Source organism: Loxodonta africana, chromosome 11 (assembly GCF_030014295.1).
Source record: "Loxodonta africana isolate mLoxAfr1 chromosome 11, mLoxAfr1.hap2, whole genome shotgun sequence".
NCBI lineage: Eukaryota > Metazoa > Chordata > Mammalia > Proboscidea > Elephantidae > Loxodonta > Loxodonta africana.
Genome location: NC_087352.1, coordinates 4790522 through 4860851, shown reverse-complemented (window position 1 = coordinate 4860851; position 70330 = coordinate 4790522). Strand labels below are relative to the sequence as shown.

The 70330-nt window shown below is 46.2% G+C and overlaps 2 protein-coding genes across 6 annotated transcripts; both read left to right on the top strand.

The window, feature by feature from the left end:
- Nucleotides 1–17178: 17178 nt before the first annotated feature.
- FBL (fibrillarin) lies at nt 17179–28963 on the top strand. 2 transcript variants are annotated; one of them, XM_023539906.2, is made up of 9 exons: nt 17179–17285; nt 23770–23943; nt 24050–24154; nt 24243–24337; nt 25380–25550; nt 26218–26350; nt 27400–27512; nt 28620–28765; nt 28855–28963. In XM_023539906.2, exons 1-9 carry the CDS (start codon nt 17276–17278, stop codon nt 28877–28879), a joined length of 972 nt encoding a protein of 323 aa, XP_023395674.1. In that variant the 5' UTR covers nt 17179–17275; the 3' UTR covers nt 28880–28963. The 2 variants fall into 2 exon arrangements, with proteins under 2 accessions (XP_023395674.1, XP_064149718.1); XM_064293648.1 differs by lacking the exon at nt 23770–23943 and having other exon boundaries at nt 17261–17285.
- A 277-nt stretch (nt 28964–29240) lies between these two features.
- Nucleotides 29241–39255, top strand: DYRK1B (dual specificity tyrosine phosphorylation regulated kinase 1B). Of its 4 annotated transcripts, none has more exons than XM_064293647.1 (11): nt 29241–29400; nt 31477–31640; nt 32666–32785; nt 32880–33068; nt 33415–33562; nt 34774–35060; nt 35959–36105; nt 36195–36335; nt 36627–36942; nt 37275–37381; nt 37477–39255. In XM_064293647.1, exons 2-11 carry the CDS (start codon nt 31578–31580, stop codon nt 37846–37848), a joined length of 1890 nt encoding a protein of 629 aa, XP_064149717.1. In that variant the 5' UTR covers nt 29241–29400; nt 31477–31577; the 3' UTR covers nt 37849–39255. The 4 variants fall into 4 exon arrangements, with proteins under 4 accessions (XP_064149717.1, XP_064149715.1, XP_064149716.1 ...); XM_064293645.1 differs by lacking the exon at nt 29241–29400 and having other exon boundaries at nt 30245–31640; nt 36627–36662; nt 36747–36942; XM_064293646.1 differs by lacking the exon at nt 29241–29400 and having other exon boundaries at nt 30245–31640; nt 36747–36942.
- Nucleotides 39256–70330: the final 31075 nt, after the last annotated feature.

The window sequence follows — 70330 nt, the reverse complement described above, 5'->3', positions numbered from 1 at the left end:
TCAATGGCATAACTGTGGAAAAGAGGAGCAACTGTTTAGAATAAAAGAGAAAGAATAACCAAATGCCAGGTGTTGACCTTGTTTGGATCCTAATCTGAACAAACAAACTGTAAGAAATCTCCTTTGAGATAATGGGGAAATTTTTAATATGAATTGTAATATTAAGAAATTAGTGTTAATTTTGTTAGGTGTGATAATGGCTTAGTGGTTATGGAATATGGATAAGGATAAGAAAGAGGAGAAGGAGAAGGAGAAGGGGAAGGGGAATGAAAAGGAGGAGGTCTGAAAGCCTTTATCGAGATGTGGTGGGAACATATCTTGGTTGGTTGTTAGAGCAGCGATGGGAAGAGAACAGAGGCTCTGAAAGAGCGTTCTTGGCCCTTTACAAGATGACCTGGTCTCCAAACACTTAAAATTGCTATGATTCATGCTGGGGGATAGCTTTCATGTCTGTGGTTGTCTTAGTCATCTAGTGCTGCTATAACAGAAATACCGCAAGTGAATGGCTTTAACGAAGAGAAATTATTCTCTCACAGTCTAGCAGGCTACAAGTCCAGATTCAGGGCGTCGGCTCCAGGGAAAGGCTTTCTCTCTCTGTTGGCTCTGGAGGAAGGTCCTTGTCATTAGTCTTCCCTTGGTCTAGGAGCATCTCGGTGCAGGTACTTCAGGTCCAAAGGACGCATTCTGCTCCCGGCACTGCTTTCTTACTGGTATGAGGTCCCCCGTCTCTCTGCTCGCTTCTCTCTTTTATATCTCAAAGAGATTGGTTTAAGACACTATCTAATCTTGTATATCTCTTCAATATAACTGCCACTAATCCCTCTCATTTCATCATAGTGATAGGATTTACAACACATACGGAAATCACATAAAATGGTGGACAATCACACAATATTGGGACTAATGGCCCAGCCAAGCTGACAGATATTTTTGGGGAACACAATTCAATCCATGACAGTGGTTAACCTTCAGAATTGAAAGTTGAAGTCATCTTTGGATGTTATGTGTGCTCATCCATTCATTGTTTATATGGCAAATATCACTGATGGCATACTATGTGCTAGACACATTTGTGGGCTCTGGGGATACAACAGTGAATAAATCAGATAGAGCTCCTGCCAGTTTTGGCAGCGCTGCCAGTGCGGCTATAACGGAAGTATCACAAGTGGATGGCTTTAGCAAAGAGAATTTTATTCTCTCACAGTTTCGGAGGCTACAAGTCCAAATTCAGGGCACAAACTCCAGGGGAAGGCTTTCTTTCTGTCCACTCTGGGGGAAGGTTCTTGTCGTCAGTCTTCTCCTGATCAAGGAGGTTCTCTGCACAGGAACCCTGGGTCCAAAGGACACACTTTGCTGCCAGCACTGATTTCTTAGTGGTATGAGGTCCCAGTGTCTCTCTGCTCCCTTCTTTCTTTTATATTTTAAAAGAGATTTACTTAAAACACAATCTAATCTTGTGGACTGAGTCCTGCCTCATTAACATAACTGCCTCTAATCCCACCTCATTAACATCATAGAGGCAGAATTTACAACATATAGGAAAATCACATCAGATGACAAAATGGTGGACAATCACACAATACAGGGAATCAGGACCTAGCCAAGTTGACACATATTTGGGGGGGACAGAATTCAATCTATGACACTGCCTCACATTCTAATGGGGAAGACAAGGAATAAACAAGTAGATAAGATACTTTCAGGTTGTGCTAAGTGCTAGCAGGAAAATATAACAGCATGATGAGATAAAGAGTGAGTGTTCAGGCGGAAGTGGCCTCTTTAGGTAGAGTAACGAGGTAAGTCTCTGATGAGGTTACATGACCTAAGTGTTGAGAAGCCACTGGGGGTCTTAGGGAACAGCATTGCTGGGAGAAGGAAGATTAAAGGGAAAGAACGAGATGGAACTTGCTTGGAGTGTGAGGAAAGAACATTAAAAATATTAAAAATAATTGTTCCCATTTATTACGAACTTATTTGTGAGCAAAAGGCAATTACTTCACACCGAGGAGGAGCATGGGCTTTCAGCTCTCTCAGACGGCTGGGGGTTTTTAATCCCAGCTCTATCACTTTTTTTTTTTTTTCCCAGCTGTGTGGTCTTGGGCAAGCTACTTAACCTCTCTGTGCCCAGTTTCTTTAGAGTAAAATGAGGATACTAACAGTGCCTACTTCATGGTGCTGTTCTCAAATTAAGTGAAACCTAAAATGCCTAGGATAGTACTTAACAGAGAACAGGTGGTCAATAAATATTTGCTATTATAGTAACAGTCCAGCTTCTCGTATTATTTGCTCAGCATACAACATTCCAGGTTCCGATTATTAATGGATGTTTGCAGCTGTTTCTTCTCATTTTAAGTCGTGCCACATCAGTGAATGAAGGTCCCGAAAGCTTTACTCCATCCACGTCATTAAGGTCGACTCTACTTTTAGGAGGTAGCTCTTTCGCGGTCATCTTTTGAGTGCTTTCCAACCTGGGAGGCTCATCTTCCAGCACTGTATCAGACAATGTTCCACTGCTATTCGTAAGGTTTTCACTGGCTAATGCTTTTCAGAAGTAGACTGCCGGGTGCTTCTTCCTAGTCTGTCTTAGTCTGGAAGCTCAGCTGAAACCTGTCCTCCACGGGTGACCCTGCTGGTATCTGAACACCAGCGGCATAGCTTCCAGCATCACAGTGACATGCAAGCCCCCACAATACGACACTGACAGACATACAAGAAGCTGGACTATATGAAGAACGGGGCATCAGGACTGGAGAAAGACTCATTAACAACCTTCGTTATGCAGATGACACAACCTTGCTTGCTGAATGTAAAGAGGACTTGAAGCACTTACTAATGAAGATCAAAGACCACAGCCTTCAGTATGGATTGCACCTCAACATAAAGAAAACAAAAATCCTCACAACTGGACCAATGAGCAACATCATGATAAACAGAGAAAAGACTGACGTTGTCAAGGATTTCATTTTACTTGGATCCATAATCAACAGCCATGGAAGCAGCAGGCAAGAAATCAAAAGACGCATCGCATTGGGTAAATCTGCTGCAAAAGACCTCTTTAAAGTGTTGAACAGCAAAGATGTCACCCTGAAGACTAAGGTGCGCCTGACCCAAGCCATGGTATTTTCAACCGCATCATATGCATGTGAAAGCTGGACAATGAATAAGGAAGACCGAAGAAGAATTGATGCGTTTGAATTGTGGTGTTGGCGAAAAATATTGAATATACCATGGACTGCCAAAAGAACGAACAGGTCTGTCTTAGAAGAAGTACAACCAGAATGCTCCTTACAAGCAAGGATGGCAAGACTGCATCTCACATACTTTGGACATGTTGTCCAGAGGGATCAGTCCCTGGAGAAGGACATCATGCTTGGCAGAGCACAGGGTCAGCGGAAAAGAGGAAGACCCTCAGCGAGGTGGATTGACACAGTGGCTGCAACAATGACTCATTTCATCACATTATGCTAAGAGTTTTTATCTGCATGTTTACATTTTATCTTCATAATATCCTGTTGGAGAACTCTGAAGGTTGGCAAGAAGACGACAAGTTTGGGACCCCAGAACAGCACAGTGGTAGGCTGTATTAAGTTCCCTCACCCAACAGAAGGCCATCCAGACCTGGCATTTCCCTGACGTAGCAGCAGAAGGCAGCCAGGCAGGCTTATTCCTCCCCTGGATGAAATGATGTTGCCAAACCCTAGAAGGTAGGTTCTGTCCAGCACGCTGAGACCTGCTAAGTACCTGGACACTGGCCTTTCAGAAAGAGAAAGTAACTTCATTGCTATGTGCAGAGCAAGGAGCCAGGAGGAAGTCCCTCAGAGCTGACTCCCTGAGCTATGGGGAAGCAGGGCTTATGTGTGATTTGGGCAGCAAGATGGCAACGGTGCAGGCGTAATGGAGAGGGAATATTCTAGAAGGAAGACGTAGTAGGAATTCTGGCAGCCAGGAAACAAGAAGTGACGTGGCTTTTTCAGTCCTCTCACTTCAGAATGGGGTCCAGGTAATGATTTTGCTTCTGATTCATTCCACCTGTTGCTTCATCCTCTGTTGAGGTCAACTCAGTGTCACAGGCCTTCAGCACATGTGGGGTGGTTTGGGCTAGTTTAAGGACTAATGGAAACTTACGGGCATTCCTAGGGTCGGGTTACAATGGGAGTCACTGCAGTAACATCAGGTGAGCTGGCTCCACCTGCAAGAGCAATCAACAGGGATTCCTGCCAAAAATAAGCAGCCAGGGGAAGCACTCTCCTTCCCAGCTGGGCCTGAGACTTCCCTTCTCCACTGAAAGATACTCAGATGAGTGGATGGAGCCAGCAAGAGAGACCCAGATACAGCAAGTGGCCCTGTCCAGGATGCTTCTTTGTCCCAGTAGACCTGAGACTCTCCTCCCCAACCTGTATGTTTCTATAATGATCTCAAATCCCATATGGTATGAGTCACTATTATGCTTTCAAAATGCATTTGTATAAGCATAATTATAAGCTCATAATATGAACTTGGAAATATGTATAGCTTTGTGAGACTCTGTAACATTAACTATAAGTCATCACCCACTGCTCTTGACCCTATAGGATAGAGTAAAACTGCCCCATAGGCTTTCCAAGGCTGTAATCTTTACGGAAGCAGACTGCCACATCTTTCTCCCATGGAGTGGCTGGTGGGTTCAAACCATCAACCTTTCAGTTAGTTGAGTGCTTAACCAGTGTACCACCAAAAAAAAAAAGGCAAACAAACCCATCACGTTACAGTTGATTCAAACTCGTAGAGACCCCATAGTACAGAGTAGAGCTGCCCCGTAGAGTTTCCAAGGAGTGGCTGGTAGATTCGAACTGCTAACTTTTTGGTTAACAGCTGAACACTTAAGCACTATGCCACCAGGGCTCCAGTGTGCCACCAGGGCTCCTATGTTATTAGTAACCTGTAAGTCATTTTTTTTTTTTTTAAGTCATGAGAAAGTTATTTAGAAAAATTCTGAACTTAGACATGGAAACATAGAAGCACGAGAAGTATGCAAAGAACGTAAACAATCTTTAAGTTCATTTTGACTAGGCATGCTGTGACACAGAAAAACATGACATAAATCTCAACAACCTCCCTGCTGTGTGATTACTTTTGTGTGTGATCTTTCTAGCCATGGTCTTGCAACTCCTACCCAGGTGATTGTGTGATAGGGTAATTGTGCCCTGCCAAGGGGCTTGGTCAGTTTTGCCTTAAAAGAGAGCCAACTCCAGAGCAGAGAGGGAGAGCCCACCACCACAAGGAATGAGAGACCAGCAGAAAAGACCCGGCAACAGGAGATGGCTCATTGGGTGTCCCAGACCATGGATGAAGAAAGTTGAGTGCTTTTGGGCAGAGACTGAGGGCCAGGGAGAGGTGAGCCTCAGAACACAGCTGGGGAGAGGCTGTCCTAATGAAAGAACTGTATCCTGAGTGTTCCTGAACCTGAATTTTAACTGTTACTTCCCTTATAATAAACCCCATTATTGTAAGTATGGTCTTTGAGTTCTATGTGGCCATTACAATGAATTATCAAACCCAGCAGAGAAGTAGAGAATGCTGTGTGAGGGACAGTTAGAGTCAGAATTAGGAAAGATGGCAAAGAGGAGGTTTGTCCAGCCTCTGCCTCGTGGAAGTCAGCCCTGCGCTGTTGATCCTGGTTCCCCTTTCCGCTTGTGAGATTGTTGGAGGTCAGACGCTGACCCCAAGCTGTTTTCATACTTTCTAGTCTCTAACCTTAAGAAAAGATGTGTCATTCAGCTATCCTCTAACCCTGCAGAAAAGACATAACAATAGTCCTGTGGAGCCAAGGTGGGAAATTCACATAACCCTAAATTTCTGCTCACTGACTGAGAAAAGGCAGAGATGGAATGGAGATTCTATCCACCGCTGCCAACCTTGGACCCTGTCTTAGTTATCTGGTGCTGTTATAACAGAAATACCACAAGTGGATGGCTTAACAAAGAGAAATTTATTCTCTCACAGTCTAGGAGGCTAGAAGTCCGAATTCAGGGTGTCAGCTCCAGGTGAAGGCTTTCTCTCTTGGTCGGCTCTGGGGGAAGGTCCTTGTCATCAATCTTCTCCTGGTGTAGGAACTTCTCCATGCAGGAACCCCAGGTCCAAAGGACATTATCTGCTCTCAGCTCTGCTTTCTTGGTGGTATGAGGTCCCCCAGCTCTCTACTCCCTTCCCTTTCTTTTTGTCTCTTGTGAGGTAAAAGGTGATGCAGGCCACACCCCAGGGAAACTCCCTTTACAGTGGATCAAGGATGTGACCTGAATAAGGGTATTACATTCCACCCTATCCTCTTTAACATAATCTAATTTGCCTCATTAACCACAGGCAGAGATTAGGATTCATAACACATAGTTATAGCCATGGTGAAGCCTTCCTTCTTAGACTTCTTGTTAAAGGTAAAAGTCTGAAGCCTAAAGATTTGGATTCTAGCCGTTTAACTAACATTGTAATTGTTAATTCTGATTCTCTGGTTCTAAATGAATGTTGTGAGGTCTTACTTGCATGCCTTGCCATGACTACCTTCCAGTAAACTAAATAAGTTCATTCATGATAAACCCAAATATCCCTCTATTAATTTTCTAAGATAAAATCCTACACAGCAGTCGACGATGGTAGGAGGATCCTACCACACCCCTCTTCCACCAAGAGACACCGGTGGCCCAGCCTAACAAAATCCATTCTGCCTGCTGAGGCAGCACCAGCAAAGGCCATGGTAGCCCCAGCAGAACCAGGTAAGCCAAATAGACTGGATGAACCAAGCAGGCCCAAATAACACCCCAAAGGCTCTAGGAATTTAACTGCCATTGCAACAATAGCCCAGAAAAGTAGGCCAAGACCCTTGTGCAAACCCTAAACAGGGTGACTGCCTGCTAAAAGAAAAGATTTTAATTTGAGCCAGAGTGCTTAACATAATAGACAAAATGTTCAGGATACTATAGGAAATCACTCGTCCTACCAACAAAATCATAATTTGAAAGAGAAAAGACCATTGACTGATGCCAATACGAAGAGGAATTAGATGTTGGAATAATCTGACAAGGATTTTAAAGCAGCCATTATAAAAATTCTTAAACATTCAATTACAGGTTCTCTTGAAACAGATGACAAAAAAAAAAAAAAAAGGATTTTTCAAAAAATAGCTAATGGAAATTATAGAATTGAAAAATACTATAACAGGAAAGGAGCCCTGGTGATGCAGTGGTTAAGAGCTCAGGCTGCTAACCAAAAGGTGGGCCGTTTGAATCCACCAACTGTTCCTTGGAAACCCTATGGATCAGTTCTACTCTGTCCTGTAGGGTTGCTTTGAGGCAAAATCAACTCTACAGCAATGGGTCTGGTTTGGTTTTGTTTATGATGGAAAAAAACTTGATGGACTCAGTAGTAGAATGGAAATGACAGAGGAGAGATCAGTGAATGTAAGCACAGAACAATAGAATTCTCCCAATCTGCACAACAGAAAAAAAATTACTGACGAAAGCCAACAGAGTCTCCAGGGACCTTTGAGACAACAGCAAAAGATCCAATATTCATATCACTGGACAGTATTATCCTGATTGGAGTCCCAGAAGGAGAGGTGAAAGAGTGGAACTGAAAGAGTATTTGAAGAAACAATGACTAAAAGCTTCCCTAAATTTGGTTCATTAAAAAACTAAAAACACAACACATACACAAGTCAACAGATCCAAGACGATGAATGAACTCCAAACAGGATAAATCCAAGGAAATCCACACCACATCGTACCTAAACTTTTGAAAACTAAAAGAAATAATCTCGAAAGCAGCCATTCAGAAATTATGCATTAGGGGAACAACAATTCTAATGACAATAGATATCTTGCCTGAAATAAAGGAAACCACAGGACGTGGTGCAACATTTTTCAAATCTTGAGATCAAAAGAATTGCCAACAGTGAATTCTAAATCCGGGGAAACTATCTTTCAGAAATGAACGGGCAACAAAAACATTCTCAAACAAAGGAGAACTAAAAGAATTTGTCACTAGATCTACCCTTAAAGATTGGCTAAAGGAAATTCTTCAGATAGAAAGGAAATGATAAAAGAATCTTGGAGCATCAGGAAGCAAGAAGAAACAATGTAAAGAGCAGAAACATGGGTACATATAGTAGACTATCCTTTTCCTTATGGTTTTTATAAATAATCTTTGAAGACTGAACATTATAACACTATCTAATATGTAAAAACCACCAAACCGTAAGACAATGATATTTAAAAGTTGGGAAGGCAAAGGGATCTAAATGCAAGTGAGATTTCTACATTTCACTTGAAGTGATAATAAAATGTTGTTACCAGTAGACTGTTACAAGTCACATACGTATATTGTAATACCCAGAGCAAGCTTATGAAATCCTAAAAAATATTCGAGGAAAGGAAAGCAAAAAAAGAGAAACAAAGGAATGAGAGCCAAAAGAAACAAATAGAACACAAATAATAAAATGGAGAGTTGAACACTAACATTTCAATAATTACCTTAAATGTAAATGGTCTAAACAGATCAATCAAACAGCAGAGATTAGAGATTAGCAAAGTAGACTAAAACAATGACCCAACTATATGCTGCTTACAAGAAACTTGGTTAAATTCAATGACATTTGTAGTTTGAAAGTAAAAGGATGGAAAGGATATACCATGCAAACACTAAAAAAAAAAAAAGCTGGAGTGGCTATTTTAATATTAAAATCTGCAAAGCAAAGAAAATTACTAGCGACAAAGAGGGATATTATGTAATGATAAAATGAACAATTTCAAATGTGTATGCACCATACAACAGAGATTGAAAATACATGAAGCAAAAACTGATAGAGCTGAAAAGAAATAGACAAATCTATAACGATAGTTGGGGACTACAAACTCCCCATCTGAGAAACTGATAGAACAACTAGAGAGAAAACCAGTAAGGACAGAGAAGAACTGAACGACACAATTAGCCAACAGGATTTGACTGACATATAAAGAACATTCCACTCAGTAACAACAGAATACACATTCTTTTCAAGCACTTGTGAAATATTCACCAAGACAGATTATATCCAGGACCATAAAACAAACCTCAATAAATTGAAATCATACAGATTGTGTGAAATAAGCTAAAAATCAAGAACAGAAACACAATAGGAAAATCTCTAGACATGTGGAAATTAACACACTTCTAAATAATCTATGAGTCAAAGAGAAGGCCTCAAAGGAGATTAAAAAAAAAAGTACAAAGAGTTGAATGAAAACAACACAGCATGTAAAACTTATGTGGGGTGCAACTAAAGCAGCATTGCGAGGGAAATTTATAGCACTAAGTATTTACATTAGATACAAGGAAAGGTCTCAAATCAATAATCTAAGTTCCTACCTCAAGAAACTAGAAAAAGAAGATCAAAATTAGCCCAAATCAAGGAAGGCAATAATAAAGGCAATTATTTCTTATCTTTAAAAAAAAAAAAAAAATAGAGAAAATCAATGAAACAAAAAGCTGGTTATTTGGGGAAAAATCAGTAAAATTGATAAACCTCTGGCAAGGCTGGCAAAGAAAAAAAAAGAGACACAAATCATCCACATCAGGAATGAAATAGGGACTATCACCACAGATGTTGCATCATTAAAAAGGAAGCTCTTTTTTAAGCCCAGATGGTTTCACTGGTAAATTCTACCACACATTTAGAGAATTGGCACCAATTTTACACAATGTCTTCCAGAAAATAGAAGAGGAGGAAACACTTCCAAACTAATTTTATGAGGACAATATTATCTTGATTGGAGTCCCTGGGTGGTGCAAAAATGGTTAATGTGCTCTGCCGGTAACTGAAAGGTTGGCAGTTCAAGTCCACCCAAATGCTCCTCAGAAGAGAGGCCCGGAGATGTACATCCAAAAAATCAGCCACTGAAAACTCGATGGAGCACAGTTCTGCTCTGGCGCATGGAGTAACCACGAGTTGGAATTGATTCAGTGGCAACTGGTTTGGTTTTGGTTATTATCCTGATCAAGAAAGTACTCAGACAAGAAAACTACAGACCATTATCTCCCATTAACTTAGATGTAAAAATCCTCCACAAAATATTAGCAAACCAAAGCCAATAAAAGGAATTACACATCATGACCAAGTGGGATTTATTCCAGATATGCAACATTTGAAAATTGATTCACTCACCATATCAACAAGCTAAAGAAGAAAAATAATATGATCATATTAACTGATGCAGAAAAACATCTAGCAAAATCTAACACCCATTCATGATAAAAGCTTTCAGCAAGTTAGAAATCAATAAAGAACATCTAAAAAAACCCCCCCAAAAAAAAACCAAACACACTGCCGATAAGTCGATTCCAATTCATAGCGACCCCATAGGGTTCCCAAGGGTGTAAATCTTTAGAGAAGCAGACTGCCACATCTTTCTCCCTCGGAGCAGCTGGTGGGTTCAAACCGCCAACCTTTTGGCTAGCAGCTGAGCACTTTAACAGATGCACCATTAGGGCTCCTTTAAAAAACCCTAGAGCTAATATCATACTTAGTGGTAGAAAGTTGAATGCTTTTCCCTTAAGATTGGGAACAAGGTAAGGATGTCTGTTCTCACCACCACTCTTATTAGACATCATACCAGAAAGTCTAGTCGCTCCAATAAGGCAATAAAAAATAAAAGGCATACTGATTGGAAGAGAAGATCTAAAACTGCCCAATTTGCAGATGACATACATGGTTGTCTAAGTAGAAAACCTCAAGAAATTCACACACAAAAAAAAACTCCTACGACTATTAAATTCAGCAAAGTCATAGGATACAAGATAAACACACAAAAATAAATTCACATTTCTATATACTAATAATGAACATGCAGCCAAAAATCAAAATACAATACCATTTACAAACTGCTCAAGAGAAAATAGAATACTTACCTGTACACTTAACAAAGCATGTACGGAATCTGTATGCTGAAAATTACAAAGTGCTGATGGAAGAAATTAAAGAAGACCTAAATAAATATAGAGACACACTGTGTTCATGGATTGGAAGACTCAACTAATGTTCTTGTTGTTAGGTACTGTCGAGTTGGTTCTGACTCATAGCAACTGTTATGGATTGAATTGTGTCCCCCCAAAATGTGTGTCAACTTGGCTAGGCCATGATTTCCAGTACTGTGTGATTGTATACCATTTTGTCATCTGATGTGATTTTCCTATGTGTTGTAACACTATGATGGTAATGAGGCGGGATTAGTGGCAGTTATGTTAATGAGGCAGGACTCAATCTACAAGATTGTTGTTGTTGTTGTTAGGTGCCGTTGAGTCGGTTCCAACTCATAGCAATCCTAGGCGCAACAGAACGAAACTGCCCGGTCCTGAGCCATCCTTACAATCGTTGTTATGCTTGAGCTCATCGTCGCAGCCACCGTGTCAGTCCACCTCGTTGAGGGTCTTCCTCTTTTCCGCTGACCCTGTACTCTGCCAAGCATGATGTCCTTCTCCAGAGACCGATCCCTCCGGACAACATGTCCAAAGTATGTAAGACGCAGTCTTGCCATCCTTGCTTCTAAGGAGCATTCTGGTTGCATCTCTTCTAAGACAGATTTGTTCATTGTTTTGGCAGTCCATTGTATATTCAATATTTTTCACCAACACCACAATTCAAAGGCATCAACTCTTCTTCGGTCTTCCTTATTCGTTGTCCAGCTTTCACATGCATATGATGCGATTGAAAATACCATGGCTTGGGTCAGGCGCACCTTAGTCTTCAGGGTGACATCTTTGCTTTTCAACACTTTAAAGAGGTCCTTTGCAAGAGATTTACCCAATGCAATGTGTCTTTGGATTTCCTGACTGCTGCTTCCATGGCTGTTGATTGTGGATCCAAGTAAAATGAAATCCTCGACAACTTCAATCTTTTCTTTTTATCATGATGTTGCTCGCGGGTCCAGTTGTGAGGACTTTTGTTTTCTTTATGTTGAGGTGCAATCCATACTGAAGGCTGTGGTCTTTGATCTTCATCAGTAAGTGCTTCAAGTCCTCTTCACTTTCAGCAAGCAAGGTTGTGTCATCCACATAATGCAGGTTGTTAAAGAGTCTTCTCCCAATCCTGATGCCCCGTTCTTCTTCATATAGTCCAGCTTCTCATTTAATTTGCTCAGCATACAGATTGAATAGGTATGGTAAAAGAATACAGCACTGACGCACGCCTTTCTTGACTTTAAACCAATCAGTATCCCCTTGTTCTCTCCGAACAACTGACTCTTGATCTATGTAAAGGTTCCTTGGCAGCACAATTAAGTGTTCTGGAATTCCCATTCTTCGCAGTGTATCCATATTTGTTATGATCCACACAGTCGAATGCCTTTGTATAGTCAATAAAACACAGGTAAACATCCTTCTGGTGTTCTCTGCTTTCAGCCAGGATCCATCTAACATCATCAGTGGTATCCCTGGTTCCACACCCTCTTCTGAAACTGGCCTCAATTTCTGGCAGTTCCCTGTCAATATACTGCTGCAGCCATTTTCGAATGATCTTTAGCAAAATTTTGGTTGCGTGATATATTATGATACTGTTCTATAATTTCCACATTCGGTCAGATCACCCTTCTTGGGAATAGGCATAAATATGGATCTCTTCCAGTCAGTTGGCCAGGAAGCTGTCCTCCATATTTCTTGGCATAGACTAGTGATCACCTCCAGCGCTGGATCTGTTTGTTGAAACATCTCAGTTGATATTCCATCGATTCCTGGAGCCTTGTTTTTCACCAATGCCTTCAGAGCAGCTTGGGCTTCTTCCTTCAGTACCATTGGTTCCTGATCACGTGCCATCTCTTGAAATGGTTGAACATTGACTAATTCTTTTTGGTATAATGACTGTATACTCCTTTCATCTTCTTTTGATGCTTCCTGCGTCATTTAGTATTTTCCCATGGAATCCTTCACTATTGCAACTCGAGGCTTGAATTTTTTCTTCAGTTCTTTCAGCTTGAGAAACGCCAAGCGTGTTCTTCCCTTTTGGTTTTCCATCTCCAGCTCTATGCACATGTCATTATAATACTTTGTCTTCTTGAGACGCCCTTTGAAACCTTCAGTTCTTTTACTTCATCAATTCTTCCTTTTGCTTTAGACGTTCGAGAGCAAGTTTCAGAGTCTCCTCTGACATCCATCTTGGTCTTTTCTTTCTTTCCTGTCTTTTCAATGACCTCTTGTTTACTTCATGGATGATGTCCTTGATGTTATTCCACAACTCGTCTGGTCTTCAGTCACCAGTGTTCAATGTGTCAAATCTATTCTTCAAATGGTCTCTAAATTCAGGTGGATATACTCAAGGTCATATTTTGGCTCTCGTGGACTTGCTCTGATTTTCTTCAGTTTCAGCTTCAACATGCATATGAGCAATTGATGGTCTTTTCCAAAGTCGGCCCCTGGCCTTGTTCTAACTGATGATATTGAGCTTTTCCATTGTCTCTTTCCACAGATGTAGTCAATTTGAGTTCTACAAGATTAGGTTGTGTTTTAAGTCAACCTCTTTTGAGATATAAAACACAGAAGTGAGCAAAGAGACAGGGCGACCCCATACCACCAAGAAATAAGAGCCAGGAGATTAGCATGTCCTTTGGACCCAGGGTCCCGGTGCTGAGAAGCTCCTGAACCGGGGAAGACTGGTGACAAGGACCTTCCGCCAGAGCCCATGGAGAGAGAGAAAGCCTTCCTCTGTAGCTGGAACGCTGACTTGGGATTTCAAGCCTCTTAGACTGTGAGAGAATAAATTTCTCTTTGTTAAAGCCATCCATTTGTGGTTTTTGTGTTATAGCAGCCCTAGATAACCAAGACGGCAACCTTATATGCAACACAGCGAAACAATGCCCAGTCCTGCACCACTAATAAAACCAAAACCAAACCAAGCCAAACCCGTTGCTGTCAAGTTGATTCTGACTCATAACGACCCTACAGGACAGAGTAAAGCTGCCCTATAGAGTTTCCAAGGAGCACCTGGTGGATGTGAACTGCCAACCTTTTGGTTAGCAGCCGTAGCACTTAACCACTAGACCAGCAGGGTTACCGTGGCACTAATAAAGATGTCAATTATCCCCTATCCTATTGCTGTGCAACGAACTGCTTTTATATGGCCTCTTTCTCCATGGTTTTGTGATGCCTACAAAATGATTGTTGTTGTCAGGTGCCGTCCAGTCAGTCCCAACTCGTAGTAACCCAATGCACAACAGAACAAAACACTGGGTGATCCTGCGCCATCCTCACAATTGTTGCTATGCTTGAGACCATTGTTGTAGCCACCGTGTCAATCCATCTTGTTGAAGGTCTTCCTCTTTTTCAGTGACCCTTTATTTTACCAAGCATGATATCCTTCTCCAGGGACTGATCCCTCTTGATAACATGTCCAAAGTATGTGAGACATAGTCTCGCCATCTCTGTTTCTAAGGAGCATTCAGGTTGTACTTCTTCCAAGATCGATTTGTTAGTTCTTTCAGCAGGCCATGGTATAAGCAATATTCTTCTCTAACACCACAATTCAAAGGCATCAATTCTTCTTTGGTTTTCCTTATTTATTGTCCAGCTTTCGCATGCATATGAGGTGATTGAAAGCACCATGGCTTGGGTCAGGTGCACTTTAGTCCTCAAGGTGATATCTTTAAAACGTTTTTTCAACACTTAAAGTGTAACCTGCTACTTTGCTAATAAAGCCCGTAAGTGTGAGTATGGTCTGTGAGTTCTGTGTGGCCATTGCAATGAATTACTGAAGCCAGCAGAGAAGTAGCGAGCGCCGTGGGAGGGACAGCTGGCGTCAGAATTGGTACAAACGTTGGTGGGTGGAGGCACGTCTGACCTCCACCTCACAGCCCTTGGCTGTTGATGCTGATAATGATTTACCTGCCTCCTTGTGAAGTCAGACGAGGAGATTTGATGCCCGGATGCCATTCTTACACCTATTAAGGTTTTTTTATTTAAAGAAATAGACAAGTTTACTCTAAAATTTATATGGAAAGGCACCAAAATCAAAAAACCTACTGCTGTCAAGTCAATGCCAACTGACAGGAACCCGACGTGTTACAGAATAGACCTGCTCCATAGAGTAATCCTCATGGAAGTCACTCACCAGGACTTTATTCCATGGCACCAATGAATGGGTTTGAACCACCAACCTTTCAGTTAGTAGTCGAGTGCAAATCATTTGTGCCACCCAGGGACCTCGCATGGAAACCACAGGCCCTAGAATAACTAAAAATAATTTTTCTGAAGAAGAATAAAATGGGAGGAAGCACTGTACCTGATATGAAGGCCACAACAATCAAGGCAATGTGGTGTTGGCAGAGCGACAGACACATAGATCAACGGAACAGAATAGAGACTTCAGAAATAGATGGTACAGATATGCTCAACTGAGTTTTTGCAAAGGTGCAAGAGCGAGTCAATGGAGAAAAGATAGCCTTTTCAACAACTGGTTTTGGAGCAACTGAACAGACATAGGCAAAAAAAAAAAAAAATTAACCTTAATATAAAAATTAACTCAAAATGGATCTTAAGCTTAAACGTAAGATGTAAATACATAAAACTTTTAGGAAAAAACAGAGGAGAAAATCTTTAGAATGTAGGGCTAGGCACAGAGGTCTTACACTTGACACCAAAATTATAATCCATAAAAAGAAAATTTGATAAATAGGACCACATCAAAATTAAAAATTTTACTCTGTGAAAATCCATGTGAAGAAGCTGAGCAGACAAGCTACAGACTGGGAGAAAATGTTTACAAACCATATACCCAACAGAGGACTAGTATCTAGAATATATAAAGAACTCTCAAAACTCAACAGTAGAAAAGCAAAAACGATGGCATTATAAAATGAGAAAAAGACATGAAAAGACATTTAATGGAAGAAGATATACAGATGGCATATAAACACATGAGAAGTTGTTCAACATCATTAGCCATCAGGAAAAGTATAAATCAAAACTTCAATGAGATATCATTACACATCTATCAAAATGGCTAAAATAAGAAATAGTACCACCATCAAATGCTGGCAAGAATGCTAAGAAATTGGATTGTTCATACATTGCTGGTGGGAATGTAAAATGGTACGGCCTCTCTGGAAAACAATTTGGCAGTAATTTATAAAATTAAAAATGCAATTATCATATGCCCCAGCAATTGCACTCTTGGGCATTTATTCCAGAGAAATGAAAACGTGTAGGCACAGAAAAACGTGTAGACGAACTGGATAGTAATTTTAGTGGTAATAGCCCCAAACTGGAATTAATCTCCATGCCCTTCAACAGGTGAATTGTTAAAGTGCGGTACATCCATGCCTGGAACTCCTTCACCAAACAGGTGTGTCCCTCATTCCTCACCTCCTTTAGGTCCTTACTCAGAAGTCACAGATACATTTATTTCCTTGACCATCTTATAAAAATATTACTCCAACAGTCCGTATTTCCTCCAAGGCATTTATTGCCTGCTAACATTTGTGTTGTTAGCCAAGGCAGGCAGATTTATTGGTAGCTTTTGAAATTTTTGAGATTTGGTAGTGCAGTGGTTAAGAGCTTCGCAGCTAACTAAAAGGTTGATAGTTCGAATCCACCAGCCGCTCCTTGGAAACCCTATGGGCGGTCCTACTCTGCCCTATAGGGTCGCTGAGTCGGAATCGACTAGACGGCAACAAGTTTGATTTTTGGTTAACATTCAACATGTTTTACTAACTTGTTTGATGTCTGTCCCCGCTCCTTCCACCGCTTCCCACCCCGAGGATGAGCTCCAGGAGGCCAGGGGTTCTGATGTTTTGTTCACTGTTGAATTTCCAGAGCCTGGAACCGTCCCAGGTACATACAAGGATCACAATTTTCAAATATACGAACGGGGGTCCGTGTTCTTGAGGGTGGAAATTGGGCAGGGAAGGCTTTTTGGGTGTCGAGGGGAACCTCAGGGAGTGAGCTAGGAATAGGGGCAGAGGCCACAGTCCATGCGAAGGTCTCCGTTTGAGTCCTGATTACAGAGATGCTCGCCGCGCAGCTGGAGGAAGCTTGTTCAGGGAAGTGATCACAGGCAAAGGCTTGGAGAGCAAAGAGCGCGTCGTCGCCAGAAGCCTGGGGAATCCCCGCCCACCGCGCGCGCGCCGGGCCACAGGCGCCGCAGAGGCCCCGAGGGGCGGGGCAGCGTGGTTGCGTCACCACCGTGCGTCGCCGCGCGCCTGCGCTCCTTTCCACGTGCGAAAGCCAGAGACGTGTGGAGTCGGGGTCGCCGCAGAGTTGGGAGCCGCGCAGTTCAGCGCTCACCATGAGGCCAGGTGCAGGCCGGGGTTGGGGTTGGGCTCGGGGACTGGGACTGGGCTGGAGTCGGGATGCCGGACCGGAATTGGGGGGCGGGGCCTTGGCGTGGGGGCAGGGGCTCTGAACCTGGGATCCGGTCTCGTGTGGGGCTGGGGTTCTGGTTTTGTGTGAGGCGGGAAGCCTGGTTCCTCCCTGGGATCAATCCTGAGCCCGGGGGGCGGGTTCCTGGTGTGGGGTTTGGGACTGGCTTCGGCGGTCGCGAGCTTGTGTCGAGGGTCTTGGGCCTGGGATTGGGGGGTCCTGAACTGGGATTTGCCTTATTCGGACCGTCATTAGGCGTCCAGGATGTTGGACCGGGGGCGCCGCTTGGCTCAGTCTGGATGCAGACACCTGAGGTCTTGGCTCTCTCTGGGCGTGGTTTATGGGGATCCGTTTTGGGTCGGGGATGGGCAGTCTCAGATTTTGGGTCCGGGAGCTGGATGTGGGAGGCTCTCCGTTTGCCTTCTCTGTCTGCCCCCACCATCCCCTTGACCCCCCACCTGGCTTCTCGGAGAGCGCCGGGAGTGGATGAGGATCTCCGCTCGGCTTGATAGTCTGCAGCCCGCTCTAAGTCACTTTCCCGCTCTCTAGTCTTCCCGAGAGCCGGTGTCTGGGGATGGAGGGGAGATTGTGGGCCTGCTGATTCCCAACTCCGCGGTGAAGTGAAACTCCACAAGACCAAAACTGGTGGGAGGGGCGGGGAACAGGAGCTAGTCACAGAGAATGGTTTTATTCATTCGGTTTTCCCGAATTCTGATGAACCCATCACGGCTTCTCATGATGGAATGGTGGAAGTCTTGGCTTTGACAGCAGACAGGCCTCAATTCAAGGTTTCATCTCTGGCTCTGCTTATTAATCTCTTGGTGTAACCTTGGGCAAGTGGCATTACTTTTTCGAGACTCGGTTTTCTCATTAATAAAATTACGCCCGGTCAGGATTAAGTGAGAGCCTGTAAAATTGAAACAACGCTTGGCATAATTGCTTAGTGTTGGTATCTTGGCTTTCATTGTTACCATTCTCAAGGAGAATAAAATTAGAGTCCTGTCTTAGCTATCTAGTGCTGCTATAACAGAAATACCACAAGTGGGTGGCTTTAATGAGCTCGGCTGCTAACCAAAAAGTCCACAGTTTGAATCCACCGGCTGCTCCTTGGAAACCCTATGGGGCAGTTCTGCTCCTCCTGTAGGGTGGCTATGAGTCGCAATTGACTCCATGGCAACAGGTTTTTTTTTTTTTTTTGGTTAGGAGGCTAGAAGTTCAAATTCAGGGTGCCAGCTCTAGGGGAAGGTTTTCTCTCTCTGTCGGCTGCGGTGAAGGTCCTTGTCTCTTTGAACTTCTGCTCCTGGGCAGTCTTCATGTGGCTTGGCATCTGTCATCCCCCATTTCTGCTTCTCTCCTGCTGAAGCTCTTTTATATCTCAAAAGAGATTGACCCAAGACACACCCTACACTAATCCTGTCTCAACATAGCAAAGACATCTCATTCCCAGATGAGATTATAGCATTGGTAGAGAGGTTAGGATTTACAACACACAATTTGGGGGGACGCACTTAAATCCATAACAGGTCCTTATGCCTGCTGTCTCAGCTTCTGCCCCCTCCCCTCAGGCCCATCCCCCTTCTGCTCCCCCCATGAGAGAACTTGCTTCAATGGGTTTGATCAATCTCCTACCCATGGCCAGAAGGGCCCTTTTTTTCTTCTTGTTGTTTTAAGCACAGGTTTTCCTTTTTGTTTCCTTTTTTTTTGGATGTCAAGGAGATGGTGTCATCTGGGAAGGGGGAAATTTGTGGATCCATGCTCCCCTCCCAAACTCCCTTTCTTAGGATGTGGGGATCTGATGGAGTGGATTGGGGGGTGGTGCTAGGCCAGGCATCTCAGTGAGATTCTGGCATGCCTGCAGGCATCCTGTCATCTGTAAATGGTGGATACACTTTCTACCCCAGCCCAGCCTCTTCCGCCTTGTATGGTAGGATGTGAGGCTGTAGAAGTTGTCAGGAGCCAGCTTGTTAGTAAGGGTGTAATCTGAGTGAGAGAGGAAGCCTTTGGTAAACTTTGAGCAGGGATGGGGTACAGTCTGATTAGTATTTCTTAAGGGATTGGCCTTGCTTCTGTGTGGAAGAGAGACTAGAAGGGAGCAAGAGTTGAAGCAGGCACACCAGTGGGAGGTTGCTGCTGTAACCCTGAAGGAAGGACATGGTGGCGGCCTGAAGCAGTGTTAGCAGTGGACGTGGCCGAGCAGTGGGACTGATTGGGAATGTATTTTCAAGGTAGAAACCCACAGATTGTATGGAGGGTATGAGAGGAGTCAAGGATAGCTAAGGGTTTGGGCCTGTGTAACTGGAAGGATGAAGTTGCTGTTTGCTGAACTGAGGAAGGCTGTGGGAGGAGAGCTGATTTGAAACCAGTGTATTTGTGGAAGGACCCTCTACAAAAAAAAAACAAACATGCATTTTTCTGAGGAGTGTGTGCTTTCAGACTATTTCCCTAAGCGTACGAAGACTTGAAATAAGTTATGTTTTGAGTCTCTGGGGCTAAAAATTTACACCCATACATACCCCCCTGCACCTTGGTGTGCAAGCCCACACTTCCTGGGTCTCTGGTCTGCCAGGCCTGGTTGAGTTTCGTAGGCCCAGTGGCTTCTCCTGACTGAGGAGTGGGCACGGAGGACTCATCCCCCTGAGCTTGAATAATAATATACAAACTGTCTGCCAGGCCGTGTATTAGTGAAGTGCTTTATGGGTATTAAGTCATTTAGTCTTTACAACTCTGTGAGGTGAGCATTGTGTCATTGGAAGCTGAACCTTTCCTGCTGTCAGGGTAGGTGAAGGGCATGACCCGTCTCCCTGCGCAGGACACATGAGCTGCTTGAGGGGGAGGACCAGGGCTGTCCTGCTCACCTTCCCAACCTCTGCTTTCTGAATGAGCCAGCAGGGTGCTCCTTCCAGGATGACTCGTCAGTGGTCAGTTCTTGTAATATCTACAGAGCCTATTCTTCCTGCCAGGCATTGTGCAGGGAGCTGGGATGCACTGGGGACCACAACGATTAAAAGTCCTTATCCCTTTGGAGCTTGATTGTAGTCAGGGAGACCGACAATAATACATTTTAAATGCCGTGTATGATAATTACTGTGAAGCAGAATAAAGTAGGATAAGGGTATGGCGGTCAGAGAAGGTCTGCCTGAGGAAGTAACGCGTAATCGGAGACCAGATGCAGGGAAGCGAAGCCATGCAGGTGTCTGCAGGAGGGTGGCCATGGAGCAGCAAAGGTAAAGGCTTAGAATGAGCTGGCACAGGCCTATCCTGCATGAGGAAAAGCTGTTTGGAAGACCCTGGGGTCAGAGAAGTCAGCAGAGGCCAGATCCTCAGGACAGTGGTTCTCAGTTGGAGCTACACTTGAGACTCACCTGGGGAACTTTAAAAAAAAGTCCCTGGACCAATTAAATCAGAATCTCGTAGGGTGTTGGGACTGGATGGTTTCCGGGATGAGCCCAGTGTAAGAGCCACTGATGTCGGTTTTGTAAGCCAGAGAAAGGAATTTGGATTCACTTTGAATGGAAATGGGAATGGGAAATCATTTAGGCAGGGGAGTGAAGAGGTCGGATCTGCTCTTTTAAAGACATCAGTCGCTCTAGCTGCTATGTGGAAAGGAGACTGTAGAGGGAGTGGAAGGTAAAAAGTTAATAGCTCTTAGTTACGTTTAGGAGTTTTGAAAACTAAAGTGCTACTTTTTAAAAATCAAGTTAGGAATAAAACAAAACCCATTGCCGTCAAGTCAATCCTGACTCATAGCCACCCTGTAGGACAGAGTAGAATTGCCCCGTTGGGTTTCCAAGGAGCAGGTAGTGGATTCGAACTGCTGACCTTTTGGTTAGCAGCCATGCTCTTAACCACTGTCCCAAAATTTGTAATAAACCAAAAAACCAAACCCAGTGCCGTCGAGTTGATTCCGACTCCTAGCAGCCCTATACGACAGAGTAGAACTGCCCCACAGATTTTCCAAGGAGCGCCTGGCGGATTCAAACTGCCGACTCTTTGGTTAGCAGCCGAAGGACTTAACCACTACGCCACCAGGGTTTCCTAAAATTTGTAATAAAAAAAAAAAAAAAATTTGTAATAGCTCTTCCTAATTTGGATCCTTGGTGGTGCAGTGGTTAAGCATTCAGCTGCTAACCCTAAAGTCAGCAGTTTGGAATTAACTCAATGGCAAGGTTTGGCTTTTTTATCTGTTATTACAAATTTTACATCTTTATCTTTAACGGCATTTAGATTCACGAAGCATTCATAGGGTGTGAGTACAATGCGCCTTTATAAAAAGTTTAGCAGGCTTACTACTGAATGATTTAGCTCAGCTGAGATCATTTTTTAAAAAATTTTTATTGTGCTTTATGTAAAGGTTTACAAATCAAGTCAGTCTCTCATACAAAAATTTATATATACTTTGCTATATACTCCTAGTTGCTCTCCCCCTAATGAGACAGCACACTCCTTCCTTCCACTCTCTATTTTTGTGTCCAAACAGCCAGCTTCTGACCTTCTCTGCCCTCTCATCTCCCCTGCAGGCAGGAGCTGCCCACATAGTCCCGTGTGTCTACTTGATCCAAGAAGCTCACTCCTCACCAGTGTCATTTTCTATCCCATAATCCAGTCCAATCCCTGTCTGAAGAGTTAGCTTTGGGAATGGTTCCTGTCTTGGGCTAACAGAAGGTCTGGGGACCATGACCTCCGGGGTCCTTCTGGTCTCAGTCAGACCATAAAGTCTGGTCTTTTTTATGAGAATTTGAGGTCTACGTCCCACTGCTCTCCTGCTCCCTGAGGGGTTCTCTGTTGCGTTCCCTGTCAGGACAGTCATCGTTTGTAGCCGGGCACCATCTAGTTCTTCTGTTCTCAGGCTGATGTAGTCTCTGGTTTATGTGGCCTTTTCTGTATCTTGGGCTCATAATTTTTCTCTTTTTTTCTTTGCTATTCTTCATTCTCCTTTGCTCCAGGTGGGTTGAGACCAGTTGATGCATCTTAGATGGCTACTTGATAGCGTTTATCAACTGAGATCATGTTTAACCGTCACTAATTTTCACATTACTGTTTTATAACTGCTGGGATGTGCTGATAGTATTTCAGAGTTTTTCGAACAACTGAAAGGCAGTTTCTTGAGGTCCATCATGCCACTACCACCACCCATTGCTGTCGAGTCGATCCCGACTCATAGCAACCCTATAGGACAGAGTAGAACTGTCACATAGAGGTTCCAAGGAATGCTTGGTGGATTAGAACTGCTGACCTTTTGGTTAGCAGCCATAGCACTTAACCGCTATGCCACTAGGGTTTCCAAGTCCATCACAGAAAGGTCAAATACTGAATGTCTTAGCACCTGACCAGTTCTGTCACAAACATTGTTTTGTAGCTTGTTTACTCTCTCCCCAAGTGTTGAAAATAAAGCCTCACTGAAACTTTTTTTTTTTTTTAACTTTGACTCTTGTTGGCAAGCTCTAACTCGCGTCTCAGCTGCTGCATGTTCTTAAAGGACAACTCCTTTTTTATCTTGCCTTTCTACCCCTGCCTGAGCTGAGAGGGACTTGTGCAAGTTGAGGAGAGCAGGGAGATGAGTTAGCAGGGAAAGACATCATGCCAGACCCCTGTCTGTTTGGGGTTGGGCTTTTCTCCAGACACAAGGTCAGGATGGGAGGGTGCAGAGACATTTCTGGGGCCTCGGGGACCCTGCTGCCACAGTGCATGCACACCAGAGCTCTCTCTCCTTCAGGCAACCCGAATGGTAACGGTGACCTGTGGATTCCCTAGGAGCCCCAGTGGCGCAGCAGTTAAGCATTTGGCTGCTATAACCAAAAGGTCAGCGGTTCGAATCCATCATCTGCTCCTTGGAAACCATATGGAGCAGTTCTCTGTCCTGTAGGGTTGCTGTGAGTCGGAATCGACTTGATGGCAATGAGCTTTTGGGTGGCACAGTGGTTAAGTGCTTGGCTGCTAACCAAAAGGTCAGCCGTTCAAACCCACCAGCCGCACCTCAGGAGAAAGATGTGGCATTCTGCTTCCATAAAGATTTACAACTTGGCAACCCTGTGGGGGCAATTCTCCTCTCTCCTCTGGCGTGGCTGTGCGTCGAAATCCGCTTGACGGCAATGGTTTTAAGTTCATTTTAGTTGTTAGTGATATCGTGTTGGATATGGTTTTCTGGGACTTGTGTTTTTCACTTGACACGATTCTAAGGTTCATCTGTGGTGCTGTGTGTAGCTGTAGATCGTTTTCACTGTTCACTACGAATAGTCCCCATTTTGTTGAGCCATTCTCCCGATGAGCATATGGGTCGGTCTGGGCTCTTCTTCTGCTGTGGATATTTCTGGACGCACGTGCACGTGTTTCTCCAGTTTCTCTCCTGAGTGGAGTGGCGAGGTCTGGGATTCTTTAGCTTTCAGGCTTCATCAGTGACACTTGCTTCTTTTTCCACCACAGGCTTCAGTCCCCGAGGGGGCGGCTTCCGAGGCCGAGGGGGGTTTGGTGACCGAGGCGGCTTTGGCGGTGACCGTGGCGGTCGCGGGGGCCGAGGCGGCTTTGGTGGGGGCCGTGGACGAGGAGGAGGCTTCAGGGGCCGTGGTCGAGGAGGAGGAGGAGGAGGAGGAAGAGGTGGTGAGTGAGATTGGTTGGTGTGATGGAGGAGGCTTTCCCTGTACTTGGGGAGCGGGGAGTGAAGAGACGGGGGGCCTCTCTCTCTTACTGCGTCTCTCCTTTATAGGCGGAGGAGGGTTCCAGTCTGGTGGCAACCGGGGTCGTGGTAGGGGAGGAAAAAGAGGAAACCAGTCAGGGAAGAATGTGATGGTGGAACCTCACCGGCACGAGGGTGAGTGAGGAACGGAGGGAAGCAGCTGAGGGGTGGGGCGGAGTGGTGGGGTCCCAGTCCTCACCCTTGTTCTGATCCCCACACCCAGGTGTCTTCATTTGCCGAGGAAAGGAAGATGCACTGGTCACCAAGAACCTGGTCCCTGGAGAATCAGTTTATGGAGAGAAGAGAGTCTCAATTTCGGTGAGACGCGGGCCCCTGTCCAAGGCACCAGGGCCCCAGCTGTTGGTGCAGCCAGCTGTCTGGTCTCCCTGCTTCTGCACCACACCCCATAGCCGTGTGTCTTGCACTTGACAGCCAGGCAATACTCCTAATACGTGAGTCAGGCCTCACACGCCTCTCCTCACATGCCTTCTGTGACTCACGATTGCCACCACGTCATAGTCCCAAGTCCTTACTGTGGCCCTGTGTGTTCTAGCTCCCCTCCACAGCCCTTGGTCTCTCATCTCCTCCCCCTGTCCCTGACCAAGTGCCCTCCAGCTGCACTGATATGCTATTCCCTCCCGCCGGCAGCTCTGCTCGAGGCTGGCACCGGCTCATCATTCGCGACTGTGGTCAAGTCACCTGTCTTTCTGACGGATCCTAGTGTCCCTTGCCATTTCCTTTATGGCCAGGCGCTCTCCTGCCTCAGTGCTTCCCGCCTGCCTCCCCTCTCCCTGGAATGCTTTTCCCCAGATAGCCTGACTGGCTCCTCATCGCCTTTAGGGCTGACCCAGACACCTTCTGCACAATGCATCTTTGGCTCCCCTTTCTCGTTTTCCCCTTCCCTTGCCCTACTTCCTATACTTCATGTCTTCTTCCTGGCTTTGTCCTCTCTCCTTTTCACCTGTCACCATCTTACTGTGCCAGGTGTTTTTTTTTTAATTTAGTTAGCTCCTTGTGTACTTACTCTTTGAGAGCAGGGATCTTTGTCGTGTTCACTGTTGTATTCCCAGTGCCTAGATCAGGGTCTGGCATGCAGCACAGTAAGCGCTTGCTGAGTGGTTTTGCAGGCCTTACCAACCTGAGACAATCTCGGTATCTCTGTGTTTATCGTCTCTTGCCACCCCGTCTCCCTGAGTTGTTAACTCCACAGTTGCATCTGTCATGGCCACTGCTGCATACCCACATTCATCACTTGCATAGTCATTAAACGCCCAGTCGCTTTCAAGGCCCCAGGGTAAGGGGCGTGGGGCCTCAGGGAAGAGCCCAGCACTGATTTCCATCCCCGTCTCTCCTGGTCCAGGAAGGAGACGACAAAATTGAGTACCGCGCCTGGAACCCCTTCCGCTCAAAGCTGGCAGCAGCGATCCTGGGTGGTGTGGACCAGATCCACATCAAGCCGGGGGCCAAGGTGCTTTACCTTGGAGCTGCCTCAGGCACCACTGTCTCCCATGTCTCTGACATCGTAGGCCAGGTAAGTGGTGAGGCGGGCAGAGGGAAAGGCTGCCTTCTGTTGGCACTATTGTGGAGTCAGGCATGGCCGCTTCCCCGCGCTGTGCATGGAGCCAGGCCCTGCCCTCTGACAGCACCTGTGGGTAGAAATGGCTGCTTGGATTAGATGGCCACCAAAGCCTCATTCAGCCACACTCCTGGGTTCTTAGCCTTGAAGGAAGGGGTGTGGGAGTCAGGGCAACCAGAATAAAAGGGGCCCAGAGCTGGAAGTGTAGATAATCAGATGAATTGATTGGTCTCTTTAAAAATTCATGCCCCCCCCAATCTGCTTCTCCAGTTTCTCTTGATAGAACAAGAATTCTGACGCTATTGGGCTGCATTGCAGTGTGTGGGTACAGGCTCCATCTAGAGGCCCCTGTACATCTCACTTCATGGCCTCTGCTCAGTCACATGGTTGCAGGCAGTGTAATGTCGAGCTTGGCCACTTGCTGAATAGCCCTTGAGCATTGACTTCATGCCTCTGGACCTCAGTTTACTTGTCTATAAAATGGGCACGATAACAGTAGTCATTTAATGGTAGGGTTTGATTTTGGGGGATTTGAAGAGATGCTGCATGCAGCGCGTGGGTCCCAAGTAGGAGTTCCGTAGATGAGAATTAGTATCGTTTGTTATCACTTGATTTGTCCTAGGATGGTCTGGTCTATGCAGTTGAGTTTTCCCACCGTTCTGGACGTGACCTCATCAACCTGGCCAAGAAGAGGACCAACATAATCCCTGTCATTGAGGACGCTCGGCACCCGCACAAATACCGCATGCTTATTGGTGAGGGCTCTGGCAGTGGCCCAGGTCGGGTAGGACAGGCTCTTCAAGAGCCAAGTTTTCTGGGAGAGATCATCTGAGCCCTGATTCAGATGGAGTGGACGGACAGGCCTCTTGAGTCCGCAGGAATGACAAGGGGTGAGGGAACTGGGTGAGATTGCAGAGGTGGCGGCCTAGCTTCAGGGTCTGGCCTCCCCTCTCTCTGAGCTGCCCCTCCTTGTGCTTCGCACCTCCTTCCAAAACATGGTACCTTTATACCGCCCCTCTTTGTGTATAAACATGGTGCTTTTATACTGCCCCTCACCTGTGACTAAAAGCGCCCCCCAGGGGCCTCCTTGTCTGGTGAGGTCATAACCATAAAACACCAGCTGGGCATGGACCTGACCCGGAGGGGCCTGGTGTGAATATTGACTTCGTTTAAAAAATTCAAAAGAGGTCATTGATGAGAACAATTGGGTACGTGCTTTTCCTGATTCTTCAGAGTCAGTTTTCATTACACCACCTTTTCAGTTTTTTAAGTGTTGTTTTTTCTGTTGCTGTTGTTTGTTTTAAATCACACTGGTTTAAAAACATTACTTTTTCATTCCCTTGTTCTTCTTTCTTTTCCTTTTCCACACACCCATACCATGCCCCTGTCCTGCAACTTTTCATTGACAATGCTGCAGACGCCCTTGCCTGTCAGTGTTCACCTTCACTTGCCTTTTTGATGACTTGTGTGTCCACCTCCCCTACCGCCCCAGACCCAGGAGCGTTTCAAGGGCAGTGCCAGGGTCTAACTTGTCTCTGTGCCCCCCACGCCCAGCCTGGGGCTGGTCACAGAGTAGGTGGCAACCATGGTTTACAAGAGTAGAGAATAAGTGATGTGACCGTGGGTTTTGGACCCACCTTGGGGGCACTAGGGCGGGGGGAGGGGGAGTCAGTGGCAGGGGAGTGAGACTGGAGGCAGGGAAATTGCCAGGTACCTGCTGGCAATGGGGCATAGGCCCCAGGGGGGGATGGGAAGATCTCCCTGTGGGCCCAACATTTAATAACTGCCATTCCTCTCTCCCTAGCAATGGTGGATGTGATCTTTGCTGACGTGGCCCAGCCTGACCAGACCCGGATTGTGGCTCTGAATGCCCACACCTTCCTGCGTAACGGAGGACACTTTGTGATTTCTATTAAGGTGAGAGTCTTGTGGAAGTCTAAGATGAGTGGGAGCATCCCAAGGAGTCTTCCGTGTCTGACAAGCAGCCAGTCAAAACAAAGAGGCCTGCCTCCCCTCTAATCCAGTCAGTCCATTCCCAAACTCTGTTCCTATGCTGGCTTCCCACTCCCCATGAAATAACACGTAGTATAAAAAAAAGTCCGTAAAACTAAAAGCTTTGTATTTTAAGAGGTAATAGAGTATAGTGGTCAAGGGCATGGTTGCTGAGTTTGAATCCCACCATGCTGTGTGACTTGGAGCAAGTCATTCACCTCTGTGTGCCTCTGTTTGTTCATGTGTAGAACAGAGATGTTAGTCTTACCTGTTTTAGGGCTGACGTCAGGATTAAATGTATCAGTATCTGTGAAGTGTACAGACAGAGCCTGGCGTTGAATAAACACTAGGCAAATCTAAATGTTAGGTGCATTTTTTAAAACTTTTTATTCTGAAATACAGAGAACTCTGCTGTGGACCCTTTACTTAGACTCACCATTTGTTACCCTTTTCCTGTATTTGTGTTGTTCTCAAAGCTGTATTATTACTCTTTTTTTAATGGAAGAAGGAAAAAAGCTGGGGTATAAAACTTAAAGCTGGCTTTTAGGTAAACAGGGTTTTGTTTAAAGCCTTGGGTCCAAATTCAAACAAACTACATAGCAACCCTGTAGGACAGAGTAGAACTGCCCCATAAAGTTTCCAAGGAGTGCCTGGTGGATTTGAACCACCAACCTTTTGGTTAGCAGCTGTAGCTCTTAACCACTGTGCTGCTGGGGTTTCCTAAATTTGTTATATAATGGAAATTTTCCCCATGTTTCCAAAACCCTGCCATACACCACAAAATTCAGACCGGTTGCCATTGACTCCGACTCGTGGTGACTCCACGTGTTTCAGAGTAGAACGCACTCCATGGGGTTTTCAGTGGCGGTGATCTTTTTGCTGCAGAACAGTCAGAAATGATACTGGGGTTTTGTTTGGGGCCTGATTTTACTCCGTTTCCATCGGAAACAAGTCCCTGTGGTTGAAAGAGCACAAAAAAGGGGAAACCAGCCCGCAGTCCTGCGGCGGACTCGATTCCGTCTCCTCCTGTAGGCCAACTGCATTGACTCCACAGCCTCTGCAGAGGCCGTGTTTGCTTCTGAAGTGAAGAAGATGCAGCAGGAGAACATGAAGCCCCAGGAGCAGCTGACCCTCGAGCCATACGAAAGAGACCACGCTGTGGTCGTGGGTGTGTACAGGTGAGCAGGGCCCAGTCACCCACCGGATCGTGCAGCTCAGGGCTCCGGGGGCAGGCTATGACCCCTCGTCTCCTCTCTCCCTCTCACAGGCCGCCCCCCAAAGTGAAGAACTGAAGCCCGGTGCTGTCTGCATTGTGAGATAGTGTTGTTGCTGTTGCACGTGTGTTTTTCTATTAAAAAGACTCATCCGTCACCTCAGTTGGCTGCTGGTCGCTCTGTGGCTGCCGCTGTAGACAACTTGGCGCATGCGCCCATGGTCACCTCGTTGGGGGCGGGGCATGCTCATCTGATCACACAGCGCATGCTCCATTTCTAGCTGCCCTCTCAGGGAGCCCTGGTGCGCAGCCGTAACCCGGAATTCGGCGTTAGGTGGGGTCGGTGGCTCACTGCGCATGTCTGCGGGTAGTGCCCACTGGGCGCAGGCGCGGAGGGCTGCGCTGGTCACGTGAGGGGGAGCGGATGGGGTGGGGGCGGAGTCTGGAGGGGGGCCGGTTTGTTGTGGTCGCCATTTTGCTGGTTGCATTACTGGGTAATCGGGGCCCTGGCTCGCCGCGTCCGACGGGTACCTTCAGCCAGTGGGCAGGTCTGAGCTCGGGCTTCCCGAGCAACTTGAGTCCCCTTGCCCGCGCCCTCAGGTAACGACGCAGCCCTGACTGGCTGGGCGGCACGAGCTGGCGGGGAGGGGGAAGGGCGGGACCCGCCCTGCCCGCGTCGCCTCGAGACTGAGCACAGGGACACGGGAGGAGGAGAGGAAGGGAGGGGGAATCGGGCTGGTGTGCCAGCCGAGCCTGGCTATTCATAGTCGGATTCCTGGAAGGGGCTGAACCGAGGGAGCAGTCTTGGAAGGGAGGTCGGGAAGGGGTAGCTGGGCCCCGCTCCCGCCCTTTGTTTGGGCTCAGCTCCGCCGGCCGCATCGTCGTCGCCTAGCAACAACTGCCCTGGGCTGTGATTGGTTGAGCTCGTAGCAGCGGTGGCCAATGGTACGGTTGTTGCCATGGCAGGGTGCGGACTGCCAAACTCAGTCTTGCCCCGCCCGCTGGGTCTCTGCAGGCGGGGCGGGCCTCTAGGGTGGGGGGCGGGACGCCAGGGTCCCCAGGGGCGGGTGGCCGCCCGGGGTGGGGTCGGCCCTGCGAGGGTTAACCCGCCCTTCCCCCCATCCACCTGCTTTCCCTTCCCCCGCGTGCCCCGAGCTGACCCTCGTCCCCTCCTCTCCCCGCCCCTGGCGGCGGCTGCTGTTGTCACCCACCGGGCCGCCTGTCCCGCTTGCCCTCCCCGCCGCGGGGCCTGCCGGGCCGCCCAGGCCAGGGACAGGCGGCCGCCTCCTCACTGCCGCCACCGCCGCCATGCTGGCCGTCCGCCCGCCTCACTGGGGGCCCCACCGCGCTCCAGCCCCCCGTGGGCCCCGCACCAGCCCTGACGCGGGTAGGGGTTGGAGGGCCCCGGGAAAGAAGTTGTTTTGGAGGGGGAACCTTTAGGGAGGGAAGCTTCAAGAGACGGGGTGTGTTCGTGGAGTGGCAAGGCCTGGGATAGGAGGACACCTGACATGGTTAGACTTGGGGAGAGGGACTTTGGTTTGTCGGACCCCCTGGAAAACCCTGCAGTATTTGGGGAATTGAGCTTTGGGAGTCTCCTAAGAAGGGGCACCGCTGTGGGATGACCCCAGTATAGAGAGAGGTGACAGGAGATGGGGCTCCAATGGGAACATTGGGTAGAGGGAAGATTCATTATAGAGGAGAGAAGGAAGATCATCGTAAGCCACTGGAAGAGACACCTCCTCCTTGTTCCCCTCAGGAGAGCGGGCCTTGATTGGGAGGGGGACTTTGCAGCAATGGGGGGAAGAGTTCTGATGTGGTGGGAGGAACTGGGATACGGTGTAGGGAGACTATCTGGAGGAGTGTTTCCTGATGTGGGAAGGCCTACAAGGGGAAGAGATCTCAGCATGAAGTACTGAGGGTCTGCTGGGAAAGATGTGCCCTGGCGGGCTGCCACAGAGATAGGACTTTTGTGATACAGTTTCTCAGATAATCTTGGTGTGGTTGGGAGGTCTCCAGAGGACCCTGATGTGGATTTGAGGGACCTGCAGAGGACACTACTGTGATTTAGGGGAACTCAGAGGACTCTGGTGTGGTTTGGGTGGACTTCAGAGTTCTCTGGATTGGGGGAGCTACTGGGAACGGTAGATTTTGTAGTGAAGGGACCTTGCTGTGATAATGGGATGAGATCCTGATGGTTGGGGAAGATTATAAGGGGGCAAGATTTTGCGGAGGGGGCCCTGGGGAGGGCCCAAGTAGAAATGGAACGAACAAACCCTACTCCCCATACTGTCTTTAGTTTCTTTTTTTTTTTTCTCTTTTCCTCCCCTCCATTATCCATGTCTTTTTGTTCTCCTTCCCTGTTGTGGCCTATACACCCCCACCACCACTCCCTGCTCTTGCATCGCTCCTCCCCGTTCCTTTTGCATGCCCTTGTCTTTGTTCCACGTCATTCACTTACTTGGTCATTTGTTGAGGGCTTCTGTTGTGTAACCCCTTTCCACCTGTCTGCTACTGCTTTCTGTCTCTTCTCTTCATCGCCACCTGTGTTCTGTGGTACCCTTTTCCTCCTCCGTTTGAGTCCCTGCCTTCTGTCTGTGCCCACCTCTTTCCTGCCTGCCACTATCCCACATATTCTCTTGTTCCATGTTGTTCCCCTGCCTCCTTGCCTTCTCCCAGGTCTCAGCGGCGGTGGCAGCCGAGGTGCAGGATGCGAGAAGGCGCCCCCCGGCCGGGCTCCCGCTCCAGGCCTCGCTCCCCTGCGGCCCTCTGAGCCCACCATGGCCGTCCCACCGGGCCATGGTCCCTTCTCTGGCTTCCCGGGGCCCCAGGAGCACCCGCAGGTACGCGTTTGGCTGGCTCCTTACCTGCCTGGGGTCGGGGATACTGGGGAGAGAAAGGTCTCAGGGCAAAAAAAACAGTATGATTGCCTGACAGTCTCCTTAGGGTGTCAGGGCCCCATTGGGAGTGAAAGTTAATAGAAGAGGCATCGGCAGAGTTAAGGTATGAAGAATTCAGTCCATGTCTTGACTTTGTAGTTAAATTACTTATGTCCCGTACACTTCAGTTTTGTCATCTGTAAAATGGGGCCGATAATGATGATACCTGTCTCACAGGGTTGTTGTGAGGATTAAACAAGTTAATGAAATGCGTGTGCGATGGTAAGAACAGTGTCTGGCACATAGTAAATACCAAATATTCACTAAGGAAAAAAGTCCTGAGTGAAAGATCTGGAGGGAGTGGGTGGGGAGGAGGGCTGAGACTGAAGGGCTTGGGGACCATCAGGATAAAGACCTCCAAGGGTAGAGGTGGCTGAGGCTCTGGAATGTAGAGCTTGAGCAGGATGGAGTGGGAAGTCTAGGCTGCAGGACCCAGACTCAAGATCCTTGTGAAAGAACTAGGCACAGATGCTCAGTAGGGGGTAAGTGTTGGGGGGGCCCCAGTGGGTGAAGGTAAAGCAAAATGGGGAGAGGGGGACCCAGACTGGGATGTCTAGATGGAGAGTCTCAGACTGAAGGATTGGGGGACAGAGGCCTAATTTCCCATATGATCTTTCCCATTGACTCTGAAAGCAATAAAGTTACGGGGTAAAAGGTCAGGGGTAAATAACCATTCATTCACTCCACAAATCCCTATTGAGCATCCACTGTGTGCCAGGCCCTGCTCAAAGCACTGGCGTATAGCAAGAACAAGACAAAGTCTCTCCCCTTGTCAAGTTTATATTGTAGTGGGCGAGACGGACTATGACCAAATAAATTCCTGACTAGGGGGTTCTGATGAGCCAGTTGCCCATATGGTTCTCCCCCTTGGGGTCAGAGGTAAAGGATTTTGCCTGTTCTCAGTGCCTACCTGACACCCCACCCTGTAGGTATTGCCTGATGTGCGGCTACTGCCTCGGAGGCTGCCCCTGGCCTTCCGAGATGCGACCTCAGCCCCACTGCGCAAACTCTCTGTGGACCTCATCAAGACCTACAAGCACATCAATGAGGTGGGCAGAGGTGGGGAGGCCCAAGCAGGGGGCCGGGGGGCCCTGGCCACTGATTCCGGTTGCTCACTGGTCATCTGGTCGCCTGGCTGGGCAGGTATACTATGCGAAGAAGAAGCGGCGGGCCCAGCAGGCGCCGCCTCAAGACTCAAGTACCAAGAAGGAGAAGAAGGTCCTGAACCACGGTTATGACGATGACAACCATGACTACATCGTGCGTAGTGGCGAGCGGTGGCTGGAGCGCTATGAGATTGACTCACTCATTGGCAAGGGCTCATTTGGCCAGGTGCGGGACACCATACCCACCCCCCCCCCCGGGGATTGGGGTGCGTGGGGACCCACTGACAGTGGCCCACACACCCAGTGGCTTCAAGAGCACTGGGGCCATTCACCCAGGCCCAGTCACTTAGTTTCCCTGTGCCTCATTTTCCTTTTCTGTAAAATGGCACAAATAACAGGACTTAACCACATAAAGTAATTTCACACCTTCTGTCTATATCGCTGCCTAACTGATAGTAAGCACTCAAGTGTAAATGCGTAGTGGTAGTGTTGGTGGGTCCTCTTGGTTGGAGGGAGAAGAGTTGCCTGGCTGTGCCCTGTCCCCTGAGCCCTCCCTGTCTTGTGACACACAGGTGGTGAAGGCCTATGACCATCAGACCCAGGAGCTGGTGGCGATCAAGATCATCAAGAACAAAAAGGCCTTCCTGAACCAGGCGCAGATCGAGCTGCGGCTGCTGGAGCTGATGAACCAGCACGACACGGAGATGAAGTACTACATCGGTGAGGCCTGGGGGCGTGGGGGCTGGTTAGGGATGGGCCAGCTCCCTGTACCGGACGGGGCTGGTGTCTTCAGGGCAGGGCTCGGTCTGTGCTGCTGCTCTCAGTCATCTGTCGCTATCATTTGTTTCCCTGCGTCAAGTCACGTGATAACGATGGCCAGCGTTCACTGCGTGCTCACTAGGGGCCAGGCTCTGGTGTAAGCATTTTGCATAAATTAAAGGGGAGGGGCAATTATTGCCCACATTTTGGAGGTAAAAAAACGACTGAGGCATACAGGTACTGTCACTTGCGTGATGGCAGTTTGTACTCAGCAGATAGAAAATTGGACCAGGCAGTCAGCTCCAGAACCTTTACTCTTAACGCCGGTACTAGCCGTCTTCCTCTCTCCCTTACGTTCTTCACAGAAAAAGCAAGTGGGTTTAAAAATAAGGGGTTTCTTTTTAAAGAAAGTTTCCATCCTTACAGTAAATAGAAAATCAGTACCTCTTGCCTCAAGAAGCCCTGGCAGTGCAGTGGTTAAAGCCTTTAGCTGCTAACCAAAGGGTCAGCAGTTTAGACCCACCAGCCACTCTGCAGGAGAAAGATGTGGTAATCTGCTTCTGGAAAGATTGTCATTGTTGTGGGCCCTTGAATCAATTCTGACTCATACCAGCCCTATAGGATAGCGTAGAACTGGCCCATAGGGTTTCCTAGGCTTTACGGAAGCCGACTGCCACAGTTTTCTCCTGAGGAGCGGCTGGTGGGTTGTGGCACCAGGGCTCCTCACGGTAAAGGTGACAGCCTTGGAAACCCCATGGGGCAGCTCTCCTCTGCCCTATAGAGTTGTTAGGACTTGGAATAGAGTTGACGGCACTGGGTTTGTTTTTGGTTTATTCTCTGCCACAAAAGTAAATACAGTCGAGACTAAAACGATGTTAGAAGATTAAAAGAGGAAGCGTAGGATGGCCTTAAAGACCTACCAGCACCTCATGGAACTTTGCTTTTGGTTTAATCAGAAGATTTGACAGACTTGAAAAGGCAATTTTCTGTGTGATTCAAATTATGTACCATATAAAGACGGGCCGACTAGCAGGGGGTACCTGTGCACACCCCCCCGTTAGGCTAGCACCTCAGAAGTGGGGCAGAGACCTGCTTCCGACCCCTTCCTCTACTGCTGTGTGGCCCCAGGCCGCCATCGGCCGTCTCTGACCCCTGTCGGGCCTTCCCCGCAGTGCACCTGAAGCGGCACTTCATGTTCCGGAACCACCTGTGCCTGGTGTTCGAGCTGCTTTCCTACAACCTGTACGACCTCCTGCGCAACACGCACTTCCGAGGGGTCTCCCTAAACCTGACCCGGAAGCTGGCGCAGCAGCTCTGCACGGCGCTGCTCTTCCTGGCCACGCCGGAGCTCAGCATCATCCACTGCGACCTCAAGCCCGAGAACATCCTGCTGTGCAACCCCAAGCGCAGCGCCATCAAGATCGTCGACTTCGGCAGCTCCTGCCAGCTTGGCCAGCGGGTGCGGGCGGGCGGGGACCTGGGGTGGGCGGGCCGAGCGGCGTGGGTGTGGCCTGAATGGGCGGGGCCGGGGCGGGGCCAAGACGGGCGGGGTGGATGAGCGGGGTCAGGGCAGGGGCGGGGTGGGGCGGGCGGAGCCAGGACGGGCGGGGATGGGATGGGCCTGTCACGCAGCTGATGGCTGAGGGTTCCTGCTGAGGGTGGGGCCCGTGGGGGGAGGGGTGGAGGAGAGGGCCACAAGTGAAGGCTGATGGGGCAGGGCCGGTTAGAAAGCTGCAGGTCATGGGCAGGGCAGGCACTGGACCGAGTTTTATTTACTTGGGACTCCTAAAGCTGGGGGTGGGGCTGCGAGAAGGGTGTACTTCAGGTTTGCAGCTTCATGCAAGCAGGCACTTAAGGTGACAATGGTGCAAAGGCTTTAAAAGGGTCAGGATTGGGAGGTTGGGAAGGGCTTGGGCGACTGCCAGCCTGATTGGTGACCAAGAGGAACCCAGGACCAGGATGGAGGTCAGGGTCAGATGGCCAGAAGAGACAATCAGGCCTGATGAAGCTGGAGGTAGTGGCTCCTGGAAGGCTGATGCTGATGGCAGCAGAGTTTGAGGCCCCCATCTGGAAACCCTGGTGATGTAGTGGTTAAGTGCTAACCAAAAGGTTGGCAGTTCAAATCCACTAGGCGCTCCTTAGAAACCCTATGGGGCAGTTCTATTCTGTCTTGTAGGGTCGCTATGAGTCGGAATCGACTCCACGGCAACAGGTTTGGTTTTTTTTTTTTTTGTCTCTAGGTTTGGGGGGCAGGCGCCTTGTCTGCGGTCGGGTCCTCCTAGCTTCGGGGATGTCAGTGGGACCAGCCAGGGAGGCTGGGGCCTCTGACGATTGCCCCCTCCTCCGCACGCCCTCAGATCTACCAGTACATCCAGAGCCGCTTCTACCGCTCCCCTGAAGTGCTCCTGGGCACCCCCTACGACCTGGCCATTGACATGTGGTCCTTGGGCTGCATCCTTGTGGAGATGCACACCGGAGAGCCCCTCTTCAGTGGCTCCAATGAGGTGGGCCCCTGGGGAAGGGGTGTGCTGGAGGCACGGGTTGGGAGTCTGGCTGGCCAGGTGACTCTGACCACTTGTTTGTCCCCTTGCAGGTGGACCAGATGAACCGGATCGTGGAGGTGCTGGGCATTCCACCGGCCCCCATGCTGGACCAGGCACCCAAGGCTCGGAAGTACTTTGAACGGCTGCCTGGGGGTAGCTGGACCTTACGAAGGACAAAGGAACTCAGGAAGGTGCGGTCCCTGCCCTGTGCCCCTCCCACCCCGGGTGGCCCCTCACTCTCTCACACTTGGGGCTCCCTCTCTCCTTGCTTCCCCTCCCTTGTGTCTTTCCTGTCTTTCCTCCACGTCTGTCTTTTCCTTCCTCCCCTACCCACCCCATCTCTCCCACCCATCCCACACTTCTTCCAAGCTTCTCTCTTTCCACTTTTTCTCCTGTGCCTCTGTTTCCCATGTGTGTTTCCCTGCCCCTCCTGCCCACTGACGGCCACTCTCTTGCCCCCCCTCCCACCCCCTCCCTGCCAGGATTACCAGGGCCCCGGGACACGGCGGCTGCAGGAGGTGCTGGGCGTGCAGACGGGCGGGCCCGGGGGCCGGCGGGCGGGGGAGCCGGGCCACAGCCCCGCCGACTACCTCCGCTTCCAGGACCTGGTGCTGCGCATGCTGGAGTATGAGCCGGCCGCCCGCATCAGCCCACTGGGGGCCCTGCAGCACGGCTTCTTTCGCCGCACGGCCGACGAGGCCACCAACACGGGCCCGGCAGGCAGCAGTGCCTCCACCTCGCCCGCACCCCTCGATACCTGCCCCTCCTCCAGCACGGCCAGCTCCATCTCCAGCTCTGGTGGGTGCCCAGTGCCGCGATGGGGTAGAACCGGGATGGGAGAGCTGCTCTGGCTGGCCTGACCTGGGGACCTTGCACTGGGCCCTCACCCAGCCCTCTGAGACAGCTTGATGCTCAGCTCCAACCTGGGTTACAACAGTGGAGCCTGGCTTGATCTCTGAAACGGAGTTTGGGCTCACACACCTAAAATTGGTTTTGAGTCAGGACACCAAAACTGAACCCTGATCCCAAATTTCAGGACTGGGCCAGACCTTTTATACCTGGGTCTGGGTCCTGAACCTCTGGGTCCCCTTTCCTGAGGCATCTCTTTCTTCCCTTCCCTGGCACTCCAGGAGGCTCCAGTGGCTCCTCCAATGACAACCGGGCCTACAGATACAGCAACCGATACTGCGGGGGCCCCGGGCCCCCAATATCTGACTGTGAGATGAACAGCCCCCAGGTACTGGGGCCTTGGGGCCTTTGGAGGTGGGTGATAGGGGACCTGGGTCCTGGGGGCCTGAGTGTCCATTACCCACTCGCTCTTTTCTCCTTTAGGTCCCACCCTCCCAGCCGCTACGCCCATGGGCAGGGGGTGATGTGCCCCACAAATCACACCAGGCCCCTGCCTCTGCCTCATCACTGCCGGGAGCCGGCGCTCAGCTACCCCCCCAACCCCGATGCCTTGCCCGTCCCCTGTCACCAACCTCGCCACCACCCCCGGAGCTGATGGATGTGAGCCTGGTGGGCGGCCCTCCGGACTGCTCCCCACCTCACCCAGCGCCTGCCCCCCAGCACCCGGCTGCCTCAGCCCTCCGGACTCGGATGACGGGAGGTCGTCCACCCCTCCCACCTCCCGATGACCCTGCCGCTCTGGGACCTCGTCTGGGCCTCCGTGGTGTACCCCAGAGCACGGCAGCCAGCTCATGACCCTGCCCCCTCCCTGGGGCCCCCCGAAGCCATACCCCCTCCCCGCCTGGGGGCCCTGGGCTCCCATCCTCATCTCTCCCCTCGACTGGAATTGCTGCTACCCAGCTGGGGTGGGTGAGGCCTGCACTGATTGGGGCCTGGGGCAGGGGGTCGAGGAGAGGGGTGTGGCCAAACCCTCCCGACTAAGGACTGGACCCTTGCCCCCTCCCCTCCACCTTGTTTTCTATTTATTGTACCAAAGACAGTGGTGGTCTGATGGGGGTGAGGAGGAGACCCTCCTCACCCCGGGACCCTAGGAGGGGGTGGGGGCAGGTAGGGGGAGATGGCCTTGCTCCTCCTCGCTGTACCCCCAGTAAAGAGCTTTCTCACATGCCTGCCTGAGCGTTTGCAGGGCCTTGGCTCCCCTTATCCGGCCCACAGAAGCATGGTTGGGAACGGTGCCTCTGGGGAGGGTGTGCTGGAAAAGCTTTGTGGTGCTGGGTACACCCCTTCTGGAGTACTTACGGTTGTCAACCTAGACGTGGGGCTGCAGAAGGTCTGAGCTGCAGAATCTAGACAGGGATTCCTGAGGATCGTAGCCCACGTTTGCTCTTTTTATCTGGGCAAACGGACCCTGAAAAGGGGGTAAGGTCGCAGCTTGCCTGTCCCTCGGAAGCATCAGGTTCTGTCCTAATAAGCCTGGGCTTCCACTGTCTTCGCCGGAGTGGCTGCTCGGGCCAGACAGGCACCCTGTAGGTGCTCTGTGCTCAGCAGGCCTTCTTGGTACCATCTGGGCAGTAGGCAGGCGGTGGGTACAGGCTTTTCCCACGGAAATGCCCCCTCCCACCTTCGGGAGCCAGTGTGGAGCAAAGCATTTTGAGATTCTCACGGAAAAAAATTCCAGGGGTTCCAGGGAAGTGGAGCTCGGGTCAATTTCCACGACAACTGGGAAAGCTGTTTCCCACCTGGCCAATCAAGAGCCGTCTGGTTCAAAGAGTACTGCTTCCCACCACTGGCACGCGGCGCTTCATGGGCGATGGAGTTCTGCGTAGGAACCTCGTTTCTTCCTGGCTTCATTGCTGTGGAACTACAAAGACCAGAGTTCTTTTCGCCCACGTGGTCGGGGGGCGGGTTCTCAGGAAAGCCAATCGGCAGTCAGGTAGGGTCCGCGTGTTTGAGGTGGGAGGACAGGGCCGTGATTGGGTGGCTCTGAGCGTGCTGTACGCAGGTGCAGGGTTTTCCCGGCGGTGTGGGGGCTGGGTCTTTGGGCCGTCGTCCAGCCGGAAGCTGCGTCCCGCGAGAGGATGCAGGTCGGGCGTCCGTGCTTACGGAGCAGGTGGTAGGCGCTGAGGCCTGAAGCGGACCCGTCACGGGGGCATCACTAGCCGCTGTGCCCGGCCGGGCTCGCAACAGACAAGGGGCCCGTTACCCACCTCTGTGTTCATGTATGGTGGCAACGCGGAATGCGGTGGGAACTCAGAGGAGGCACGGGTAGGAAAACAAAAAGGAAGTGTCTGAGCTGAGACCTGAAGACGAAAGGATGATGAGGGGTGGCGGCGTCGAGGTGGAATGGTTTGTGCAAAGGAAGCGATGAGAAACAGCCTGGTGTGTGAATGTGAACTGCAGGTGATCTGGTGTTGAAGATGATTTTGAAAGTTTCGTATGAATTAGGTGACGGAGCATTCTGTTGACCGCTTAGGGATCTTGGACTTTGTCCTGAGGGTAATGAGGAGCCATGGGAGGGTTTTTAGACAGGAAGGAACGTGGCCCAATTTGCTGCCATGTGAGAATGGATTGATGGAAGAGACTGGGACCTGGGACCCCAGGGACAGGAACCTGGGCAGGAGTTGTCGCTGCTGGACCAGGGTACGGGCCTGGGTAAGGGGACAGGGGAGAGAGACATTCAGAAGGCTGAATGGACAGACCATGGGACTGAAAGGTTTTGAGCCTGACAGGCTGGGAAGTGGGAGCGGGGCTGGAGATGGAGACACCCTCAACACTTGGAACAGTTTTAGTGTGTTGTAGATGCTCAAGAAAAAAAAAGGTTTTTTTGAACGAATGATCTCTGAGGCAGGTATTATTATGTTCTCCCTTTTGCAGGTGAGGATTTCAGGGGTGGAGAATGTTAAGTAACTTGGCCAAGATCACACAGCTGAGACGTGGAGGGCTCAGGATTTGTGTGTGTGTGTTTGTGTGTGTGAAAAAGAAAGAGAGAGACAGAGAAACCCAGTGACTCAACAATGTGCAAGATGAGCCCAGAGACATCAGCAGGGGCCAGATGACATAGGTTCTGTGAGGAGTTTGGGGTAGATAATGGAAATTTATATCCCAAATTTCTATTTCTAGCCCAGAACCTCTCCCCTGAACTTCTGATTGCCTACTTGCTATCTCCTTGTGGGTGTCTAGAGATACCTTGAGTGTAATCTTTGGCAAATGGAACTCCTGGTCTTTTCCCCAAAACCTGCTTCTCCCATATCCTCAGTAAATAGCACCTCCACTCTTGTAATTGCCCGAGTCCAAAACCTTGGAGTTGCCGTTGACTCCTTTTTGTCTTACACGCCCATCCAGTCCATCTGCGAATTCCTTAAAAGTATATCCAGAACATGGCCTCTTGTCCTCACCTCCACTGCTGTCACCCTGGTCCTGTCCTCCCTCATCTCCTGCCCAGACCACCATGGCAGCCTCTTCAGTGGTCTCCCTGCTCCCCACACCCCTGCTTCCCACAGTCTGTTCTTCTCATGCCGCCAGAGGGACCATGTGAACACCTGCATCAGGTCACTTCCCTTACCTGTGCAGAACCCTCCGACTCCGTCTAAAAATCACCAAAACTGAAAGTCCTCACCATGGCCTGGAAGACCCTGAGTGACCTGCCCCGGTTACCTCTCTGACATTATCCATCTACTCTCCTTTCTCACCCTGCTTCAGCCACACTGACCTCGGGGCCTTTGCACTTGCTGTCGACTTTGCTTGGAACACACTTCTTCCAGATAGCCAAGGCTCACTCCTTCACCTCCTTCAGGTCTTTTTTCAGATGTCACCTTCTCAATGAGACTTTCCATGACCGCCCTTCTAAAATTGTACTGCCGACATTCATAATTCTTTTCTTTAACTTCCTCCTTAGCATTGATCAATTACTGTCTAACATGCTATGTAATTTGCTTACTTATCTTGCTTATTGTCCGTCTCTCCTCAGGAGACTGTAAGCTTCATGAGGACAGGAGCTTTCTTCTACTTCATGCATTAACTCCAGCACAGAGAAGAGCACTTTGCACATAGAAGGAGCTCAATAAATAATTTATTGAATGAAAGAATGAATGATTGCAGAGCACACATCATGATTCCAGCCCATCCCTAGAGACTCCACAGTTCTCCTTTCTACAAAACTTGAAAGGACTGCCTTCAAGGTTTTTGAGAGCCCACGATATTCCATATGTATTTCATTTTGCCTCTGCTTTGTGCTCAGTACTGGGGAGACAGCAGAGAACAAAATCATTTCCATGTCAACATAGAGCCCACGGTCTTGAGGGTGGGAGTTCAGACTGTCAAATATGCACCAAAAAAAAAAAAAAAACCAAACCCAGTGCCGTCGAGTCCATTCCGACTCATAGCGACCCTCTAGGACAGAGTAGAACTGCCCCCATAGAGTTTCCAAGGAGCGCCTGGCAAATTTGATCTGCCGACCCTTTGGTTAGCAGCCATAGCACTTATCAACTACGCCACCAGGGTTTCCTCAAATATGCACACAAATATGAAATTACAAAGACAGGTAGAGGGCTAGAAGAGCATTTGACGGGAAGTTTAATGTAAACTAGGAAATGAGGTTTGAGGTGATGAAGGAGTAGGCATTAACTGGATGAAGAGGGGGTGAGTGTGTGTGTGTGTGTGTGTGGTGGTGGTGGCTTTCACGGAGAGGGAACTGCATGGGCCAACGCCTTGAGGTGGGGTGGGAACATAGCAATTTGAGAGGCATGGTCGTTGGAACTTACAGGCCATTGGGGCGCAAGAGGCCAGACCACGTCAATCCTATAAGAAGTTTGGGTCTTACCCTATGTCAGTGGGAAGTTACAGAAGAATTTCGAGCAGTGGAAGCGGGGCATGGTTGGTTATGTATTTTAAAAGATCACTGTGGCTGCTGTGGGGAGAATTGACTACAGGGAATTAAGGATTGAAGCAGAGAGACCAGTGAGGAGGCTTCATCCTGACATTAAAATAAAATGAAACCAAAAAAAACCACTGTTGTCGCGTCGATTTTGACTCGTAGCGACCGTACAGCACAAAGTAGAACGGCCACATAGGGTTTCTAAGGCTCTAATCTTCACGGAAGCTGACTGCCACATCTTTCTCTCGTGGAGTGGCTGGTGAGTTCAAACCACCGACCTTTTGGTTAGCAGCTGAGCACTTAACTACCACGCCACTAGGGCTCTGTCTCTGTCAGCATTACAATAGCTGCAATTAAAGATGACCACAAATTCTTTGTTGTTTCTCCCAACAAAAGGTGGCGTCACCCTTCCCTCCCCTTGAATCTGTGATGTGTTTTGACCAGTAGGATGCAGCAGAAGTGACCTGTGCCATTGGCGGACCTTAGCCGTAAGAGGCCTCGAAGCTTCCATTTTCACTTTCTTGGAGCCCTGAGCTGCTGTAGTAAAGTGGTCCAGGCACCCGTCTGGAGAGAGATGTGGAGAGAGGCCCAGCCAGCCCCCAGCTGTTCCAGCTATTCCAGTCAGACATGTGAGTGATGTCGTCTCAGATATTCTAGCCGCAGCCCAGCTCCCAACTGACATCACCCAGAGTAGAGATGATCTGCTCTGAATCAGCCGACCCACCAGGCCCTGGCCAAAGAGCAGAATCACAAGCAAGTGAATGGGTATTCTTTTAAGCCACTATGTTTTAGGCTGATTTGTTATGCAGCAGTAGCTAACTGAGATGAGTTAATATATTTTCAGATTTTACCACTTGATATATTAACTCATTTAATCTTCATAGTCATTCTGTATGGTAATATTATTCCCATTCTACAGATGAGGAAACTGGGGCACGGTGAGCACTGAGTATGTGATAGCCATTGTCATCAGCCTCATGCACATCATCACCAAAGGTTCCTGAAGTGTTAAAGAAGTGGCAATCAGCGAGATGAATGAAAGCAGTCTTATCCCCCTAACAAATGGTGTGATTTTAGGTTAGTGACTTTGCCTCTCTGAGGCTCAGTTCTTTCAATGTGAAATGGAGATTGTAGTAATATTCAGTACCTCACAGGTTATCGTGAAGAGTCCAGGGTCTGACAGAGGAGACATCTCCCACGCGGGAGGGATGCTAATCTTTATGAAGCGTGCAGCCCGGGTTGTTGTTGGCAGTAATCTGAGGACCGCAAGGATGGAGGCGGTTCCTCAGAAAGCCTAGTGATTGATGGAAAGGCATCAGGCCCTTGGTGACATAGCTGACGTGCTGGATCAGGCCTCACCTGAAGTGAGTTACTTCTGGACTTTCCCATTAGGAGGTCCAAGAAATCTTTATTGTTTAAGCCAAGTTGAATTGGGCTTTCTGTTACTTGGAACCAACAGCATCCTGATTGATTCCAGGGATTTATTCACTTATTTGTTCATTCAGCAAATAGATATTGGGTACTTAGTACATTCCAAACACAGCTTTAGGTGCTGATATTGTAATAGTAAACAAGACCTGCAAAATCCCTGCCTTCAAGGAGCTTACATTCTAGTGGGGAAGGTGGATGATAGAGTGGTGATAAGAGCTCCAAAGACTGAGAATTGAAGAGCTCAAGAGTGACAGCTGTTTTAGGTGATGGGGTTAAAGAAGGCGGCTCTGAGGAAATGGTGGTTGTTAGCTGCAGTTGAGTTCGCGACCCCACGTGCAACTGAACAAAACACTGCCCAGTCCTGTGCCTTCCCCACGACCAGCTGTGGATCAGGTCGGTGTAATCCATAGCGTTTTCACTGGCTGGTTTTGCAGAAATAGATCTCCAAACCTTATTTCCTAGTCCACGTCGGTCTTGAAGCTCTGCTGGAACCTGTTAAGCATCATAGCAACACACAAGCCTCCACTGAGAGACGGGTGGTGGCTGCACATGAAGTGCAGAGGCCGGGAATCGAACCTGGGCCTCCCACGTAGAAGGCAAGAACCCTGTCACTGAGCCACCAGTGCAACTGGTTCTCGGAGGAGAGACCTGAAAAACGCAAGGAAGCCAGCTGTGCATGTATTTTGGAAGGAAGGACATTCCAGGTGGGAAAAAACAAGTTCAAAGGCCTGGACACATGCATGGTGTGTTGGAGGAGCAGAAAGGAAGCCGGTGAGCTGGACAAGAATGGATCAGGGGCAAAGAGACAAGGGCAAGGCCTTGCAGGACCTGGTGAGCCATGGCAGGGGCTTGGATTTGTTGCTGACTGAGGGGGGAAGCAGTTGGAGCACTTTGAACTGAAGAATGATGGGATCTAACATTTTAATAGGATTGCTCTGGCTGCCATGTGGGGACCAGGATGGAAGCAGGGTCCCCAGCAAGGAGGCTGCTGCAGTAGTCCAGCCCTGAGACAGTAGGGGCGTAGCCAGGGGGCAGCAATGAAGGTTTTGGATAGAGTTTAACAGGGGAGTTAACAGGATATGGGGTGAGAGAGAGGAGCCCTAAGGTTTAGCCTGAGCAGAGAGAAGAAGGAGGGAGTTGCTGTTAAGTGTATGGATATGTTGAAAAAAACCCAGTGGACTTGCTGAGCAAGCAGTGGGATAGGAGGGGCGAGATGTGGGCTGGAGATGCAGATTTGAGCATCGTTGGCATATCTGTGGTGTCAAAGCCCAGGATGAGCTCACCAGGGGAGGAGTGTAATGGAGAGGAGGACTGAGAGAGCAGGGAGGCAGTGAGGAGGTGGCTGCCATAATCTTGGAGAGAGAGGCCCAAGTGAAGGGGCAGGAGGAGTGAGCAGGCCTTGGACTCCAGACTCTGGAGACATTTGAAGGCAGAGCCTGCCGCCCTTGCTGATGAATTGGTTGTGGGTGACGACAGAGAGAAAAGCATCAGGCATGAGGAGAGAAATGGACAGAGGCCTCCTGAGAACAGACTAGAATCAGAATGGGGCAGTGGCTCTGCGTTCCTCCTCCTGCGGCCCCGTGGGTTCTGCCTCTTTTTGCATCTGCTGCTGGGCTGGCTCTGGGTGGACCCCTGCCTGGACTGTGCATGGCCTTCTTTCCCCACAGCTACCCCTCCCCCATTCCAAATTGGCCAGATTGCCAGGGTCAGGCTGGAGGGTTTCTACAGTGATGTCTGCCTGCTGAAAGGGGCTGGGAGCAGGGCAAACCAAAACCAAACCTGTTGCCCTGGAGTCAATTCCAATTCACAGCCACCCTATAGGACAGAGTGGAACTGCCTTACAGGGTTTCTGTAAATCTTTACAGAAGCAGACTGCCACATGTTTCTTCCACAGTGGCTGATGGGTTCAGACCACTGACCTTTCCATTAGCAGCAGAGCTCCCCCTGGGCTACTTGGGGGCTGGGCAGGTGTCTTAAGTAGTCATAGTTACAATGTGTTTCTGACAGTTGGTGCTTTGGGGGGTGGTGGGAGTGGGGGACGGGGGTAGCATTTGACCCAGTTTTGGTAGGTGTGTTGGACAGACTGTGTAGCCTTGGATGTGTCCTGGTTGGGAGATTGGGGTAGCGCGGCCAGGAAGATAGGATCTGAGAGGCTGTGGATTCAGAACGGTTAAGGGTCAGGATGCTCAGGTTGGGAGAAGTGCTGGGGCTCCTGGCGTGTCTCCTGCCTGCCTTCAGGTGTTCCCAGAGTAGCCAGGGGCACTCATTGCTCTTTGGTAGAGATGCAGCGGTGACTGAGCCAGCCCTTGCCCCGCCCTCACAGAGCACGCTGTCCAGTGAGGAGACTGCACAGCGGTCAGGACGGAGGAAGCAAAGGGTGGGCTGGCATGTGGGGGGCGTAGGCAGAGGGGCCCGGATGGGGTGGGGGGGTGCAGGCAGAGGGGCCCGGATGGGGTGGGAGGTGCACAGGGAGAGGGACCAGGGTGGGGGAGGGGACATGGGCAGAGGGGCCGGGACGGGGGGCGCCCACAGGCATAGGGGCCAAGATGCAGGGACGGGTGCAGGCAGAAGGACCGGAATCAGGAGGGTGGGAGGGTGTAGCCAGAGGCCGTGGGCAGAGGGGTGGGGATGGGGGAGAATGGGTAGAGGGGTGGGGATGGGGGGGGCGCAGGCAGAGGGGCTGGGGTGAGGGGGCGCAGAAGCCCAGAACTGGCACCTGACCTAGCCTGGGGAGCTAGGGAGGACTTCCTGGAGTGGGGAACACATGAGATTTGCAGGAAGAGTGGATGAAGCGTAATTAGGGACTTTACTGGTGACTACCTGTAGCCAAGTTAGTGGACACTAGAATTTTTTTTATTACTTTTATATAAATAATTTTAGATTTACAGAAAAGTTGCAAAGCAATTACAGAGACTTCCCATATACTCTACACCCGGCTTTCTCTAATGTTAACATCTCATAAAATTATGGCAGACTTGTCAAAACAAGAAATTAACATCGATTAGTGTTCTAATTGGTCTAAGGAAGACCGAAGAATTGATGCCTTTGAATTGTGGTCTTGGTGAAGAATATTGAATATACCATGGACTGCCAGAATAACAAACAAATCTGTCTTGGAAGAGGTATAGCCAGAATGCTCCTTAGAAGCAAGGATGGTGAGACTGCATCTTACATACTTTGGACATGTTGTCAGGAGGGATGAGTCCCTGGAGAAGGACATCATGCTTGGCAGAGTACAGGGTCAGCGGAAAAGAGGAAGACCCTCAACGAGGTGGAGTGACACAGTGGCTGCAACAGTGAGCTCAAGCATAACAATGATTGTAAGGATGGCGCAGGGCCAGGCAGTGTTTTGTTCTGCTGTGCGTAGGGTTGCTATGAGCCGGAACCAACTCAGTGGCACTTGACAACAACAACAAGTGTTCTGTTGACTAAATTCAAGACTTTATTCGTATTTTGCCTGTTTTCCCACTAATGTTCTTTTTCTGTTCCAGGATCCCATGTTGCTTTTGTTCATCAGGTGTCCTTGGTCTTCTCCAACTGTGACAGTGTCTCAGTCTTTCCTTGTTTTTCACGGCCTTGTCAGTTTTGCGGAGGACTGGTATTTTGTGGAACATTCCCAAGTCTGGGTTTGTCTGGTGGTTTTCGCACGGTTAGACTGGGATTATGGGTTTGGGCTAATACGGTAATACTGAGGTAATATGGGTCAGTTGATCACTTGGCTAAGGGAGTGTCTATGAGGTTTCTCAGCTATAATGTGATTGTTTTTCCTTTTTATACTCCATTTGTTAGAACCCAAAACCAAACCCAATGCCGTCGAGTCAATTCTCACTCATAGTGACCCAATAGGGTTTCCAAGGCTGTAAATCTCTATGAAAACAGATTGTCACATCTTTCTCCCTCCAAACTGCTGGGGATTTCTAACTGCCGACTTTTTGGTTAGCAGTCGAGCGCCTTAACCGCTGCACACCAGGACTCCTTCCATTTCTTAGAAGCAAGTCACTGAATCCAGTTCTAAATCCAAGGGAGGGGGATTAAGCTTTACTTCCTGGAGGGACAAGTATCAGAGAACGTGTCTTCGTATTTTCAAATCACTTCAGTAATTAATACTTTGGGGAGGATACTTTAAGGCTATGCAAATTGTCCTGATTCTTCTTCAAATTTCACCTTCTTTCTGTTAGCACTCATGAGTGGAGCTTGCCTGCAACAGTCATTGCTGGGATATTCTAATGATAAATTTCCTACTGCCTTCATTTCTTTTATATTTATTATTTGGAATTCTTCTTTCTGGAAGATTTGTCCATCCTGCCCCACTTATTTGATTTATTCAATTATTAGTTCATATCACTATGGACTTGGAAAGCCTGGTGGCATAGTGGTTAAGTGCTATGGCTTCTAACCAAAAGGTTGACAGTTCAAATTCACCAGGCACTCCTTGGAAACTCTATGGGGCAGTTCTACTCTGTCCTATAGGGTTGCTATATGTCAGAATCTACTCAACAGCTATGAGTAATGGGTTAGTATGGACTCATATTTACTTTATTCTTTGGGTATAACCAAATACTATTGTAATTACATTTTGTGTTCAAGTCTTCCAGCGTTGGCCATGAGGGGTTCTTTCAGATTGATAAACCAGAAAAACCAAACCCACTGCCGTCGAAATGCCGACCTCTTGGTCAGCAGCTGTAGCACTTAACCACTACGCCACCAGGGTTTCCTTCAGGTTGATGTTTATTTTATTTCCTTCTCTTGAGTACTTCCTTATTTCCTGACACTACAGGATGCTCCAGGCTCATCCTGTGTTTTCCCCGGCCGAGCCCTAGAATTGGCCATTTCTCCAGGGAGCCCTGGTTCCTTTTATTGGAGAAAGGTATTTAGAAACAGAGTGTGGGCACGGGGTTGCTCATTCCTACCGGGCTATCGTTGCCTCTAGGCCCCCTGAGGTGACAGAGGTAGGAAGTGTAGGTAGGCACACCAGCCCACGTAGACACACGTAACTACTTAGCTGTGTCTATATATCAGTGTATAAAAATAAACATGAGTTCGTACTGATGTCTCCAGCTTGAATTCAGCACCATGGGGTTCATTCTTACAGTCTTCCCTTGATTTCTTTGTGACTTTTCTCTGACAGTGAGAGACCTGGCTCTATGGACACATTTTAGCGCTCATCTCATTGGCGGCTTGGCGGGAATTAGCAGTGCAGACCACTCCCTCCTTCCACAAGTACACTCTCCCTTTGGTTTCTGTGATGATTCTTCTCCTACATTTTGCTTCTTTGCAAAAAGTTCCTCTGTTTTCACCTGTCCCTTCAATGTGGATGGCCTTCAGGGCTCTGTTCTCTTACCTCCCTGAGCCATCTTACCCTCCTTTATGGTCTGCTTCCTGTCTCTGTCTGTTGAGGCCCACTCTTTCCCTAGCCCTGACCTCTGACCTGAGCCAGACCTGAAGGTCCTGTGGTCTTATGGATACCTTAGTCTGGGTGAGTCCCTAACACCTGGGACCCTAACACCCACTGTATCCCAAACTCCAAACCTGCTCCTCCTCTCGGTCCCTGTCTCAGGAGTGGCCCTCCATGCCCAGGGCTCCCACATAGAGCCCTGGGACTCCTCCCCACCCCCCAGCCCAGCCCTTCTGTGTCCACAGCTTGTCTACTCGGACTCAGTCCTGCCTGCTTCTGCCGTTTCACGGCCTTGCCTTGGTCCAGCCCTGTCCTCTCCCACCTTGTCTCAGTCCTGGCTCCTCCCCACCTCAACCTTCAACCTTGCTGTCCTTGGCAGTCAGGGGTCTTTGTGAGGCATACCTTGGACTGCATCCTTGTGTTCCAAGCCTTTCCATGTTTCCTCAGTGTCTTTTGGACAAGTCCAAACTCTTCAGCCTGATAATAAAGGCTCAGTGTGGTCCAGTCCTTGACCTTCACCTCACCCCTTCTACCCTGACTGCCTAAGCTCCAGACACACCGAATCTCTTATTTCCTTGGACGTGACCAGTTTTCTCACCTGGGCCTCTGTGTGGATCCTGTCCAGGCCCAACAACTTCAACCCAGCCCATCCTGCCCCATCCAAAGCCCCCCCCAACCAACTTTCTTCCTACTCTTATTATTTTGAAGCAAATCTTGGATCTCATTCTCTGTAAGGATAATGACTAAAGTAGCCTGTTAAAAGCCCATTGCTGTCAAGTCGATTCTGACTCATAACGACCCTAGCTAGTGATCATTTCTGAGTGTTGGGAGTAGAGGTGAGCTTACACCACAGTGAACTTTTAAGGAGTGCTCGGGGGCTTCCATCACCTGAGGGGATTTTTAAACTATTATTAATTGTCACAATTATTATAGGAAACAGGACTCGTAATTTTTCTGAACAGTATTTCACAAGCACTTGAAACAACTGAATTATATACAAAGATTCTGTGCGTTTAAGGACAAGGTTATTAAAGTACATTGGCATTGGGAGAATTCTGGTTTCGTGGAGCCCTGGTGGTGCAACAGTTAAAGAGATTGACTGCGAACCGAAAGGTCGGCAGTTCAAAACCACCAGCGGCTCCGAGGGAGGGAGAAAGACGTGGCATCTGCTTCCCTGCTTCGGTAGAGAGTACCGCCTTGGAAAGCCTGTGGGGTCGCTGTAAGTTGGAATTGTCTCAACGGCAGTGAGCGGGTTACTCTGATATTGGTGGCTGCTGGGACAGTGAATTCAGTGTTAGAGGAACTACAAATATATCCACTTTCAGACATTGTGCAGTCTCAAATCTAGCCAGCAATCACCTTGATAATTACTACCAGTATTTATATGGCGCCTTCTTGGTGTCTTCTTGCCTTAATTCAGTAGTCCTTACATAGGCCTTAGGATATGGCTACTGTTTTACCACAAATTTTCAGTGAGGAAACTGAGGCATTTAGAGTTGAAATAAATTTTTTCAAGAGCCATAGCTAGTACCTGGCAGCACCCGGATTTGAACCCAGGCCTCCCAGTTCCACAGTTCCTGCCTTAAACCAATAAGACGCACACGTTCCTGCCCAGTTCCATTCTTCAAGGGGTAGCACGTGTTTCTGTTCTTGCAATTTCAGGTTACAGCGGGGTTACTTTCTGACAACTGCATCGGAAATCAGTTCTGACCTAAGTCTAGTACGTCATTTTTGTTTTTTTAGTTTTTATTATTACTGCCTTCTATTGCCAGTATCTTTATAAATCATAACATTGAACATCTTCTAGTGAACATCTGAGAATGGTAACATCAACAAATTATGGACTACAACATCGTATGTAGTACATGTTACTAATGATAAGATGTACAAAAAAGAAAAGAAAAAAATAACGGTGCTCACAAGTGCGGTTCGAGGTAACGAATACCTTGTAAGCTAGGGACTACCTGTACTTTTTTCTCCAGCTACTGAAAATCTTTTTCAATATTCCCAGTTATTTGTAAAGAAAAACAATTTCACTTTTTTTTTTTTTTAGGGAAAAGTTTACACATACACAAAAGCAAAGAGAAAAGTCTATACTGAACGCCCATGTTTCCTTCACCCAACAGTCATCAACACCTGGACGTTCTTGTTTCGTCCATATCCTGTACACGTTTCTCCCCTACGCAGTCATTTTAAAGCAAACCCAGATATATTTTATTAAAGGAAATTTCCCATTTAAAAAAAATTGTGGTGAAAATAGTGACATAGTGGTTAAGAGCTCAGCTGCTCACCAAAAGGCTGGCAGTTCAAATCCACCAGAGGAATTAGATGTTGGAATTATCTGGCAAGGATTTTAAAAAGCAAACCCGTTGCTGACGAGTTGGTTCCAACTCATAGTGACCCTAGAGGACAGAGTAAAACTGCCCCATAGAGGTTCCAAGGAGCGCCTGGTGGATTTGAACTGCCGACCTTTTGGTTAGCAGCTGTAGCTCTTAACCACCACGCCTCCAGGGTTTCCAAGCAGCCATCATAAAAATTCTTAAACAGTCAATTACAGGTTCTCTTGAAACATTAAAAAAAAAAAAAAAAAAACTGAGTAAAGAACTAGAACTTTTCAAAAAGAATCAATGGAAATTATAGAATTGAAAAATACTATAACAGGAAAGGAGCCCTGGCAGCGCTGTAGTTAAGAGCTTGGCTGGTAACCAAAATGTCGGCAGCTCGAATCCACCAGCCGTTCCTTGCAAACCCTGTGGGGCAGTTCTACTCTGTCCTGTAGGGTCACTGTGAGTCAGAATGAACTTGGCAACAAGGGGTTTGGTTTTTTTGTTCGTTTGGTGGGGAAAATACACAGAACAAAACCGTCACCGGTTCAACAGTTTTCACATGTACGGTTCAGTGACGTTGATGACATTCATGTACAACCTTAATCACCATCCTTTGCCAAACTATTCCACCACCATTAACATAAACTAATGCCGCCCTAAGCAAAACTCTCCCTTTTTCCCCTCGATCCCACCCCTGGTAACCACTAGTAATCCTTGGTTTCTGTGTATTTGCTTACTTCATATAGTGTGATCACACAGCATTTGTCCTTAAAGGAAATTTTTAGAAGAAAAGATAATCTACAGTTCCTGGCCCCAAGGGCTTCCCCTGCTGGCAAATCAGCTGCCTCCCTAATTCTCCATTCCCTTTCCCCTCATTTTCCCAAGGCAGGCAGCTCGGCCTGGTGCGATACTATCAGCACCGCTCTCTCCCTGGCTGGTTTCCTGTAACTCCGCATGCCACGCATTTCTCCACGTGGCTCTGCAGCCTGAAAATGATCCCTCTCAGTGGCCACGGACAGGCCGGTGTTGCCTTAACGGCAAGCCCGGCCCCTTCAGTGGGACATTTAATCTGCCATGGCCTGTTGCCAGGATCATGGCCTCTTCCCTTATTTGGGCTATTTTCTGGGTCCCATCTCCACTCCAAACCAGGTCAGGCCTCCTGTGACGCTCCTTGGACGTTGCAGCTTCACTTCAAGCACCATTATGTTTATCGTAGTTGAAATGATGTGTTAATTTGGGTATGAATAAATTGGAGCCCTGGTGGCGCAATGGTTAAGTGCTCAGCTGCTAACCAAAAGGTTGGTGGTTTGAACCCACTAGCCACTACACAGGAAGAAGATGTGGCAGTCTGCTTCCATAAAGATTGCACCCTTGGAAACCCTATGGGGCCGTTCCCCTCAGTCCTATAGGGTCACTATAAGTTGGAATCAACTTGGAAGCAACGGGTTATTTATGAACTACCTAGGAGCTCCGGCAGGGCAGGAGTCAGGTCTGTCTTCATCCCAGCTGTATCCCCAGGAGCACTGAGCACAAGACGTGGCACTCAGCAGGTGCTCAGTAACGACGTGCTGAATGGATGAATGAACGAATGCCAAGTTCAATAGCTCGGCTTTTATCAAGAGAGCAATAGGAAGCCACAGGATTGTTTTAGGCAGAACTGAGTATGGTCAGACCTAGACTCTGGACCCGTATTTTTTCTTAGACTTCAATGTACGCACAGGCCCCCTGGGAACTTGTTAAAATGCAGATTCTGATTGGTCTGGGGAGGGGCCTTACGAGCTCCCAGGTGATTCCAGTGCTTTGGGTGGCAAAGGTCGTTCTTTGTGCACCGTCCTAAATGGCCGCCGTTGGCTACAGGTGGCTTTTGCACGCTTGGGATGCGTTAGAGTGAAGTGCAATGTACTGTAAATGTGAAATACCCGCCAGATTTCAAAGACTTTGTAAAATAATCTCCTTCATCATTTTTGTATTGACCACATGCTGATATGGGAGTATTTTGGATATCTTCGGTTAAATAAATATATTATTAAAATTAATTTTGCCAGTTTCTTTTTTTAATGTGGGAACTAGGAAATTTTAAATCACATTCATAGCTCACGCTTGTGGCTCCCATTAAGTTTCGGTTGGATAGTGCTTACCTAGAACACTCCAGACTTCTCACCTGTAAGCATTTCCACATGCTGTCCCTTCTTTTTGGAGTGTCCTTCTTTCTCCCACCCGTCCTCCCCACAACCAATTCCATGTATCTTTCAGGTCTCAACTTCAATGTCTCTTCCTTTAGGAAGTCCTCCCTGAGCCTCCAGGCTGGGCCAGGTGACTCTTCAGGGCTTCCCCCATCCTGGTCTGACCCCTCTGCCCATGCCTTCCCCATCCCGGCCCCGACCACCACACACACCCCTCTGTAGGTGCTTCCTCCTTCTAGCCCTGACCATCTGAACTGTCAGCCTCTGTGTGTCTGTCTCCCCCTTTAGACTAATAAGTACCTGAGGATGGGGACAAAGTCTGTCTTGGTCACCACTTTATCTTCAGAACCTGGCACAGAGTTAATCTGTTAACTGAATTAATAAATGACAAGATGTGGGCCATGAATATTTCACCATCCTTGAGCTGGTCTGTGAAACCAACTCGAGAGATCTTACCTTGATGTGCTCTGAAACAAGGGTAGCACTTCTGGACGGCTCTAAGTACCACCAGGTGCACAGCAGCCATGCTGCACGAGTCAGCACTCCCCAGGGAAGAGACCAACAATAGAATACGGAGATACCTGTGTCTATTTTCAACTACCTCATATGCTTGTGAAAGCTGGACAATGAATAAGGAAGACCAAAGGAGAATTGATGCCTTTGAATTATGGTGTTGGCAAAGAATATTGAATATACCATGGACTGCCAGAAGAACGAACATCTGTCTTGGAAGAAGTATAGCCAGAATGCTCCTTAGAAGCAAGGATGGCGAGACTGCATCTTACATACTTTGGACATGTTGTCAGGAGGGATGAGTCCCTGGAGAAGGACATCATGCGTGGCAGAGTACAGGGTCAGTGGAAAAGAGGAAGATCCTCAACGAGGTGGAGTGACACAGTGGCTGCAACAATGGGCTCAAGCATAACAACGATTGTGAGCACGGCACAGGACCGGGCACTGTTTCATTCTGTTGTACAGAGGTCGCTGAGTCAAAAGGTTGACAGTTCAAATCCACCAGGCCACCAGGCGCTCTTGGAAACCCTATGGGGCAGTTCTGCTCTGTCCTGTAGGGTTGCTATAGGATCACTATGAGTCAGGATTGACTTGACAGCAACTGGTTTTTTTTTTTTACTGTAGAAAAAATGTTTTATTGTAACTAGACAAAATTAAAACAATCTACTAAAATCCCACAAAATACTTTTTCATTTTTTAAAACATTTTATTGTGCTTTAGGTTTTTTTTTTTTTTTTTTGACTTATTATGGTCAATTATGACTCCTCACCGAGGACTGCTAGCATCCAAGGCTTCTTTTCTTGCTTCCCTCTCTCTCCATGACACCACTCGCTCTCCGGGGCCCTTGGCTGGAACCTTCCTCTGGCATCAAGCTTCTTTTGGGAGTGCCAGTGGCTTGAGTTTCATGCCCCTTCACTACATGCTGACTGTTCTCTGGTATCCTGCAGCTTTGAAAAGTTTACTTTTGTGTGTTAAGTAAACTTTATTGGTGTGTAATAACGCATGCTGCAAAGTGCACAAATCATAAGTTTGGCGTACAGTTGAATAAATGTTCAAATTCACATCCAGCGAAGTGACTGGGGAGATGGGGGTGAGCAAGACAGACTGTTCCCTGTCCTTGCAGAACTCACAAGGTCACAGCACTGGTCTCTACAGCGGGTTCTGGTTCTCTAGAGGATTTCAATACAAACCTTTTAGGTGCAGAAAAATATTACTACGTCTCTAATCACCTTTCTGTCATCCCTTAAGCACTTCTATTTTAGTATGTTTTATATTGTATATATTAAAGCAGTACAACTTATAAAAAATATGTATATATATTGGTGATGCATGCTTATAAACTTTTCACTAATGGGGTGTGTGTGATCAAAAAAGTTTGGGACCCTCTGGCCTAGAGAGGGGGACAGATACAAACATAAACAAGACAATTTTAAGGTAAGGTGATGTGAACTATAATGGCAGCATCACTAGGACCTAGAGGAGCTGAAAGGACCAGAACTGGGGGGAGAATGTAGGATGTCCTTAGTGGTTTTGTGGAGGAGAGAACAGTAAAGCTAAGGTTTGAAGGGTAAGCAGAAGTCTGGAACTGCATATGCAGAAATCTCAGAGATGACACCGTGGTGTAGTTCAACAGTTACGCGGCGACTGGTTGTAAACAGCACCCAGATCAAGAGACAGAGCAATAATAGCGCCCCTGAAGCCCTCCGCCTTGCCCCCCCCCCCCCCCCCCCAGTTATCATGTCCCTGTGGCATATTGTATTTTGACTATGACAATCTCTCCGGACCCACATGCTCTTCTTAACGATGTGCCACGCCCTCCTCAGGAGGCTACCACTCTCTTTGATCCTGGGTAGGCATTCATGACCGTAATGACCCCGAGTATGGTGGAAGTGACACTGTGTGACTTTGGAGGCTAGGTTATAAAAGATGATACAGTTTCTGCCTGGTTCTCTCTTGGAATGCTCCCCCTTGGAACCCAGCTGCCATGCTGTGGAGGAAGCCCAGGCCACATGGCTAGTCGATGGGTAAGTATTCTGTTGAGCCAGCATTAACTGCCAGGCGTGTGAGTGAAGAAGCCTTCAAGATAAGTCCAGCTCCAGCCACCATCTGACTATAACCACATGAGAAACCCCAAGTGAAAACCATCTGGCTAAGCCCAGCCAAATCCCAGAAACATGAGATGGTAATAATAATAAATTATCACTGCTATTTTATGTCACTAAGTTTAGGGAAGTTAGGTATGCAGCAATAGATATCTGATACACCCCATCTCCCCAAGAGTAATCACCACACTGACTTCTAACACCATAGATTAATTTTGCCTGATTTTATACTTTACATAAATGGGATAAGAAGATAAGTCAACCTCTGCGTTTTCTTTTTGACTCTGATCTCTTGTGGTTGAGGCCATGCTATGAGAGTTTAATGAGTGGGCACACATTTTGGATTCCTCGTGCTCTGGCCTTTGAGAATGGTATGGTGGAAATTGGTTATATTGGCCTGTCCAAAATCCATTCTCTTTTCTGTTTACGGCACCTCAATTCTTCTCCCCCACTCTCGCTTTGGGTGCAGCTAAGCCTACTTGCTGGCTCTCTAGGGGTGAATGCATAACCCAGACCTGGCTAGTGAGAATATTCCATCTCCCTGACCACAGTGATTGTTCAGAAATGGGCTAATGAGTATCAGGGTGGGCTTCTGTTGGGATAATAGGAAAGGGAAATTCCTTTTATGATGTTGTTGCCCAGCTGGTAGAATGTTAAGTCCAGAGTTGCTGGAGGTCACTGTGAGGGGAGAGCTTGCCTGAGAATGAACAGAACACAAATAGGAAAGCAGGGCTGAGATGGAGAGAAAGCATCCTGACCACCTCCTTGGTTCCTGGGTCCAGCTGCGCCTGAAGGCAGGCTTAACCTATGTCAATTTGTTGTTGTTAGGCGCCATTGAGTGTTTTCCGAGTCATAGCAACTCTACGTACAACAGGACAAAACACTGCCAGTCCTGTTTCATCCTCACAATCGTTGCCATGTTTGAGCCCATTGTTGCAGCCACTGTGTCAATCCATCTTGTCCAGGGTCTGAGCCTGTTGTTGTTGTTAGGTGCCGTTGAGTTGGTTTCAACTCAGAGCGACTCTATGCACAAAAGAACGCAACACTGCCTGGTGCTGCGCCATCCTCACAATTGTTGCTATGCTTGAACCCATTGTTGCAGCCACTGTGTCAGTCCATCTCATTGAGGGTCTTCCTCTTCTTTGCTGACACTCTACTTTACCAAGCATGATGTCCTTCTGCAGGGACTGATCCCTCCAGATAATATGTCCAAAGTATGTGAGACACAGTCTCGCCATACTTACTTTCAAGGAACATTCTGGTTGTACTTCTTTCAAGACAGATGTGTTCATTCTTTTGGAAGACCATGGTATATTCAGTATTCTTCACCAACACCACAATTCAAAAGCATCAATTCTTCTTCAGTCTTCCTTATTCATTGCCCAGCTTTCGCATGCATATGAGGCAATTGAAAACACCATGGCTTGGGTCAGGGGCACCTTAGTCCTTAAAGTGACATCCTTGCTTTCCAACTCTTTAAAGAGACCTTTTGCAGCCAATTTGCTCAATGCAATGCATCTTTTGATTTCTTGACTCCTGCTTCCACAGGTGTTGATTGTGGATCCAAGTAAAATGAAATCCTTAACGACCTCAGTCTCCTCTCTGTTTATCATGATGTTGCTTATTGGTCTAGTTGTGAGGGTCTGAGCCTATAAACACCTATTTTGCTTAAGCTAGTTTGAATTAAATTTTCTGTCATTTGCGGCTAAGAGAGTCCAGCAAGGAGCTATGCACATGACGATTCTCAAAAGCCCCAGGCAACATTTCCTCTGTACTTCTCTGTGGAGAAGGCAGTACAGCATAGTACAGTGGTTCTCAGTGCGTGGGACCCTGACCAGGAGCGTCAGCATCGCTGTGGGCCACCTGAGAAATGCAGATTCTTAGACCCAACCCTAGTGAATCACAAATTCTGGAGATGGGCCCCAGCAATAGTGTTTTCAGAAGCCCTGCAGGGCCTGTGTGCTAAAGTTTGAGCATCACTGCATAGAGCACGGTGGTGAAGACAGAACGCAGGCTCTCGAGGTTCAGGTCACATCTCTGCCTCTGTCTGGCTCTCTGGTTTTAGGCAAGTGACATAAATTATACTGCCTCCCATTTTTCATATGTAAATGGTGCTAATTTTCAAAACAACGAGGATATTATCTTAACAAAATCACCAAACCAAAAAGATCAAACCTGTTGCCATCGAGTGGATTCCGACTCATTATGACCCTATAGGACAGAGTAGAACTGCCCCATAGGGTTTCCAAGGAGCAACTGGTGGATTCAAACTGCCGACCATTTGGTTAGCAGCCTTAGCTCTTAGCTGCTGCACTTTTAGCACAATTTTATAGTGCTGTTACGTGGATAAATGCCTTTATAGGGGTAATACACTGAGAATAGTCCCTGTCACACAGACCACACTCAATTAACTTAGGTCCATAGTTCTCAGACATTATTATTGCCCTGGGGGGCTTGTTAAAACCTTGATTCCTGGGTCCCACCTTCCCCTCAGAGATTCTGATTCACCAGGTAGAGCCTGAGAATTTACATTTCTAACAAGCTCCCAGACCAGGCTGATGCTGCGGGTCCAGGGAACCTCACTTTGAGAACCATTAGTTAGATATTATTGTAACTGCTCTCCAGCTGCCTTTCTGGTGGATTTGCAGTCACCTCAGGTGCTCTGGAATCGTTCTTTCCGCTGACTCAGGCCTTCTGTCTACTCGCCTCCCTCACCGCTGGCATCAGCTTTGATACTTGCATTCTCCGTGGTTAGTAATTGGAGCTCTGAGCCCAGCTTTACCCTGAGAGTAGCCCTAGCCTCCACCTGTTCAGGCCACCTGATTGATGGTTCATTCAACTACAACTGTTCCTTTTTGGGTAGCCTTCAGAACTATTTCCAGATCTCTTACATAAGCAGACATCTTTCCTCCTAGCCTCTGGGCAGGGGTGAATTAACCAGTAAGCAAGGTAAACGTGGGCTTACTTGTGCTTACTTACTAATCTGTAGCAACCAATTTCATGTGTAGTGACCAGCTGCACATGAAATTGGTCACTACAGATTAGTAAGCACAAGTAAGCCTGTGCTTACCTTGCTGCTGGGTCATCTGCCCCTGCCAGGGATTGTAAATTTGAAAACAGGCTTAGATTCTGTAGGAGGGTGCTGTGGGCTTGGGAGAGAGACAGATGCCAGCCATCTAGAAGCAGAATCTTTGATGTGGTGAAAAAAAATGTGACATTGTTTGCTACAGATGACCTGGTAGGCAAGGTTAAGTACCATGCTTACCTTGCCTATTGGATAACCTGCTCCTGCCTCTGGGAGGTGGCAATTGCCAAATCATTCCTGACACTGGTTGCCCCCTCCAGTCCCCACTCAGCCCCCATCACAGAGACATTTTTTTTTTTTTTGCTTTGTTAATACAAATGGCTTTAAATAGAAGGCCAATTAAGCCTCCTTCAACAAATTCCTCTGTAAGTTGGCCATGCTGTTTGGAGCAAGAAGGTAAGCGTGGCTGGAGCTGAGAGTGAGGGGGAGAATGGCAGGAGATCAAGTCAGAGAAATAAATAGGAGGTAAACTGTACAAGGATTTGGGGAGAGTTTAGACTTTATCCTGAGGTAAAAATTTTAAATCATTTTTTAAAAAATTGTGATATATGTATATGCAGAATATATATATGTGTGTATAAACACACACACACATGCACTATACATGTCAGAGTAGAACTGGCTGTGAGAGCAACCAGATATGACCCATAAACTGGGAAAAGAGCAGGCAACATAACTGCCTGTGAGGATGACCAGATGTTAGATTTGACAAAGCCTTCAAAGTAGCCATTATAAACATGTTCGAATGACTAAAGGAAGGCATGATTAAAGAAGTAAAAGGAAGGTATGGAGACAATGTCTCATCAAATAGAGAATATCAATGAGGAATTAGAAATTATAAAAAAGCACCAAATGGAAAATCTGGAGCTAAAAAGCACAATTACTGAAATGTAAAGATCACTAGAGGGGTTCAACAGTAGATTTGAACTGAGAGAAGAAACAATTAGCAAACTTGAAGACAGATTGACAGTAATTATGCTAGCTAAAGAACAGAGAGCAAAAGGAACGCAAAAAAATTAACAGGACCTCAGAGAAATGTGTGATATCATTAAGTAATACAGTGTATGTATAATGGGAGTGCCAGAAGGAGAGAAGAGACAGAAAAGGAGCAGGAAAAAAAAAAAAAAAGAAGCAATGGCTGAAAGCTTCCTAAAATTATTGAAAAATAATAATCTGTATTGAGGAAGCTCAGTGAACTCCAAGTAGGATAAACACAAAGAGATCCACAAACAGACACATCATAGTTAGAAATGAAAGTCAAAAACAGAGAAAACCTTGAAAACAGCAAGAGAAAAATGACTCTTCACCTACAAGAAAACCCCCAGAAGATTAAAAGCTGACTTCTCAGCAAAAATAATGAGGCCAGAAGGCAATGCGGTAGCATATTCAGAGTACTCAAAGGAAAAAACAAAAACTGCCAACCAAGAATTCTATATGCAACAAAGCTATCTTTTAAAAATGAGGGTGAAATACATTCCCAGATAAATAAAAATGGAGGGAATTTGTTCCTAGCAGACTCACTTTACAAAAAAAAAAAAACTGAAGTAGTTGTTCTTCACGCTGAAACTAAGTGACCCAAGATGGAAATTTTAATGCACGTGAAAACAAAGAGCACCAGTGAAGATAATTATGTAATTATAAGGTATAACATAAATGCATGTTTGTCTTCTTTTTTAACTGATTTTAAAAAGCAATTTATAGGACAACATGTGTATAACGTACTGTTAGGTCCATAACGTACAGAGATATATTTGTCAATACCAGCACAAAGGAGGCCTGTGGGAGCAAAACGTTATTGGGCTCATGAAATGACTCCAGATGGTAACTTGCATTCACAAGAACAAATGAAGAGAACTGGAAATTATAAATAAGAAGATTATATAACAGAAGCTATAAATATATACTTGTTCTACTTTCCTCTCTCGACCTGTTTAAAAGACATAAAATTATATAAAGTAACAACTATAAAAACACATTGCTGTGTTTGTAACATTTATAGATGTAATGTGCATGACAATAATACCACAAAGAGTGGGAAAAGGGACTAGAGCTATATAGGAGTAACATTTTCTATATCTCACTGGAGTTTGTACAAATCTGAAGCTGATTCTAGTAAGTTAAGGTGTGTACGGTAAGCCCTAGAGCAACCACTAAGGAAATAACTAAAACATTTAGTGAAAAAATTGTTAAGTAAATTTAAATGCTACATTCAAAAATATTCACTTAATGAAAAAGAAAGCAGTAATGGCTAACAAGCACATGAAAAGATGGTCGACATCATTAGCCTTTAAAAAAAAATGAAGAGAGGTGCAAATCAAAACTACAATGGGGTATCCCCTCATCTCTATTAGAACAGTAGTGATCAAAAAAAAAAGGGGGGGGGGGACCAGATGTTGGCAGGGTTGTGGAGAAGCTGGAACCCTCATCCATTGCTGGGAGTAATGTAAAATGGTACAACCACAGTTTGATGGCTCCTCAAAAAGGTGAACACAGAACTACCATATGACCCAGAAATCCCAATCCTAGGTATATACCCAAGGGAAGTGAAGGCAGGAACACAAACAGAAGCTGAACACCAGTGTTCACAATATGCAAACGGTGGAAACAAATGTCCGTCAACAGATAAGTGAATATACGCACAATGGAATACTACAAAACCATAAAGAGAAATCAAGTCCTGATGCATGCCACGACATGGATGAACCTTGAAAACATCATGCTGGATGAAGTAAGTCAGTTGCAAAAGGACAAACACTATGATCTCATTTATATGAAATAAGCAAAAACATAGAAACCAAAGATTATTAGTGGTTACCAGAGGTGGGAAGGAGGCGGAAAGGGGAAGTTTTTCTTTGGGGGGCATTGAGTTTATGTTAATGGTGGTGGAATGATTTGGGAAAAGATTGTGAAAATGGTTGCATAACTTGAGGAATGTAATCAATGTCACTAAATTGTACATATAAAAATTGTTGACACAGGGCTGGGCAGTGTTTCTTTCTGTTGAACGTGGGGTTGCAATGAGTCAGAATGGACTTAACAGCACCTAACAACAATAACAGGAGTAGTAGGGAGGCAGAAAGGGGCAGATAACACTGATGGAAATACTGTGCTAATTAAAGGTAGGGTTGCACAGCTGATTATTGTAATTGCTGTAAAAAGGTAGGGGGAAAAAGCCAGAACTTTGTTCACAGTCTTCTCTTTACTCAGAATGCCTTTTCTTATTTTTCACCATTTTGAAGCCTCCTCAGGCAAGAAGAAGACTGATCTTAAGTATCGGATGCTGGACAAAACTTTCCTAACTCCTCTTGAAGTCAGTTTCCTTCGTCTGTGGGCTGCATTGTTAATAGCACATATAATTGCATTAGAAACTGTTCACCACAGAAAATGATCTTCTAGAGAGCTGGGCATCATTTTAACCTATTCTGTGTCATAAAATTGTGCATGAGGGGTGGTCCATAGCTGGCTTTAGTAAACATTTTGAATGACTAAATTGGTAAATGAAATGAGGAAAAAAAAAAAAAAAAAGAACCAGTATAGGTTTCGCTGAGTTAAGCTAGTGCAAATTAAAGAACTACAAATACATTTCCCATTTTTTTTTTTTTTTAAAGACTGATGAAAAAGATTCTCCCTGGATCATAAGATTGCATTTTTAAACTTTTATAAAACTGCCTCCATTAGAAGCAAATGTCTTCAAGAAGCTCAAAAAAGGAAGCATATCTCCAAAAAGGAAGCACAAACCCCCGAGCATGTGACTGCCCACGATGGACTGACTGTGATTCCGGAAGGAAATGTCAGGGGAGATTTAACTATGTTAGTACCTGTGTCAGGATTGTTACTGTTTTTGTTGTGATTCTAGTTACAAAGTTAAGAAAAAAAAAATTGTTGAGATGGTATATGTCTTGTTATGTATATTTTCACGACAAAATTTTTTTAAAAAAGCAGTAAGAGAGGAATAGAGGCACAAAAAAAAGATACGCGAAACATGGAAAATAAAAAACTAAAATAAGAAACATGGAAAATAAAAAACTAAAATGGCAGATATAGACCCAACTAAATCAATAAGAACACTTCTGTCTTTTAAACTTATTGAAAGTGGGATATAATTGGACAGAATAGAAAATCAATAAAGAAATAGAAAACTTGAGCACTCTAAACCAACTAGACCCAGGAACAGCAGAATATACATTGTTCTCAAGTACACATGATACATTCTCCAGGATAGACCATATGCTAGGCCGTAAAACAAACCTCAATAAATTTAAAGGATAGAAATAATACATTATATGTTCTCTGATAACAATGAAAAGAACATAGATATCATTAACAGGAAGAAATTTGGGAAACACACAAGTGTGTGGAAATTAAGCAACACAGTCCTAAATAATCAGGGGTCAAAAAGAAATTAGAAGGGACGTTAGAAAATATTTTGAGAGACATGAGAATGAAGACACAATATACCAAACCTTGTGGCTGCAGCTAAAGCAGCGCTTAGAGGGAAATTTTAGCTGTAAATGCCTATGTTAAGAAAGAAGGAAGATCTCGTATCAGTAACCTAAACTTCCACCTTAAGACACTGGAAGAAAGGGGAGCAACTAAACCTAAAGCAAGCACACAGAAAGAAATAATAAAGCATAAACAGAAATAAATCAAATATAGAGAATAAACAATACAGAAAATCCACAAAATAGAAAGTTGGCTTTTTTGAAAGATCAACAAAATTGATGAAACTTAACCTAGATTGACCAAGAAAAAAGACTCATATGAATCATAAATGAAAGATGGGACATTACTACTAACCTTACAGAAATAAATATGAAGGAATGCTATGATCAATTGTTTGCCTATAAATCAGATAATTTAGACGAAAAACAAATTCCTAGAAAGACACGAACTACCAAAACTGACTCAAGAAGAAACAGAACATCTGAATAGATCTATAACAAGAGGTAGAATTAGTAATCAAATAAATACGCACAAAAAGTACAGGCCCAGGTGGCTTTACCACTGAATTTTTTTTTTTTTTTACTTAGAGAGGTATTAATCCTTCGTAAACTCTTCCAATAAATAGAAGAGGAGGGAATACTCCCCAACTTGTTCTATGAGGCCAGTATTACCCTAATACCAATACCAGGCAAAGACAGCAGGCAAAGTAAATTACAGACAAGTATCTCTTATGAATGTGGATACAAAAAGCCTCAACAATCAATTTGACAGCAGCAACTCAAAATATTAGATGGAAAACTTAGGGGGCAGTGAATTTATGTTAATGAGGGAAGAACAAATCTGAAAAGGAGGGTGAGGATGGTTGCACAACCCGAAGAATGTAATTAATGTCTTTGTACATGTAGAAATTTGATATGGCATATGTTCTGCTGTGTACATTCTCAGCAACTAAAAATAAGGAAAATTTTAAATCATCTGTATGAGATCAAATGATCAATATTTACTTTAAAGCAAAGATGAGAAGGTAAGAGGGGCAGGGAAACTAGATTAACTAGAATGGAAATAATGAAAATGTTGACACATTGTGCAAAAATGTAACCAACACCTGAACAATTTGTATAGAAACTTAAATGGGAACCTGATTTGCTGTGTCAACTTTCACCAAAAACACAACTAAAAAGGTTTTTTTAATCTTCAACAAAACATCAGCAAATCAAATCCAGCAATATATAAAAACAGATATACACAATGACCAAGTGGGATTTACCCCAATAATGCAAGATTGCTTAAACATCTGAAAATCAATTAGTGTAATACATCATATCAATAGAAAAAAACCAAAAACCACATGACCATCTCAGAAAAAGCATTTGACAAAATCCAACATCCTTCCGTGATAAAAACACTCAACAAACTAGGAATAGAAGAGAACTTCCTCAATGTGATAAACAGCATCTACAAAAAACCCATGGCTAACGTCATACTTTATGGGGAAAGAATGGATGATTTCCCCCCTAAGATCCGGAACAAGGCAAGGATGTCTGCTCACTACTTCTACTCAACATTGTCCAGGAACTTCTAGCCAGGGCAATTAGGCAAGAAAAAGAAACAAAAGACATACAGATTGGAAAGGAAGAAGTAAAACTACCTGTAGATGACATAATATTGTGTATAGAAAATCTTAGGGTAATCACCAAAAACTACTAACCCAGTAATCCAGTGACGTCGTGTTGATTCCGACTCATAGCGGCCCTATAAACTAATAAACGAGGTCAGTAAGGTTGCAGGATACAAAGTCAATTAAAAAAAATTGCACTTCTATACACTTTCAATGACCATCAAAAAATGAAAGAAAACAATTCCATTTGCAACAGCATCTAAAAGAATAAAATACCTAGAGAATGAATTTAAAGTGAACACTGTAAAACATTGCTAAAAGAAATTAATGAAGGCCTAAGTAAATGGAAAGACATCCTGTTGTTACGGATTGGAAGATTTAATATTGTTAAGTTGTCAGTACTATCCAAAGTGACCTACAAATTCAGTGCAATCGCTATCAAAATCCCATTGGTGTTATTTACAGAAATAAAAAAACCCATCCTAAAATTCATATGGAACCTCAGGGGATCCAGAATAGCCAAAACAATCCTAAAAAAATTTGGAAGACTCATACTTTCTGATTTCAAAACTTACTATAAAGCTACAGTAATCAAAGCAATGCAGTAGTACATAAGGATAGACATATAGACCAATAGACTAGGATAGAGACCCCAGAAATAACCCTCGCTTACCTGGGCAATTGATTTTTGACAAGGACGCCAAGATGGGGCAAGGAGAGTATTTTCAACAAATGGTGCTGGATAGTCACATGCAAAAGAAGGACGTTAGACTCTTACCTGATACCATATACAAAAATTAACTCAAAATGAATCAAAGACTTAAACTTAAGGGCTAAAACTATAAAACTCTTAGAAGAAAACATAGGTGAAGATCTTCATGACCTTGGGTTGCCTATTGCACAGGCAATAAAAGGGAAAAAAAAAGATTAATTAGACTTCATCAAATTAAAAGCCTTTGCACATCAAAAGGTAGATGAAAAGACAACCCATAGAATGGGAGAAATACTAGCACATCATATGTCTGATAAGGGAATAATACCCAGAATATATAAAGAATTTCCACAACTTAACAAACAAAAATTTCAAAAATGGGCAAAGGACATCTCTCCAAGGAAGATATATGAATGGCCAGTAGGCAAGCGTGTGAAAAGGTGCTCAACATCATCAATCATTAGGGGAATTCAAAGTAAAACCACAATTAGATGGTAGTTGACTACCACAAACCAGAAACCAAACCCGAAGAGCCGATTCTGACTCATGGTGACACTATAGCCACTGGAATGGATATTACTTTTTTTTAAAAAAAAGAAGAAAATAGCAAGTATTGGCAAGGATGAGGAGAAATTGAGATCCTGCTACATTGTTGGTGGGAATGTAAAATGGTGCAGCTGCTGTGGAAAACAGTTTGAAAGTTCCTCAAAAAAGTTAAAAAGAATTGCAATATGATCCACCAATTCCACTCCTAGGTGTACAGCTCAAAGAGTGGAAAACAGAGACTCAAACAGATACTCATATACCAGTGTTCATAGCACCATTTTTCACAATAGCCAAAAAAGGGAATATATATATATATATATATATATATATAATGGAGTATTATTCAGTCGTAAAAACAAATGAAATTCTAATACATGCCACAACAAGGGTAAACTTTAAAAACATGCTAAGTGAAATATCAGACACAAAAGGACAAATATTATGTGATTCCACTTATACAAGGTATCTAGAATAGGCAAATTCATAGAGACAGAAAGTAGAACAGTATTTACCAGGGCTGGAGGGAGGGTGGATAGGAAGTTATTAATGGGTACAGATTTCTGCTTGGGATGATGAAATTCTGGAAATTGACAGTGGTGACAGCTATACAACATTGTGACTGTTCTTAATGCCGCTGAATTGTACACTTAGAAATGGTTAAAATGGTAAATTTTATATTGTGTATATTTTACCACAATAAAAAAAAAATGTGAAGCAAATACTGATAGAATTGAAAAAAGAAATAGGCAAATCCACAGTTATAATCAGAGATTTCATTTCCCCTCTCTTGATAACTGATAGAACAAGTAGGCAGAAAATCAGGAAGAATATAGTAGAATAAATACTATCAACTAACTGTACCTAATTAACATTTACAGAAAACTAAGGTTTCTGTAAATGTTAGTCAACATCAGCAAAATACACATTTTTCTTTACTGCACATGGAACATTTACCAATATAGACCATATTCTGGCCCATTAAAAAAAAAACAATAAATTCAGAAGAAGTCATACAAGATATGTTCTTAGACCACAATGGAATTAAATTAGAAATTAATTATAGAAAGATTTTGGGAAATTTTCTATGTATTTGGAAACTAAATAACACTTCTAAATGACCCTGGATCAAAGAAGAAATCAAGTAGGAAATTAGGAAATACTGTGAACTGAATGAAAATGAGATCACAACATATCAGAATTTGTTGTTGTTGTTAGGTGCCAATGAGTCGGTTCCGACTCATAGCGACCCCTATGTACAACAGAAGGAAACACTGCCCGGTCCTGTGCCATCCTCACAATCATTGTTATGCTTAAGCTGATTGTTGCAGCCACTGTTAATCCATCTTGTTGAGCGTTTTCCTCTTCTTTGCTGACCCTCCACCTTACCAAGCATGATGTCCTTCTCCAGGGACTGATTCCTCCTGATAACATGTACAAAGTACCTGAGACATAGTCTTGCCATCTTTGCTTCTAAGGAGCATTCTGGCTGTATTTCTTCCAAGACAGATTTGTTCGTTCTTTTGGCAGTCCATGGGTACATTCAATATTCTTCGCCAACACCACAATTCAAAGGTGTCAATTCTTCTTCAGTCTTCCTTATTCCTTGTCCAGATTTTGCATGCATGTGAAGCAACTGAAAACACCATGGCTTGGGACTGTTGCACGTTAGTCTTCAAGGTGACATCTTTGCTTCAACACTTTAAAGAGGTCTTTTGCAGCCAATTTGTCCAATGCAATGCATCTTTTGATTTCTTGACTGCTGCTTCCATGGGTATTGATAGTGGATCCAAGTAAAATGAAATCCTTGGCAACTTCAATCTTTTCTCTGTTTACCATGATGTTGCTTATTGGTCCAGTTGTGAAGATTTTTGTTTTCTTTACATTGAGTTGTAATCCACACTGAAGGCTGTGGTCTTCGATCTCATCAGTAAGTCCTTGGAGTCCTCTTCACTTTCTGCAAGCAAGGTTGTGTCATCTGTATAACGCAAGTTATTAATGAGCCTTCCTCCAATCCTGATGCCCATTTCTTCTTCATATAGTCCAGCTGCTCATATTATTTGCTCAGCAAACAGATTGAATAGGTATGGTGAAAGGACACAACCCTGATGCACACCTTTCCTGACTTTAAACCATGCAGTATTCTCTTGTTCTCTTTGGAAGACTGCCTCTTGGCGGTTGTGGGATGCCACTAAAGCTGTATGCAGAGGAAATTTATAGCACTAAATGCCTATACTGGAGCCCTGGCAGCTCAGTGGCTAACTAAGCATTCCACTGTTAACCAAAAATGTCAGCAGTTTGAATCCACCAGCCGCTTCCTGGAAGCCCTATGGGGCAGTTCTACTCTGTCCTATAGGGTCGCTATGAGTTGGAATTTACTTGGCAGCAACTGTTTTGTTTTGTTTTGTTTTGTTTTGTTTGTTTTTTAATGCCTGTATTAGAAAGGAAACCCTCGTGGTGCAGTGGTTAAGTGCTATGGCTGCTAACCAAAAAGGTCAGCAGTTTAAATCCACCAGGTGCTCCTTGGAAACCCTATGGGGGCAGTTCTACTCTGTCCTGTAGGGTTGCTATGAGTCAGAATTGACTCGATGGCAGTGAGTTTTTTTTTTTTATGTTAGAAAAGAAGAAAGATCATAAAAACAATTACCTGAGCTTCTACTTCAAGACACTAGGGAAGAAAGAGAAAATTCAAACCAAAATAAGCAGAGGAAAGGAAATAGTGAAGTTCAAAGAAAAATCCAATGAAGTAGAAAACAAAACAAAAATAGAGAAAATTAATAAATCCAAAAGCTGGTTATCTGAAATCAATAAAATTAATAAGTTTCTAGTCAGAGTCATCAAGCATAAAAGAAAAGAAGACACAAAGTATCAATACCAGGAATAACAGGTGACATCACTATGGATTCATTAACATTTAATAAAGGAATATTATAAATAACTTTATGCCAATAAACTCAACAATTAGATAAAGTGGTCAAATTCCTTGAAAGGTACAAACAACAAGCTCACTCAAGAAGAAATAAATAACGTGAATAGCCTTATATTTATTAAATAAATCGAAATTGTGTTAAAAACCTTCCCACAAAAAAAAAAAAACAAAAAAAAAAAGCCCCCGCCCCAGATGACTTCACTGGTGAATTCTACCAAATATTTAAGGAAGAAATAATTCCAATTCTACACAAAATTTTCCAAAAATTGAAGAGGAAGGAATACTTCCCAATTCATTCTATGTGGTCAGCATTACCCTCTTACTAAAACTGTACAAAGATGTTAAATAAAAAGAAAACTACGGACCAATATCTGTCACAAACAGATGCAAAAATTCTAAAGAAAATTTTTGCAGATCGAATCCTGCAATACATTAAAAGAATGAAGTAAGGATTATTCCAGGAATGTAGTGTGGGTTTAACCTTAAAAAAAAAAAAACCAATCAATGTAATTCACCATATTAAAAAAATGGGGAAGAAAAAAGCATATACCAGTAGTTGTAGAAAAAGCGTTTGACAAAATTCAATATCAGCTATTGACAAAAACTTTCAGCAAACTATGAATAGAAGATAACTTTCTCAGCCTCATAAAGAGAATCTATGAAAAACCTACAGCTAACATAATTTTTATTAGGGAAAGTCTGAATGCTTTACCCGTAAGATTGAGAACAAGACAGGAATGTCTGCTCTCACCACTTCGGTTCAATATTGTACTGGAGGTTCTAGCCAAAGCAGTCATGCGAAAAGAAAAAGAGTGAGAAACAAACAAACAAAAGGCATCTAGATTTGAAACAAAGAAGTAAAAACTGTATTTGTAGATAACATGATTATCTATGTAGAAAATACGATGAAATTGACAAAAAAAATCTATTAGAACTAGTATGTTAGTTTACAAGGTTGCAGAACACAAAATCAAGATATAAACATCAGTTATAGCTCTATATACTAGCAAAAAACAAGCATAAATTGAAATAAAAACAGTACCGTTTACAATGCTAAAACCATGAGGTAAACCCCATTGCCGTCGAGTCGATTCTGACTCATAGCAAGTGACCCTATAGGACA

Coding starts and splice junctions, on each gene's coding strand:
- FBL (XM_023539906.2), top strand. Junction 24,155..24,242: donor GGAACCTCACCGGCACGAGG/GTGAGTGAGGAA, acceptor CCCCACACCCAG/GTGTCTTCATTTGCCGAGGA. Junction 25,551..26,217: donor TCTCTGACATCGTAGGCCAG/GTAAGTGGTGAG, acceptor GATTTGTCCTAG/GATGGTCTGGTCTATGCAGT.
- DYRK1B (XM_064293644.1), top strand. CDS start 31,059: ATGGAACGAACAAACCCTACTCCCCATACTGTCTTTAGTTTCTTTTTT. Junction 32,786..32,879: donor CCTACAAGCACATCAATGAG/GTGGGCAGAGGT, acceptor CTGGCTGGGCAG/GTATACTATGCGAAGAAGAA. Junction 36,943..37,274: donor CAGCTCCATCTCCAGCTCTG/GTGGGTGCCCAG, acceptor CTGGCACTCCAG/GAGGCTCCAGTGGCTCCTCC.